Source organism: Coregonus clupeaformis, chromosome 12 (genome assembly GCF_020615455.1).
Source record: "Coregonus clupeaformis isolate EN_2021a chromosome 12, ASM2061545v1, whole genome shotgun sequence".
Lineage (NCBI taxonomy): Eukaryota > Metazoa > Chordata > Actinopteri > Salmoniformes > Salmonidae > Coregonus > Coregonus clupeaformis.
This window is the reverse complement of record NC_059203.1, coordinates 43,917,769-43,989,857: the sequence shown is the minus strand read 5'-3', so window position 1 is coordinate 43,989,857 and position 72,089 is coordinate 43,917,769. Positions and strand designations below refer to the sequence as shown.

General features: G+C 44.8%; 1 non-coding gene and 1 pseudogene across 1 annotated transcript; both read left to right on the top strand.

Annotated features, from left to right (window-relative positions):
* Positions 1–19,315: 19,315 nt before the first annotated feature.
* Positions 19,316–70,032, top strand: LOC121578480 (annotated as a pseudogene).
* On the top strand, positions 57,588–57,642 carry LOC121578829. Its single transcript, XR_006002833.1, has one exon. It is a non-coding gene; the product is annotated as a U7 small nuclear RNA (small nuclear RNA).
* Positions 70,033–72,089: the final 2,057 nt, after the last annotated feature.

The window sequence follows — 72,089 nt, the reverse complement described above, 5'->3', positions numbered from 1 at the left end:
TACTGTGCTCTACTGTACTGTAATGTACTGTACTGTAAATTAGACTTTTTGAGAAATGGAACGATACAGAGGAGCAGGAACAACAAAAACACTTCGAAATGTGACGTTTGGAGAACGTGGATGAACGTTTAATTCTGCAGTGAGACCGTTAGAGCTGGTTGGATATACATAGTTACCTTGAACATCTTGTGGTACATGATCTGTCTTTTTATTCATGGAGAGCTCTGGCGCCAAAACCCATACACTGTTTTATACCTCTTGACACACAAAGGCACTTTGCTCCACCCACCTTTAGGAGGCTTTCTTAAACAGTTTCCACCTTTCTCCTTCACCCTGGAATGTTTAGTCCCCCCTCTGTTAGTGGGTTGATAATTGTAACACAGTTTACACATTTATACTGTATTTGGGGTGAAATCCTTTAGTCATTATTCTTAAAATACTAATTAATCTAACAGGTGCATCATGAAATGGGATTCCATGGCCGAGTAGCTACACATAAGCCTAAGATCACCATGCACAATGCCAAGCGTTGGCTGGAGTGGTGTAAAGCTCGCTGCCATTGGACCCTGGAGCAGTGGAAACGTTCTCTGGAGTGATGAATCACGCTTCACCATCTGGCAGTCCGACGGACGAATCTGGTTTTGGCGGATGCCAGGAGAACGCTACCTGCCCCAATGCATAGTGCCAACTGTAAAGTTTGGTGGAGGAGGAATAATGGTCTGGGGCTGTTTTTCATGGTTTGGGCTAGGCCCCTTAGTTCCAGTGTAGGGAAATATTAATGCTACAGCATACAATGACATTCCAGATGGTTCTGTGCTTCCAACTTGATGGCAACAGTTTGGGGAAGGTCCTTTCCTGTTTCAGCATGACAATGCCCCTGTGTACAATGCGAGGTCCATACAGAAATGGTTTGTCGAGCCTCCCGAGTGGCGCAGCGGTCTAAGGCACTGCATTGCAGTGCTTGAGCAGTCCCATACGGCAGCACACAATTGTCCAACGTTGTCCGGGTAAGGGGAAGATTTGGCATGGTCATCAGTTGAACAGTGTTTCCTCCTACACATTGTTGCAGGCGGGTGTTAAGGAGCGTGGTTTGGTGGGTGATGTTTCGGAGGACGCATGACTCGATCTTCACCTCTCCTGAGCCCGTTGGGGAGTTGTCGCAGCGATGAGACAAGATTGTAATTGGATACGACGAAATTGGGAAGAAAAAGGGGGGTAAGAAAAAAAAGAAATGGTTTGTTGAGATCGGTGTGAAAAAACTTGACTGTCCTGCACAGAGCCCTGACCTCAACCCCATCGAACATCTTTGGGATCAATTTGAATGGCAACTACGAGCCAGGCCTAATCCCCCAACATCAGTGCCCAATCTCACTAATGCTCTTGTGGCTGAATGGAAGCAACATCTAGTGGTCCTCTGTAGCTCAATTGGTAGAGCATGGCGCTTGTAACGCCAGGGTAGTGGGTTCAATCCCCAGGACCACCCATACGTAAAAATGTATGCACACATGACTGTAAGTTGCTTTGGATAAAAGCGTCTGCTAAATGGCTTATTATTATTAGTGTTCCAACATCTAGTGGAAAGCCTTCCCAGAAGAGAGGAGGCTGTTATAGCAGCAAAGGGGGGACCAACTCCATATTAATGCCAATGATTTAGGAATGAGATGTTCGACGAGCAGATGTCCACATACTTTTGGTCACATAGTGTATTTTTATCATATTAGTGTCAGCATCCCTCCGTCAAGGGAAATAGTATTTTTAACAAAGATATCTACATATACAGTACAAGTCAAACGTTTGGACACACCTACTCATTCAGGGTTTTTTATTATTTTTACTATTTTCTACATTGTAGAAGAATTATGAAGACATCAAAACTATGAAATAACACATATGGAATCATGTAGTAACCGAAAAAGTGTTAAACAAATCAAACTATATTTTATATTTGAGATTCTTCAAAGTAGCCACCTTTTGCCTTGATGACGGCTTTGCACACTCTTGGCATTCTCTCAACCAGCTTCATGAGGTAGTCACCTGGAATTTCAATTAACAGGTGTGCCTTGTTAAAAGTTAATTTGTGGAATTTCTTTCCTTCTTAATGCGTTTGAGCCAATCAGTTGTGTTGTGACAAGGTAGGGGTGGTATACAGAAGATAGCCCTATTTGGTAAAAGACCAAGTCCATATTATGGCAAGAACAGCTCAAATAAGCAAAGAGAAATGACAGTCCATCATTACTTTAAGACATGAAGGTCAGTCAATCCGGAACAATTTCAAGAACTTTGAAAGTTTCTTCAAGTGCAGTCGCAAAAACTATCAAGCGCTATGATGAAACTGGCTCTCATGAGTACCGCCACAGGAAAGGAAGACCCAGAGTTACCTCTGCTGCAGAGTATAAGTTCATTCGAGTTACCAGCCTCAGAAATTGCAGCCCAAGTAAAGTTCAAGTAACAGACACATCTCAACATCAACTGTTCAGAGGAGACTGCGTGAATCAGGCCTTCATGGTCAAATTGCTGCAAAGAAACCACTACTAAAGGACACCAATAATAAGAAGAGACTTGCTTGGGCCAAGAAACACGAGCAATGGACATTAGACCGGTGGAAATCTGTCGTTTGGTCTGATGAGTCCAAATTGGATATTTTTGGTTACAACTGTCGTGTGAGACGCAGAATAGGTGAACGGATGATCTCCGCATATGTAGTTCCTACTGTGAAGTATGGAGGAGGAGGTGTGATGGTGTGGGGGTGCTTTGCTGGTGACACTGTCTGTGATTTATTTAGAATTCAAGGCACACTTAACCAGAATGGCTACCACAGCATTCTGCAGCAATACGCCATCCCATCTGGTTTGGGCTTAGTGGGACTATCATTTGTTTTTCAACAGGACAATGACCCAAATCACACCTCCAGGATGTATAAGGGCTATTTGACCAAGAAGGAGAGTGATGGAGTGCTGCATCAGATGACCTGGTCTCCACAATCACCCGACCTCAACCCAATTGAGATGGTTTGGCATGAGTTGGACCGCAGAGTGAAGGAAAAGCAACCAACAAGTGCTCAGCATATGTGGGAACTCCTTCAAGACTGTTGGAAAAGCATTCCAGGTGAAGCTGGTTGAGAGAATACCAAGAGTGTTCAAAGCTGTCATTAAGGTAAAGGGTGGCTACTTTGAAGAATCAAAGATCTAAAATATATTTGGATTTGTTTAACACTTTTTTGGTTACTACATGATTCCATATGTGTTATTTCATAGTTTTGATGTCTTCACTATCCCTTGAATGAGTAGGTGTGTCCAAACTTTTGACTGGTACTGTATTTCAGGATGTTATGTATTAGAATGGTACCGGAGGAGATGGCTGCCGTTTTACGGGCTCCTAACCAATTGTGCTATTGTGTGTGTTTATTTGTAACTTATTTTGTACATAATGTTTCTGCCACCGTCTCTTATGACCGAAAATAGCTGGACGAAGATCTTTTCTTTAACGAGTCGGAAGCGAAGGATTTACTTCAGACACAGGACAAGGCCCAAATCCCTGTCATTCGCATGAAGAAGAGATGGAGATATAGGGGACGTATGTCGGGGTGCCTTGTAAGAATCCGACGGCGAGTGGATAACCCGCCTCTACCATCAGTCCTATTAGCCAACGCTCAATCATTGGATAATAAACTGGATGAGCTCCGATCAAGACTATCCTACTAATGGGACATTAAAAACTGTAATATCTTATGTTTCACCGAGTCGTGGCTGAACAACGTCATGGATAACATACAGCTAGCTGGGTTTTCCATGAATCGGCAACATAAAACAGCTGCCTCCGGTAAGACAAGGGGTGACGGTCTGTGTCTATTTGTCAATAACAGCTGGTGCACGAAATCTAATGTTAAGGAAGTCTAGAGGTTTTGCTCGCCTGAGGTAGAGTATCTCATGATAAGCTGTAGACCACACTATTTACAGACCACACTATAGACCACACTATTTTACACTATTTATATTTTTCGTAGCTGTCTATTTACCACCACAAACCGATGCTGGCACTGAGACCGCACTCAACGAGCCGTATAAGGCCATAAGCAAACAAGAAAATGCTCATCCAGAGGCAGCGCTCCTTGTGCCCGGGGACTTTAATGCAGGGAAACTTAAATCCTTTTGACCTAATTTCTACCAGCATGTTATATGTGCAGCCAGAGGGAAAAAAAAACTCTAGACCACCTTAACTCCACAGACAGAGACGCGTACAAAGCTCTCCCTCGCCCTCCATTTGGCAAATCTGACAATAACTCTAACATCCTGATTCCTGCTTACAAGCAAAAACTAAAGCAGGAAGTACCAGTGACTCACTCAATACGGAAGAGGTCAGATGACGCAGATGCTAAGCTACAGGACTGTTTGCTAGCACAGACTGGATTATGTTCTGGGATTCTACCGAAAAATGGAGGTGTACACCACATCAGTCACTGGCTCATCAATAAGTGCATCTATGACGTCGTCCCGACAGTGACCGTACGTACATACGCCAACCAGAAGCCATGGATTACAGGCAACATCCGCACTGAGCTAAAGGGTAGAGCTGCCGATTTCAAGGAGCGGGACTCTAACCCGGACGCTTATAACAAATCCCGCTATGCCAACCCGACGAACCATCAAACAGGCAAGTGCCAATACAGGACTAAGATTGAATCCTACTACACACATTACGGACTACAAAGGGAAGCACAGCCGCGAGCTGCCAGTGACACGAGCCTACCAGATGAGCTAAATGACTTCTATGCGCTCTTCAAGGCAAGCAACACTGAAGCATGCATGAGAGCACCAACTGTTCCGGACGACTGTATGATCACGCTCTCCGTAGCCGATGTGAGCAAGACCTTTAAACAGGTCAACATCCACAAGGCCGCAGGGCAAGACAGATTACAGTGCCTTGCAAAAGGATTCATCCCCCTTGGCATTTTTCCTATTTTGTTGCATTACAACCTGTAATTTAAATGGATTTTTATTTGGATTTCATGTAATGGACATACACAAAATAGTCCAAATTGGTGAAGTGAAATGAAAAAAATAACTTGTTTAAAAAAATTCTAAAAAATAAATGATGGAAAAGTGGTGCGTGCATATGTAGTCACCCCCTTTGCTATGAAGCCCCTAAATAAGATCTGGTGCAACCAATTACCTTCAGAAGTCACATAATTAGTTAGATTGTACACAGGTGGACTTTATTTAAGTGTCACATGATCTCAGTATATATACACCTGTTCTGAAAGGCCCCAGTCTGCAACACCACTAAGCAAGGGGCACCACCAAGCAAGCGGCACCATGAAGACCAAGGATCTCTCCAAACACGTCAGGGAAAAAGTTGTGGAGAAGTACAGATCAGGGTTGGGTTATAAAAAAATATCCGAAACTTTGAACATCCCACGGAGCACCATTAAATTCATTTTTAAAAAATGGAAAGAATATGGCACCACAATAAACCTGCCAAGAGATGGCCGCCCACCAAAACTCACGGACCAGGCAAGGAGGGCATTAATCAGAGAGGCAACAAAGAGACCAAAGATAACCCTGAAGGAGCTGCAAAGCTCCACAGCGGAGATTGAAGTATCTGTCAATAGGACCACTTTAAGCTGTACACTCCACAGAGCTGGGCTTTACAGAACAGTGGCCAGAAAAAAGCCATTGCTTAAAGAAATAAATAAGCAAACACGTTTGGTGTTCGCCAAAAGGCATGTGGGAAACTCCCCAAACATATGGAAGAAGGTACTCTGGACAGATGAGACTAAAATTGAGCTTTTTGGCCATTAAGGAAAACGCTATGTCTGGTGCAAACCCAACACCTCTCATCACCCCGAGAATACCATTCCCACAGTGAAGCATGGTGGTGGCAGCATCATGCTGTGGGGATGTTTTTCATCGGCAGGGACTGGGAAACTGGTCAGAATTGAAGGAATGATGGATGGCGCTAAATACAGGGAAATTCTTGAGGGAAACCTGTTTCAGTCTTCCAGAGAATTGAGACTGGGACGGAGGTTCACCTTCCAGCAGGACAATGACCCTAAGCATACGGCTAAAGCAACATTTGAGTGATTTAAGGGGAAATATTTAAATGTCTTGGAATGGCCTAGTCAAAGCCCAGACCTCAATCCAATTGAGAATCTGTGGTATGACTTAAAGATTGCTGTACACCAGCGGAATCCATCCAACTTGAAGGAGCTGGAGCAGTTTTGCCTTGAAGAATGGATAAAAATCCCAGTGGCTAGATGTGCCAAGCTTATAGAGACATACCCCAAGAGACTTGCAGCTGTAATTTCTGCAAAACGTGGCTCTACAAAGTATTGACTTTGGGGGGGGGTGAATAGTTATGCACGCTCAAGTTTTTTGTTGTTTTTGTCTTATTTCTTGTTTGTTTCACAAGCAAAAATATTTTGCATCTTCAAAGTGGTAGGCATGTTGTGTAAATCAAATGATACAAACCCACCAAAAATCAATTTTAATTCCAGGTTGTAAGGCAACAAAATAGGAAAAATGTCAAGGGGGGTAAATACTTTCGCAAGCATCTGTACCAGGACGTGTAGTCCAAGCATGCGCTGAGCAACCGGCAAGTGTCTTCACTAACATTTTCAACCTGTCCCTGACCGAGTCTGTAATACCAACATGTTTCAAGCAGACCACCATAGTCCCTGTGCCCAAGAACACCAAGGTAAGCTGCCTAAATGACTACCGACCCGTAGCACTCACGTCTGTAGCCATGAAGTGCTTTGAAAGGCTGGTCATGGCTCACATCAACACCATTATCCCAGAAAACATAGACCCACTCCAATTTGCATACCGCCCCAACAGATCCACAGATGACTCAATCTCTATTGCACTCCACACTGCCCTTTTCCACCTGGACAAAAGGAACATCTACGTGAGAATGTTATTCATTGACTACAGCGCAGCGTTCAATACCATGTTGCCCTCAAAGCTCATCACTAAGCTAAGGACCCTGGGACTAAACACCTCCCTCTGCCACTGGATCTTGGACTTCCTGGCGGACCACCCCCAGTGGTAAGGGTAGGTAACAACAAATCTGCCACGTTGATCCTCAACACCAACAAACTGTCATGTTCCAAACACACCAAGACAGTCGGGAAGAGGGCACGACTATGCCTATTCCATCTCAGGAGACTGAAAAGATTTGGCATGGGTCCTCAGATCCTCAAAAAGTTATACATTTGCACCATCGAGAGCATCCTGACTGGTTGCATCACCGCCTGTTATGGCAACTGCGGCCTCCGACCGCAATGCACTACAGAGGGTAGTGCGTATGGCCCAGTACATCACTGGGGCCAAGCTTCCTGCCATCCAGGACCTCTATACCAGGCGGTGTCAGAGGAAGGCCCTAAAAATTGCCAAAGACTCCAGCCACTTTAGTCATAGACTGTTCTCTCTGATACCGCACGGCAAGCTGTACCGGAGCACCAAGTCTAGGTCCAAAAGGCTTCTTAACAGCTTCTACCCCCAAGCCATAAGACTCCTGAACAGCTAACCAAATGGCTACCCGGACAATTTGCATTGCCCCCCCACCCCATTTTAAGCTGCTGCTACTCTCTGTTTATTATCTATGTATAGTCACTTTACCTCTACCTACATGTACATATTACCTAAATTACCTCGACTAACCTGTGCCCCCACATATTAACTTTGTACCGGTACCCCGGGGGGCCAGTATGGGAAAAATATATATAAAAAAAACATTAAATGTATGCATTAAATGTAAGTCGCTCTGGATAAGAGCGTCTGCTAAATGACTAAAATTTAAAAAATATATATATACCCCCTGTATAAAGACTCGTTACTGTTATTTTATTGTAGCTCTTTAATTATGTTATTTTTCTATTTTGAATCCTACTGTTATTTTTCTATTTTAATTTATTTTATTTTTTTACTTAAGTTTGTCTAGTACATACAGTGGGGGAAAAAAGTATTTAGTCAGCCACCAATTGTGCAAGTTCTCCCACTTAAAAATCATCATAGGTACACGTCAACTATGACAGACAAATTGAGATAAAAAAAATCCAGAAAATCACATTGTAGGATTTTTTATGAATTTATTTGCAAATTATGGTGGAAAATAAGTATTTGGTCACCTAAAAACAAGCAAGATTTCTGGCTCTCACATACCTGTAACTTCTTCTTTAAGAGGCTCCTCTGTCCCCCACTCGTTACCTGTATTAATGGCACCTGTTTGAACTTGTTATCAGTATAAAAGACACCTGTCCACAACCTCAAACAGTCACACTCCAAACTACACTATGGCCAAGACCAAAGAGCTGTCAAAGACAAAATTGTAGACCTGCACCAGGCTGGGAAGACTGAATTTGCAATAGGTAAGCAGCTTGGTTTGAAGAAATCAACTGTGGGAGCAATTATTAGGAAATGGAAGACATACAAGACCACTGATAATCTCCCTCGATCTGGGGCTCCACGCAAGATCTCACCCCGTGGGGTCAAAATGATCACAAAAATCCCAGAACCACACGGGGGGACCTAGTGAATGACCTGCAGAGAGCTGGGACCAAAGTAACAAAGGCTACCATCAGTAACACACTACGCCGCCAGGGACTAAAATCCTGCAGTGCCAGATGTGTCCCCCTGCTTAAGCCAGTACATGTCCAGGCCCGTCTGAAGTTTGCTAGAGTGCATTTGGATGATCCAGAAGAGGATTGGGAGAATGTCATATGGTCAGATGAAACCAAAATAGAACTTTTTGGTAAAAACTCAACTCGTCGTGTTTGGAGGACAAAGAATGCTGAGTTGCATCCAAAGAACACCATACCTACTGTGAAGCATGGGGGTGGAAACATCATGCTTTGGGGCTGTTTTTCTGCAAAGGGACCAGGACAACTGATCCGTGTAAAGGAAAGAATGAATGGCGCCATGTATCATGAGATTTTGAGTGAAAACCTCCTTCCATCAGCAAGGGCATTGAAGATGAAACGTGGCTGGGTCTTTCAGCATGACAATGATCCCAAACACACCGCCCGGGCAACGAAGGAGTGGCTTCGTAAGAAGCATTTCAAGGTCCTGGAGTGGCCTAGCCAGTCTCCAGATCTCAACCCCATAGAAAAAAATTGGAGGGAGTTGAAAGTCTGTGTTGCCCAGCGACAGCCCCAAAACATCACTGCTCTAGAGGAGATCTGCATGGAGGAATGGGCCAAAATACCATCAACAGTGTGTGAAAACCTTGTGAAGACTTACAGAAAACGTTTGACCTGTGTCATTGCCAACAAAGGGTATATAACAAAGTATTGAGACACTTTTGTTATTGACCAAATACTTATTTTCCACCATAATTTGCAAATAAAATCATAAAAAATCCGACAATGTGATTTTCTGGATTTTGTTTTCTCATTTTGTCTGTCATAGTTGACGTGTACCTATGATGAAAATTACAGGCCTCTCTCATCTTTTTAAGTGGGAGAACTTGCACAATTGGTGGCTGACTAAATACTTTTTTTCCCACTGTACTTTCTTAACACTTATTTTTCTTAAAACTGCATTGTTGGTTGAGGGCTTGTAAGTAAGCATTTCACTGTAAGGTCCTCACTGTTGTATTCAGTGCAAATGACAAATAAAATGTGATTTGATTTGATACCTGGAAGTAATCAGAATTCATTTAAATATTACAGTTTTTGAAAACATAGCTTTTCCAGAAAAAGTGGCCTCTTGTCACACCTTACCCTATGTATGGGGTAAGTTGAGTATAGGGACAGAGTAAGTTGAGCTGCCTACAAATGTCTGTACTGAATGAAATATTACCACTACTGTTTTACAACCACAATTCAACACAATCATAATTACTTTTTTGTCTTTGAATAATTTTAAGTATGTTTTAAAACATGCTTAACACCTAACAAAATACTTTCAACATAGGCCCTGGTGTAAGTTACCTCATATCCCAGCGATAATGCCTTGAATTACGCCCGGGAAGAAAACACGTACATTTGCTCAACTTGTCTTCGGCACAACCATTGGCTCAACTTACCCCATGGCCATTGGCTCAACTTACCCCAAGGCAAACATTTTGACTATATTAGCCCACGCAGCTACAAGGATGTACTTTCATGCTATGTTTAAGCCTATAGAGACCCCCAACTGATGTATAGAACAATCTACTTTGGTTTAGATACAAGTATCATTAAACTTCTAACACACTAAATGCATTTGTCTTCCTTCACAGACACCTAAATATTTGGTCAAATTATGAATTTTGGGTATGGTTTCCTAGAAACAAGGGGTGGCTCAACTAACCCTTTAGCTCAACTTACCCCCACTCTCCCCTATTATGTACCTCAACTTGTGTCCTCAAAAGTGACTACACCTCAGCCATTTTAAACTATTTTTTCCAGAAAGGTGAGATTTTGATTGGAATTACTAGGTATTGTTTATGGCCCTATCATGATAAATAATTTGGGTATGTCTATTTAGTCGGAAATCTGTATTTTCACATTACTTAACTAATGCAAACCTAATGATAATGCTTGATCTGTGCTATGTTTATGGGCATCTGAGGATTGGAACTGAACTTTTTTTTTGTAATGCCAATAAATGCTTTCTTTTGAAAATGTGTGTGGTAGTCTGTGCCATGTCTCATCCCAGTGGCCTGTTTCCATGACAACCCCTAGCTGTTACTACCTGCAGAAGGTGGTTGGCAGCAGTCTGAAAAAAAAGCCCTGAGGCACAGAGCCTAAAATACCACTGACAAGGTTAACTCCCCGCATGCAGGGAACTACAACAACACCATGTTCCCCTTCAAATGTGTGCAGAGATTTTTTTTGCCTGTATACTGATACATAAAGGGGAATGGAAACACTTTAGGAAGTAAATCTAAGCAAAGAGACGTATTCAATCTACTAATACTAAACATGTGCATTTAACATAAAAACATCTCAATATTTAGTATTTTGTTCATCAACAAGGTTTATTTGAGCTATGGTCAGCGACATTTTAAATTGCCATAGTAATGACTGACGCCAGTGCATCACTGGCAGGAATCAGCAAATTGTCTGTGGCATTGAGTTTTCGCACGTAGAGTGAATCGAAGAGAGTGAGGTTAGGTGCAGACAATGAAGATGGCAACAACAAGTAGTAATTCAAACATGAACTGTATAGCACCAGGCTGTAGGAAGTGGCTCCAAAAAAATCCCTCGGTAAGCTACCATCGACTGCCCAAGGACCCACAACTTTTGAAGAAGGGGCTCCATGTCCTGAAGAGGAAGCACGTGTCAGCTCGAGCTAGCAGGATCTGCAGCCAGCACTTAGCGGAGGAAGACTTCGCGATGTAAGGCACTTCCGATGCGGAAACCGGGAGTTTCCGAATGGAAAGGAGTCATAGGCCTACTGTGATGAGTGTGATAGAAGGAGTCAGGCGCAGGAGGGTATTCACCGAATACTACCCTGGCAATAACAAGATATGAGTAGTTCCACATGGCTACACTACTCTCACATGTAAACAATCACCCACAAGGACAAAAGGAACACTTATATACGGACTAATGAGGGGATAAGAACCAGGTGTGTGTGATTGACAAGACAAGACAAATGGAATGATGATATATGGAGCGGCAGTGACGACGAACGCCGAAGCCTACCCGAACAAGGAGGGGAGGCAGCCTCGGCGGAAGTAGTGACAGTACCCCCCCCTTGACGCGCAGCTCCAGCAGCGCGCCGACCCTGGCCTCGGGGACGGCCAGGAGGACGCGGAGCAGGGCGAGCCGGATGGCGAAGGTGGAAATCCCGCAACAGGGAGGGATCGAGGATATCCCCTACCGGGACCCAGCACCATTCCTCCGGACCGTACCCCTCCCACTCCACGAGGTACTGAAGGCCCCCACCCGACACCTCGAATCCAGGATGGAACAGACAGAGTACGCCGGGGCCCCCTCGATGTCCAGACTCCTGGAGCAGACAAACCACCACCGGCCTGAGGAGAGACACATGAAACGAGGGGTTAATACGGTAATCAGGGGGAAGTAATAACCTATAAGTGACCTCGTTGATTCTCCTCAGGACTTTGAACAGCCCCACAAACCGCGGGCTCAGCTTCCGGCAGGGCAGGCGGAGGGGAAGATTCCGGGTCAAGATCCAGACCCGATCCCCCGGTACGAAGACCGGGGCCTCACTACGGTGACGGTCAGCATTGGCCTTCTGACGACGCACGGCGTGCTGGAGGTGAACGTGGGCAGCGTCCCACATCTCCTCAGCTCGCCGAAACCAGTCATCCACCACAGGAGCCTCGGTCTGGCTCTGGTGCCACGGTGCCAGAACCGGTTGGTAACCTAAAACACATTTGAATGGCGTTAGGTTAGTAGAGGAGTGGCGGAGAGAGTTCTGGGCATATTCTGCCCATGGCAAGAACACCTACCACTCCCCCGGCCGGTCCTGGCAGTAGGACCACAGGAACCTACCCACATCCTGATTTACCCGTTCCACCTGCCCATTTGACTCGGGGTGGAACCCAGAGGTCAGGCTGACTGAGACCCCCAGACGTTCCATGAACGCCTTCCAAACCTTGGACGTGAACTGGGGACCTCGGTCGGACACTATATCCTCTGGCACCACGTAGTGCCGGAAGACGTGAGTAAACAGGGCCTCCACAATCTGCAGGGCCGTGGGGAGACCGGGCAGAGGAAGGAGGCAGCAGGACTTGGAAAAGTGGTCTACAACGACCAGGATGATGGTGTTACCTTGGGAGAGGGGAAGATCAGTCAAGAAATCAACATTTAGGTGAGACCATGGTCGTTGTGGAACTGGTAAAGGTTGTAACTTGCCCGCTGGGAGGTGCCTAGGTGCCTTACTCTGGGCGCACACCGAGCAGGAGGAGACGTACACCTCACGTCCTTAGCCAAGGTAGGCCACCAGTACTTTCCGATCAGGCAGTGCACTGTACGACCAATACCTGGGTGACCAGAGGAGGGTGACGTGTGTGCCCAGAAGATGAGACGATCACGGATAAGAGAAGGCACGTACCGCAGCCCAGCTGGACACTGAGGTGGAGATGGATCTGTGCGTATTACCTGCTCTATATCCGCGTCCATCGCCCATACTACCGGCGCCACAATGCAGGAGGCCAAGAGTATAGGGGTGTTGTCTCTGGGCCTCTCCTCTGTGTGATACAGCCGGGACAGTGCATCTGCCTTCACGTTCTTCGTACCCAGAATGTATGACAGTGTAAAATCAAACCGGGTGAAGAATAGGGCCCACCTGGCCTGGCGAGGATTCAGCCTCCTCGCTGCCCGGATGTACTCCAGGTTACGGTGGTCCGTCCAGACGAGGAAAGGGTTTTTCGCCCCTTCGAGCCAATGCCTCCACGCGGTCAAAGCTCGGACAACAGCCAACAGCTCCCGATCACCAACGTCGTAGTTCTGCTCTGCCGGGCTGAGCTTCTTAGAGAAGAAGGCACAGGGGCGGAGCTTGGGTGGCGTGCCCGAGCGTTGGGATATGACAGCGCCTATCCCTACCTCGGACGCATCCACCTCCACTACGAACGGTAGTGATGGATCGGGGTGGGCCAGTACCGGGGCTGAGGTGAACAGACCCCATAGTCTCCTGAAGGTCAGCCTCAGCAGAGCAGCGGAGCTTGGACGGCCCACCCTTCAACAGGGATGTAATGGGAGCTGCGACCTTGCCAAAGCCCCGGATAAACCTCCGATAGTAGTTGGCAAAGCCAAGGAAGCGCTGCACCTCCTTAACTGTGGTTGGAGTCGGCCAATTACGCACGGCTGAAATGCGATCTCCCTCCATCTCCACACCTGAGGTGGTAATGCGGTATCCAAGGAAAGAGACGGACTGCTGGAAAAACATACACTTCTCTGCCTTGGCATAAAGGTCATTTTCCAATAGTCGGGCCAGCACTTTGCGAACCAGGGACACATGCTCGGCGCGCGTAGCGGAATACACCAGGATGTCATCGATGTAGACCACCACACTGTGACCAAGCATGTCCCGAAACACCTCGTTCACAAAGGACTGGAAGAAGGATGGAGCATTCATCAAACCGTAGGGCTTCACAAGGTATTCATAATGCCCCGTGGTTGTGCTGAATGCTGTCTTCCACTCATCCCCCTCCCGAACACGCACCAGGTTGTATGCACTCCTGAGATTTGGTGAAGAAGCGCTCCCCATGCATTGACTCAATCACTGAAGGAATGAGGTGGAGAGGATAACTAAATCTTATTGTTTCCTTGTTCAGTGATCGATAATCAATGCACGGTCGCAGAACGTCGTCTGTCTTCTTCACAAAGAAGAAACTCGAGGAGGCGGGTGAAGTGGAGGGACATATATACAGTGAGGGAAAAAAGTATTTGATTCCCTGCTGATTGTGTTCGTTTTGCCACTGACAAAGAAATGATCAGTCTGTAATTGTAATGGTAGGTTTATTTGAACAGTGAGAGACAGAATAATAACAAAAAAATCCAGAAAAACACATTTGCATTTGATTTGATTTGCATTTTAATGAGGGAAATAAGTATTTGACCCCTCTGCAAAACATGACTTAGTACTTGGTGGCAAAACCCTTGTTGGCAATCACAGAGGTCAGATGTTTCTTGTAGTTGGCCACCAGGTTTGCACACATCTCAGGAGGGATTTTGTCCCACTCCTCTTTGCAGATCTTCTCCAAGTCATTAAGGTTTCGAGGCTGACGTTTGGCAACTCGAACCTTCAGCTCCCTCTACAGATTTTCTATGGGATTAAGGTCTGGAGACTGGCTTGGCCACTCCAGGATCTTAATGCGCTTCTTCTTGAGCCACTCCTTTGTTGCCTTGGTCGTGTGTTTTGGGTCATTGTCATGCTGGAATACCCATCCACGACCCATTTTCAATGCCCTGGCTGAGGGAAGGAGGTTCTCACCCAAGATTTGACGGTACATGGCCCCGTCCATCGTCCTTTTGATGCAGTGAAGTTGTCCTGTCCCCTTAGCAGAAAAACACCCCCAAAGTATAATGTTTCCATCTCCATGTTTGACAGTGGGGATGGTGTTCTTGGGGTCATAGGCAGCATTCCTCCTCCTACAAACACTGCGAGTTGAGTTGATGCCAAAGAGCTCGATTTTGGTCTCATCTGACCACAACACTTTCACCCAGTTCTCATCTGAATCATTCAGATGTTCATTGGCAAACTTCAGACGGCCCTGTATATGTGCTTTCTTGAGCAGGGGGACCTTGCGGGCGCTGCAGGATTTCAGTACTTCACGGCGTAGTGTGTTACCAATTGTGTTCTTGGTGACTATGGTCCCAGCTGCCTTGAGATCATTGACAAGATCCTCCCGTGTAGTTCTGGGCTGTTTCCTCACCGTTCTCATGATCATTGCAACTCCACGAGGTGAGATCTTGCATGGAGCCCCAGGCCGAGGGAGATTGACAGTTCTTTTGTGTTTCTTCCATTTGCGAATAATCGCACCAACTGTTGTCACCTTCTCACCAAGCTGCTTGGCGATGGTCTTGTAGCCCATTCCAGCCTTGTGTAGGTCTACAATCTTGTCCCTGGCATCCTTGGAGAGCTCTTTGGTCTTGGCCATGGTGGAGAGTTTGGAATCTGATTGATTGATTGCTTCTGTGGAGAGGTGTCTTTTATACAGGTAACAAACTGAGATTAGGAGCACTCCCTTTAAGAGTGTGCTCCTAATCTCAGCTCGTTACCTGTATAAAAGACACCTGGGAGCCAGAAATCTTTCTGATTGAGAGGGGGTCAAATACTTATTTCCCTCATTAAAATGCAAATCAATTTATAACATTTTTGACATGCGTATTTCTGGATTTTTTGTTCTTAATCTGTCTCTCACTGTTCAAATAAACCTACCATTAAAATTATAGACTGATCATTTCTTTGTCAGTGGGCAAACGTAAGAAATCAGCAGGGGATCAAATTCTTTTTTCCCTCACTGTACCCCTGACCAAGGGACTCGATGACGTATGTTTCCATAGCCTCCGTTTCAGCCTGCGACAGGGGTACACATGACTCCTGGGAGGTACAGCGTCTACCCGAATGTTTATCGCGCAATCCCCCGCCCGATGAGGTGGTAATTTGGTAGCTCGCGTCTTTGAAAACGCGTGCGCCAAATCGAGGTATTCGGGGGGAATGCGCACGGTGGAGGTACCGTCTGGTCTTTCCACCGTGGTTGCACCAACGGAAAAACCTAGAAACCTACCCTGACACTCTCGCGACCAGCCAGTGAGAACCCTCTGCGGCCAAGGATAGGTGGGGTTGTGGAGTGCTAGCCAAGGGATACCTAATAACACAAGGAAAGCAGGAGACCCAATAATCAAAAAAGTAACCTGCTCACAATGAGTTTCCTGGGTGATCATGGTAACTAGTACAGTGACTTCCTTTACAAACCCAGACCCTAATGGTCGACTATCAAGTGCTCTGATGGGGAGTGGAATGGATAGGAGAACCAATGAAAAGCCTTGACGGCGTGAGAATGCCCTGTCCATAAATTCCCAGCTGTGCCTGAATCTACCTGCGCCTTACACTGGGGAACTACCATGTGATCGGGAAAGTGGATAGGTAGGGTACAGTGCGCAGCAGAGAGCTCTGAACGAGTGTGGGTGTTCGATACCTGGGGTGATGCGAGAGTGCCCTGCCTGCCGCCTCCAGGGCCAAAAGAGCGTTGACTACGACGTGTGGTGTACTGTCCCTTCGTGCCACCAGAGTGGCACTGTCGCTGTCGTCCTCCGCTCTATCGGACGGTGGCTCCACCCAGCTCCATCAGCTCGGGATCCGAGTCGTTCCAGGACGTCCTCTGGCTGCCAGCAGGTTGTCCAAACGGATGGCCATGTCCACCAGTTTTGTGAAAGACAACGTGGTGTCCCAGCAGGCTAGCTCCCGTCGGACGTCCTCCCACAGATGGCACCGGAAATGGTCAATCAGGGCCTGCTCGTTCCACCCGGACCCTGCTGCCAGAGTGCGAAACTCCAAAGCGAAGTCCTGCGCGGTCCTCGTCCCCTGCCTCAGGTGGACCAGCCGCTCATCCGCCTCTCGACCATCAGGCGGGTGATCAAAGACCGCCCGAAAGAGGCGAGCAAACTCCCCGTAGTCCTCCAACGCAGCTCCTCCTTCGTTCCAAACCGTGTTAGCCCACTCCAGGGCTTTTCCCGAGGCAGGAAACGAGGACGGACACCTTCTCCCGCTCCGATGGCGCCGGCCTGATGCTGGAGAAGTTAAGCTCCAGTTGGAGGAGGAATCCTTGGCAGAGCACCGCTGTCCCGTCGAACGCCCGTGGTCTGGATTTCTCGATCCCTCCGGGTGCTGGGGTGTAGGTGGCTGGATCCGGTTGGCCAGCTGATCTCGACAGATCGGGTCCTCTCCTCTCCAGGCGTTTGACGACCTGAAGAACCCGATCCATCGCTTCCACCAAGCTGGCCAGCATCGTGGAATACTCCTGGACCCGTGCCACGACTCCAGGCATGCGTTCTTCTCCCTCTGACTCCATAGCAAGATGGGTGATTCTGTGATGAGTGTGATAGAAGGAGTCAGGCGCAGGAGGGTAATCACCGAATGCAGAGTTTATTCCGTCGTACACAAATAGTGCTGGATAGTGACAAACGAAACAGGCACAGGGGAAAATCTACCCTGGCAATACAAGGTAACAGTAGCTCCAACAAATACAGGCACAGGGGAAATATCTACCTCGGCAATAACAAGGTACGAGTAGCTCCACCGAGCTACGCTACTCTCACAAATAAACAATCACCCACAAGGACAAGGGGGGCAGAGGGAACACTTACACACGGACTAATGAGGGGATAAGAACCAGGTTTGTGTGATTGACAAGACAAGACAAATGGAATGATGAATAATGGAGCGGCAGTGGCTAGTAAGCTGGTGACGACAAACGCCGAAGCCTGCCCGAACAAGGAGGGGTTGCAGCCTCGGCGGAAGTCATGACAGTACCCACCCCTTGACGCGCAGCTCCAGCAGCGCGCCGACCCCGGCCTCAGGGACGGCCAGGAGGACGCGGAGCAGGGCGAGCCGGATGGTGAAGGTGTAAATCCCGCAACAGGGATGGATCGAGGATATCCCTTACCGGGACCCAGCACCATTCCTCCGGACCGTACCCCTCCCACTCCATGAGGTACTGAAGGCCCCCCACCCGACGCCTCGAATCCAGGATGGAACAGACAGAGTACGCTGGGGCTTCCTCGATGTCCAGGGGAGGTGGAAGAACCTCCCGCACCTCAGACTCCTGGAGCGGACCATCCACCACCGGCCTGAGTAGAGACACATGAAACAAGGGGTTAATACGGTAATCAGGGGGAAGTAATAACCTATAAGTGAACAACGTTAAAGCCCTCTGCTTGACCCTCCATTCTCAATTGCGTCTGAAGTGTTTTGTGTAAAACCCCCAGCAGCTAACGTTAGCAAGTATCTCAACTGCAACTAAAATTGCAACACAGTTACTGTAGCTAGCTTCCACCTCAGATAGTCAACTACTGTAATACATTTTGTTGACAGTTTTGTTTTGTTAGCTCCACCTTATTTAGCTAGACTGAAGTTGACATAGCTAATGTTTGCTGAAAAATAAATGTTCCTGTATTTGCTGTGTGTGTGTGTGTGTTTGTGTTGACATAGCATACAAGACAGGTAGCTTGTTAGCGCCAAGTGATATATTTGGGTTCAGTTGTCTTAACAAAACGTTTGTTTGTTTTCAAGATGACATCTTTATCCCTGAAAAGTTTTCATCCTGGAGGAGACTGTGCAGGAGGAGGCAAAGGAGGTACAAGCAAATCCATGTTATTTCTAAGGCTATTGTTTATTTCAAGACACAATCTGTCATCCCAGAGGCCATTTTGGATATAAAATGTACAATATACAGTATATGCAGTGATTCTTGAATATACCTATAGCCTAATAGATGCCTTAATTGTTTTCTACCAACAGGAAAGAACGGTTAGTACAGCATACCAAACTGAACCCTGGGTGCCAGACTGTTGCTGCGGTGGAGAAGGGGTCCACCTGGACCATCACTAAAGAGCTCTTGGTCCAGCTAGATTGCGCTCACGACCATCAGTATACAACCGAGTCCTGCCGCTATACGCCTAAGATGGAGCTGACGGAGAGTGAGAGTGAGAGTGAGATCAGTGAAGACCAGAACTGAGAGCTCAGAATCACAATCATCACAGTGCGAGCCAAGATATACTATCGAAGAGTGTGTGCAAGATCCGAAATACATAGTCTTTGATAGCAAGCTGAAGGAGTTGTTCAATGTCTGCCATGAGCCAGGATGTTGAGCAGGTGTCATCAGTTCATCCCTGAAAAGAAATGGTTTTGCCATCACCATGGATACAGAGTGTGTTGTGGGCCACAAGAAGAAGTGGGAGTCCCAGTCCAGAGTGGGAAAGTTGTTTGCAGGGAATCTGTTGGTGCCATCAGCAGTCTTCCTTACTGGCGGCTCCCACTCCACTTTTGTGGAAACATGTCACCTCCTCAGCCTGGTGTCCATGTCGCTGTGACAGTTCGTAAACCAACAGCGCATCTACATTGTGCCAGAGGTTAACTACATGTGAACCCAGCACACGGAGGCCATTCTGGCTACAATTGGTGACAGTCCACTAATCGTATCTGGAGACGCACGGTGTGATTCACCAGGCCATTGTGCCTCCTTGACTCTGCTTCCCACCTGATCCTTGCCCAGGAGACTGTGCATGTGACTGAAGTGAAGAACAGCTACTGGTTGGAGACGGAGGGATTAGAGAGATGCCTGCAACACATTGAGGTAAGCTATAGCCTAACCTATATTTTGTAGCTAGCCTAAGGGTTGTTAAGTGTGTACTTGGTGGATGTATGAAGAGGACGTAGGTACCTTTAGGATAATAATAATAAAATCATTATTACTAACAGGCCCATTGATGCAGTATTAAAACCCTGGCCACTGACAGGCATCCAAGTGTGATGGTGCACTTGAGGGACTCACATGCTGATATCTGGAATGAGCATGACCTGTGGTACATTGCCAAAGGTTTGAGGAAACAGCTGGTGGCCATCGGGAAGCCAGAGGTACTGTCATATATTTTATAGTAAAATCAGAACTATAGTGCCTTGAAAATGTATTCATCCCCCTTGGCGTTTTTCCTATTTTGTTGCATTACAACCTGTAATTTAAATGGATTTATATTTGGATTTCATGTAATGGACATACACAAAATAGTCCAAATTGGTGAAGTGAAATGAAAAAAAATAACTTGTTTCAAAATATTCTAAAAAATATATAACGGAAAAGTGGTACGTGCATATGTATTCACCCCCTTTGCTATGAAGCCCCTAAATAAGATCTGGTGCAACCAATTACCTTCAGAAGTCACATAATTAGTTAAATAAAGTCCACCTGTGTGCAATCTAAGTGTCACATGATCTGTCACATGATCTCAGTATATATACAGTGGGGGAAAAAAGTATTTAGTCAGCCACCAATTGTGCAAGTTCTCCCACTTAAAAAGATGAGAGAGGCCTGTAATTTTCATCATAGGAAAATCACATTGTAGGATTTTTTATTAATTTATTAGCAAATTATGGTGGAAAATAAGTGGTCAATAACAAAAGTTTCTCAATACTTTGTTATATACCCTTTGTTGGCAATGACACAGGTCAAACGTTTTCTGTAAGTCTTCACAAGGTTTTCACACACTGTTGCTGGTATTTTGGCCCATTCCTCCATGCAGATCTCCTCTAGAGCAGTGATGTTTTGGGGCTGTCGCTGGGCAACACAGACTTTCAACTCCTTCCAAAGATTTTCTATGGGGTTGAGATCTGGAGACTGGCTAGGCCACTCCAGGACCTTGAAATGCTTCTTACGAAGCCACTCCTTCGTTGCCCGGGCGGTGTGTTTGGGATCATTGTCATGCTGAAAGACCCAGCCACGTTTCATCTTCAATGCCCTTGCTGATGGAAGGTTTTCACTCAAAATCTCACGATACATGGCCCCATTCATTCTTTCCTTTACACGGATCAGTCGTCCTGGTCCCTTTGCAGAATAACAGCCCCAAAGCATGATGTTTCCACCCCCATGCTTCACAGTAGGTGTGGTGTTCTTTGGATGCAACTCAGCATTCTTTGTCCTCCAAACACGACGAGTTGAGTTTTTACCAAAAAGTTCTATTTTGGTTTCATCTGACCATATGACATTCTCCCAATCCTCTTCTGGATCATCCAAATGCACTCTAGCAAACTTCAGACGGGCCTGGACATGTACTGGCTTAAGCAGGGGGACACATCTGGCACTGCAGGATTTGAGTCCCTGGCGGCGTAGTGTGTTACTGATGGTAGGCTTTGTTACTTTGGTCCCAGCTCTCTGCAGGTCATTCACTAGGTCCCCCCGTGTGGTTCTGGGATATTTGCTCACCGTTCTTGTGAACATTTTGACCCCACGGGGTGAGATCTTGCGTGGAGCCCCAGATCGAGGGAGATTATCAGTGGTCTTGCATGTCTTCCATTTCCTAATAATTGCTCCCACAGTTGATTTCTTCAAACCAAGCTGCTTACCTATTGCAGATTCAGTCTTCCCAGCCTGGTGCAGGTCTACAATTTTGTTTCTGGTGTCCTTTGACAGCTCTTTGGTCTTGGCCATAGTGGAGTTTGGAGTGTGACTGTTTGAGGTTGTGGACAGATGTCTTTTATACTGATAACAAGTTCAAACAGGTGCCATTAATACAGGTAACGAGTGGAGGACAGAGGAGCCTCTTAAAGAAGAAGTTACAGGTCTGTGAGAGCCAGAAATCTTGCTTGTTTGTAGGTGACCAAATACTTATTTTCCACCATAATTTGCAAATAAATTCATTAAAAATCCTACAATGTGATTTTCTGGATTTTTTTTCTCAATTTGTCTGTCATAGTTGACGTGTACCTATGATGAAAATTACAGGCCTCTCTCATCTTTTTAAGTGGGAGAACTTGCACAATTGGTGGCTGACTAAATACTTTTTCCCCCCACTGTACACCTGTTCTGAAAGGCCCCAGAGTCTGCAACACCACTAAGCAAGGGGCACCACCAAGCAAGCCGCACCATGAAGACCAAGGATCTCTCCAAACAGGTCAGGGACAAAGTTGTGGAGAAGTACAGATCAGGGTTGGGTTATAAAAAAATATCTGAAACTTGAACATCCCACGGAGCACAATTAAATCCATTATTAAAAAATGGAAAGAATATGGCACCACAACAAACCTGCCAAGAGAGGGCTGCCCACCAAAACTCATGGACCAGGCAAGGAGGGCATTAATCAGAGAGGCAACAAAGAGACCAAAGATAACCCTGAAGGAGCTGCAAAGCTCCACAGCGGAGATTGGAGTATCTGTCCATAGGACCACTTTAAGCCGTACACACCACAGAGCTTGGCTTTACGGAAGAGTGGCCAGAAAAAAGCCATTGCTTAAAGAAAGAAATAAGCAAACACGTTTGGTGTTCACCAAAAGGCATGTGGGAGACTCCCCAAACATATGGAAGAAGGTACTCTGGTCAGATGAGACTAAAATTGAGCTTTTTGGCCATCAAGGAAAACGCTATGTCTGGCGCAAACCCAACACCTCTCATCACCCCGAGAACACTATCCCAATGTTTTTCATCGGCAGGGACTGGGAAACTGGTCAGAATTGAAGGAATGATGGATGGCGCTAAATACAAGGAAATTCTTGAGGGAAACCTGTTTCATTCTTCCAGAGATTTGTGACTGGGACGGAGGTTCACCTTCCAGCAGGACAATGACCCTAAGCATACTGCTAAAGCAACACTTGAGTGGTTTAAGGGGAAACATTTAAATGTCTTGGAATGGCCTAGTCAAAGCCCAGACCTCAATCCTATTGAGAATCTGTGGTATGACTTAAAGATTGCTGTACACCAGCGGAACCCATCCAACTTGAAGGAGCTGGAGCAGTTTTGCCTTGAAGAATGGGCAAAAATCCCAGTGGCTAGATGTGCAAATCAAAAAATACAAACCCCCCAAAAATCCATTTAATTCCAGGTTGTAAGGCAACAAAATAGGAAAAATGCCAAGGGGGGTGAATACTTTCGCAAGCCACTGTATATGATTATGATGATTCAGTGACTCAGGGTCTCATTTATTCCCTGTCTCAGATACTGCCATGGGTGAGGGCATTAACGCACCACTTGTGGTACTGTGCCGCCACTGCTGGTGGGAGTGTCCAGGTGCTAAAACAAAAGTGGATCACCGCAGTTCACCACATCACAAATGAACACCAGTGGGTCACTGGAGACACACTCAACTGCTGTGAGCACCCCCCCCCCTACACACATGAAGAAGAGGGAACACGACCCTGGATGAACACATCGTCGGCAGCTTTCGAGCCGGTGAGGAAAATTGTCCTCAACCCGAGATTGTTGAAGGATCTCGAGAAGGGAAAAAAAAACGTATAAACTATTTCTGTACATATACTGCAACATTTTGAATAAATTAATAAGCAAATTTTTCCTATGTGAATAACTACAACTGATTGATTTAATAAAATCAGTAACAGTATAATTATAGTTGCCTACTTATTAATCTCTAGTAACATTAATTAGATATCTTCTTTTGTAGGTGACGAAGTGTGTTCAGACAGGTGAACTCGAGAGTGTACACGCCCTGTACACTAAATATGTGCCCAAGAGGAACAAGTTCGGCCAGCAGGGGATGGTTGCAAGACTCCAAATGGCTGCCTTGGACCACAATTATTCTGTGGACAGACAGCAGGCTACAACAAAGGAGGGGCTACAACAAAGGAGGGAGTGCTCCGTTTCAAGCAAGAGTTTTCCAAGGCTGCCAGGTCGTTTGTGGTGAAACCCATCAAGGAGAAGACATGGTGTTTCCGATTTTGAGCTCCTACATGGCATTGTTGACCGCTGTGCCAATGGTAAGTGTATTATATTATGTCAGATGTAGACATATAGAGAGAAATTACCTAAAATGATTTGTGTAACTTATATCTGGCTCTAGGACCATCCCAGTGGACTCTTCTGAGTGCCCAAAGAGAGAGAGTGGCGGTCACTTTGGGGGAGCGGGCTGGTGTTCCGAAAATGGAGAAGGAGCAGGCCATTCAACAGCGAATTCAAAGATACACCCATCCATGAAGGTAATTGGAGTGGAATTGTTTTTCGACTAATTTTTATACCCGTTTCAACGAACGTGCTAACTTGTTCCGGAACTGCTGTTTCGACTCTCTCTCTCTCCCTCTCCGCCGGACCTGCTGTCTCGACCTATGAATGCTCAGCTATGAAAAGCCAACTGACATTTGCTACTGAGGTGTTGAACTGTTGCACAATCTATAACCACTGTGGTTGTTATTTTGATGTAAAAAGGGCTTTGTAAAATACATTTGATTGATTGATTGATTGTTTGCTGTGCTGCATGCTGTGTATTCACTAACTGTCTGAGTGATGTGACATTTTTATAGTAGCTGTAACATATTTTGGTGTGTATTTAAACTGCAACGTAACTTCTTAAAGTGGCAATATATCACATAATTTTCCTTCCTCATGATGCCATCTATTTTGTGAAGTGCACCAGTCCCTCCTGCAGCAAAGCACCCCCACAGCATGATGCTGCCACCCCGTGCTTCACGGTTGGGATGGTGTTCTTCGGCTTGCAAGCAACTCCCTTTTTCCTCCAAACATAACAATGGTCATTATGGCCAAACAGTTCTATTTTTGTTTTGTGGTATCGAAATAACGATGCTAATTATGCTGTGATGACAAGAAATCCGCTGACACTGTCCTTGATTATAATAGTTTATTACATAAAAGATTTCAGCGTCAATTTACAGACTCCTGCAGACATCTGGAGAACAACTGACCCAATATCTAATATGTTGTACCTCCTCGTCCTTTGTTCCAACCATGGTATTTATGATCTGTAACATGATATGGGTGGTTTTCCCATAAACCAATCCCAGGCCTCCACATAACAGACTTCCTCTAACACACCATTTGCAAACGTCAGCAAAGTCTCGAAAACAAAAAGAATAGGATTATGACAAATAACAATTTATCTTATTGAGTAACTTTAGCAATAAACCAAAATGTATGGAGAGTAAACACATTTTTCTATGGAGTGTAAATACATTTCTATGAAATATGAACAAATCTTTATGGAGTGTGAGAGCGAAAAACCTGTCTGGCAGCTTTCTTTCCAAATATCCGTCAATCAATCAAGACAGTAAAATTCTCTCACGGCCCCTCTGCCCCAGGCGACCACCTAAGTACTCCAGATCAATTCATTAATCTTTATCAATGCATTTTAAACTATGATGCAATTGAATACACATGAAAGCCTCAGAAAACAAAATACAATCAAAAATGTCCACATTCACCCATAAACATACCGCAGACGGGACAGATCCCATCATCGACGTTTCATTGAAAGTCGACACTGCTGAGGAGATGCAGTGTAGTGGACTACATTCCAGTGTCTGCAATGATATATAGACATATTTGCATGTGTAATACATAATTTGTGTCATATCCTTTCTGTATTCATTTTTTATTGTATTTTGTTTTCTGAGGCTTTCATGTGTATTCAATTGCATCATAGTTTAAAATGCATTGATAAAGATTTATGAATTGATCTGGAGTACTTAGGTGGTCGCCTGGGGCAGAGGGGCCGTGAGAGAATTTTACTGTCTTGATTGATTGATGGATATTTGGAAAGAAAGCTGCCAGACAGGTTTTTCGCTCTCACACTCCATAAAGATTTGTTCATATTTCATATAAATTTATTTACACTCCATAGAAAAATGTGTTTACTCTCCATACATTTAGGTTTATTGCTAAAGTTACTCAATAAGAGAAATTGTTATTTGTCATAATCCTATTCTTTTTGTTTTCGAGACTTAATTAGTCTCGAAGGGGGGAAATATGTAGTGTCTAAACAGTTTATGACTTTGCTGACGTTTGCAAATGGTGTGTTAGAGGAAGTTGACTCAGCTTGCGGAAGCATCTGGAAAGCATTACTATAGGGGCCCCCTAAAACAGAGGAAGTCTGTTATGTGAAGGCCTGGGATTGGTTTATGGGAGAACCACCCATATCATGTTACATATTATAAATACCATGGTTGGAACAAAGGGCGAGGAGGAACAACATATTAGAGATTGGGTCAGTTGTTCTCCAGATGTCTGCAGGAGTCTGTAAATTGATGCTGAAATCTTTGATGTAATAAACTATTATAATCAAGGACAGTGTCAGCGGATTTCTTGTCATCACAGCATAATTAGCATCATTATTTAGATACCACAGTTTCATCAGACCAGAGGACATTTCTCCAAAAAGTATGATCTTTGTTGCAAACCGTATCTTCACAAGGTCCTTTGCTGTTGTTCTGGGATTGATTTACACTTTTCGCACCAAAGTACGTTCATCTCTAGGAGACAGAATGCGTATCCTTCCTGAGCTGTATGACGGCTGCGTGGTCCCATGGTGTTTATACTTGCATACTATTGTTTGTACAGATGAACGTGGTACCTTCAGGCGTTTGTAAATTGCTCCCAAGGATGAACCAGACTTGTGGAAGTCTACAATTTCTTTTCTGAGGTCTTGGCTGATTTCTTTTGATTTTCCCATGATGTCAAGCAAAGAGGCACTGAGTTTGAAGGTAGGCCTTGAAATACATCCACAGGTACACCTCCAATTGACTCAAATGATATCAATTAGCCTATCAGAAGCTTCTAAAGCCATGACATCATTTTCTGGAATTTTCCAAGCTGTTTAAAGGCACAGTCAACTTAGTGTATGTAAACTTCTGTCCCACTGGAATTGTGATACAGTGAATTATAAGTGAAATCATCTGTCTGTAAACAATTGAGTACTTTTCCCACCACTGCATGTTCCCAGTTCGCTTTGGATAAAGGCGTCTGCTAAGTGGCATATATTATACAATTCTCCTTTGCCTCTGCCAACTAGCTGTCCAGTGTAGTTACCATTCCTTTCCAATAGTTGGCAGCCAAAGCTAGTTGAAGCCACTACTCTTGCAACAGGGACTTGGTGTTATTGCACGTTGAAAGTAGTTTTTTCTTCAAAGCAAGTTTATCTGGTTACACTTGAACCTGTTGTTATAGTGGACAAGCTAACTAATGCTATTTTTACATAAGGCACAGGTATTCGGCCTATGTCTTGAAAAAAAATTCAACATGCTAGATTTACTAAATTAACTAGTTTTATTCAAACTCAAACCCTATGTAAATGCCACTTGCTTCTGGTTTTGCGTGCCTTATGGAAGAAATGACACATGCAGGGATGACACGCCGTACACCTCTTCCAATTCTCCCTTGTGGCCATAGGGTGAACTGTCGATAAGCTGCCAGCCTGTACGGTCTGCAAACAAAATCATAAGAAAAGTTTGTCTGATACCGAAACTAAATCACAATGCATTTATAATGAGCATGATATTTAAAGTTAGTATGATACTTCATTAATCATGATGCCAACTGCGATTTGAACTCCGGTAGTCTAATCAAAAGCTGAGTGTGTTACCATCGCGCCAAAGAGAGCTTATGATAAGATCTTTATAGGTTACTGATTATATGTATTGAGCACCTACTCACTACTGATGTTAACTTTAAACAATTTATAATCAAGCAAAATTTCAGCAATTATTTAACTGGCATACCGGCTGCTGATTGGTCGAGTAACCTCTTCTGCCAGGAAGTCCTTCATAAGGATTAGTGACACGTCCAATACATCGCCATCCAGACAGACTGGAACCTCTTAATGGATGTAATACAGCCACCATCCACTGGGATTTTGTGCTGTATCACCACCATTTTTTTTTTTTTTTTTAGTCATTTAGCAGACGCTCTTATCCAGAGCAACTTACAGTTAGTGAGTGCATACATTATTATTAATTTTTTTATACTGCCCCCCCCCCATGGGAATCAAACCCACAACCCTGCCCAAACACCATGCTCTACCAACTGAGCTACATCCCTGCCGGCCATTCCCTCCCCTATCCTGGACAAATTGTGCGCCGCCCCATGGGTCTCCCGGTCACGGCCGGCTATGACAGAGCCTGGATTCGAACCAGGATCTCTAGTGGCACAGCTAGCACTGCGATGCAGTGCCTTAGACCACTGCGCCACTCGGGAGAAATGGAATGATGATATATGGAGCGGCAGTGGCTAGTGAGCCGGTGACGACGAACGCCGAAGCCTGCCCGAACAAGGCACACACTCATACTCTCTAGCCATTATCTGACAGCATCCGCACTCACACCAGTTTGTGTCACCGCAACACCGACTCTCTAGCTGAGGTGTATCTGTGTTGTTACTACTACTGTCATGACTTCCGCCGAGGCTGCCTGCCCTCCTTGTTCGGGCAGGCTTCGGCGTTCGTCATCACCGGCTTACTAGCCACTGCCGCTCCATATATCATCATTCCATTTGTCTTGTTTTGTTAATTACACACACCTGGTTCTTATCCCCTCATTAGTCTGTGTATAAGTGTTCCCTCTGCTCCCCTTGTCCTTGTGGGTGATTGTTTATTCGTGAGAGTAGTGGAGCTCGGTGGAGCTACTCGTACCTTGTTATTGCCGGGGTAGATATTTCCCCTGTGCCTGTTTTGTTTGTCGTTATCCAGCGCTATTTGTGTACTACGGAATAAACTCTGCATTCGGTGATAACCCTCCTGCGCCTGACTCCTTCTATCACACTCATCACAGAATCACCCACCCGCTATGGAGTCAGCGGGAGAAGAGCGCATGCCTGGAGTTGTGGCACGGATCCAGGAGCATTCCACGATGCTGGCCAGCTTGGGGGAAGCGATGCATCGGGTTCTTCAGGTCGTCCAACGCCTGGAGAGAAGAGGACCCGATCTGTCGAGACCAGCTGGCCAACCGGATCCAGCCACCTACACCCCAGCACCAGGAGGGATCGAGATATTCCGACGGGACGGCGGCGCTCTGCCAAGGATTCCTCCTCCAACTGGAGCTTTACTTCTCCAGCATCAGGCCGGCGCCATCGGAGCGGGAGAAGGTGTCCGTCCTTGTTTCCTGCCTCTCTGGGAAAGCCCTGGAGTGGGCTAACGCGGTTTGGAACGAAGAAGGAGCCGCGTTGGAGGACTACGGGGAATTCACTCGCCTCTTTCGGGCGACTTCAATCACCCGCCCGAGGGTCGAGAGGCGGGCGAGCGGCTGGTCCACCTGAGGCAGGGGTCGAGGACCGCGCAGGACTTCTCGTTGGAGTTTCAGACTCTGGCAGCGGGGTCCGGGTGGAACGAGCGGGCCCTGATCGACCATTTCCCCGTGCCATCTGCGGGAGGACGTCCGACGGGAGCTAGCCTGCCGGGACACCATGTTGTCTTTCACGAAACTAGTGGATATGGCCATCCGTTTGGACAACCTGCTGGCAGCCAGAGGACGTCCTGGTAGGGGTCTGCCCGTTTCCACCCCGGACGACTCGGATCCCGAGCTGATGGAGCTGGGTGGAGCCGCCATCCGAGAGAGCGGAGGACGACAGCAACAGTGCCACTCTGGTGGCACGAAGGGACAGTATACCACACGTTGCAGTCAACGCTCTTTTGGGACTGGAGGCGGCAGGCAGGGCACTCTCGCATCACCCCAGGTATCGAACACCCACACTCGTTCAGAGCCCTCTGCTGCGCACTGTACCCTACCTATCCACTTTCCCGATCACATGGTAGTTCCCCAGTGTAAGGCACTAGTCGATTCAGGCGCAGCTGGGAACTTTATGGACAGGGCATTCTCACGCCGTCAAGGCATTTCATTGGTTCCCCTATCCATTCCACTCCCCATCAGAGCACTTGATAGTTGACCAATAGGGTCCGGGTTTGTAAAGGAAGTCACTGTACCAGTCACTATGATCACCCAGGAGACTCATTGTGAGCAGGTTACTTTTTCGATTATTGAGTCTCCTGCTTTCCCTGTGGTATTAGGTATCCCTTGGCTAGCACTCCACAACCCCACCTTCTCATGGCCGCAGAGGGTTCTCATGGGGTGGTTGCGAGAATGTCAGGGTAGGTGTCTAGGTGTTTCCGTTGGTGCTACCACGGTGGAAAGTCCAGACGGTACCTCCACCGTGCGCATTCCCCCCGAATACATTCCCCCCACGCGTTTTCTAAGACACAGGCGACAGAATTACCACCTCATCGGGTGGGGGTTGCGCGATAAACCTTCGGGTAGACGCTGTACCTCCCAGGAGTCATGTGTACCCCCTGTCGCAGGCTGAAACGAAGGCTATGGAAACATACGTCACCGAGTCCCTGGGCCAGGGTTATATACGTCCCTCCACTTCACCCGCCTCCTCGAGTTTCATCTTTGTGAAGAAAGACGGCGGTCTGCGCCCGTGCATTGATTATCGATCACTGAACTAGGAGACTATAAGATTTTGTTATCCTCTCTCCCTTATTCCTTCAGTGATTGAGTCAGTACATGGGGAGCGCTTCTTCACCAAATTAGATCTCAGGAGTGCATACAACCTGGTGCGTGTTCGGGATGGGGATGAGTGGAAGACAGCATTCAGCACAATCACGGGGCATTATGAATACCTGGTGATGCCCTACGGTTTGATGAATGCTCCATCCATCTTCCAGTCCTTTGTGAACAAGGTGTTTCGGGACATGCTTGGTCGCGGTGTGGTGGTCTGCATTGATGACATCCTTGTGTATTCTGCTAGGCGCGCCGAGCATGTGTCCCTGGTTCACAAAGTGCTGGGCCGACTGTTGGAAAATGCCCTTTATGCCAAGGCAGAGAATGTTGTGGAAAATAATCACTATACTTTATTACAAATCAAAATACTTCCAGAGTTTTTGTAAAATTAAGAATGACTTTTTTATAATTTCAACAAAGTCGATGCCGGTCTGCAGAGTAGCATCTCCTCTCCCTCTCTCCCTCCATCTTGTATAGTGCCCTCCACACACCCTAGCTTTAAAATCCCTCCCTCCTCAGTTTCCCGATCTTTTATTGCTCCGCCCACTCCCTTTGTCTATGGTGGCGGCTACATTCGACTTTCATTCAGTTCAGAATCAATAGTAATACACTCAATCAATCCCTTATCTTGCAAAAACACTCATGTTTAGTTTAAACTCTGTTCAACCCTGGCGCCGCTCTTTATCACTTTGTGTGAAGAGAGAGACAAAAGGCCACAGGCTAGTTTCAGTCCCTGATAAGATAGGACAGCCATGGATTTAAGTAAAAGCGAGCAATTTGACCCTAGGTAAGATTCCCTTTTTTACCCACACACACAGTGAAATGACCCAATTCAGTTAGCCACAAAGAATGTTAACTATATGTTCATGATTAACTCAGTTTTATCTCATAGTCCACTAAACAATTTCCAACAAAACGTGTATGTTTTTCCAGCAGTCCGTCTCCTTCCTCGGATACCGCATTACCACCTCAGGTGTGGAGATGGAGGGAGATCGCATTTCAGCCGTGCGTAATTGGCCGACTCCAACCACGGTTAAGGAGGTGCAGCGCTTCCTTGGCTTCGCCAACTACAATCTGAGGTTTATCCGGGGCTTTGGCAAGGTCACATCTGCCATTACATCCCTGGCCGTCAGCAAACTGCGGGGTCTGTTCACCTCTGGCCCACCCTGATCCATCACTACCGTTCATAGTGGAGGTGGATGCGTCCGAGGTAGGGATAGGCGCTGTCCTGTCTCAACGCTCGGGCACGCCACCCAAGCTACTCCCCTGTGCCTTCTTCTCAAAGAAGCTCAGCCCGGCGGAGCGGAACTACGACGTTGGTGATCGGGAGCTGTTGGCTGTTGTCCGAGCTTTGACCGTGTGGAGGCATTGGCTCGAAGGGGCAAAACACCCTTTCCTCGTCTGGACGGACAACCATAACCTGGAGTACATCCGGGCAGCGAGGAGGCTGAAACCTTGCCAGGCCAGGTGGGCCCTATTCTTCACCCGGTTTGATTTTACACTGTCATACATTCCGGGTACGAAGAACGTGAAGGCAGACGCAATGTCCCGGCTGTATGACACAGAGGAGAGGCCCAGAGACAACACCCCCATACTCCCGGCCTCCTGCATTGTGTGCGCCGGTATTATGGGCGATGGACGCGGATATAGAGCAGGCGTACGCACAGATCCATCTCCACCTCAGTGTCCAGCTGGGCTGCGGTACGTGCCTGCTCTTATCCGTGCTCGTCTGATCTACTGGGCACACACGTCACCCTCCTCTGGTCACCCAGGTATCGGTCGTACAGTGCACTGCCTGACCGGAAAGTACTGGTGGCCTACCTTGGCTAAGGATGTGAGAGTGTACGTCTCCTCCTGCTCAGTGTGCGCCCAGAGTAAGGCACCTAGGCACCTCCCAGCGGGCAAGTTACAACCTTTACCAGTTCCACAACGACCATGGTCTCACCTAAGTGTTGATTTTTTTGACTGATTTTCCCCTCTCCCAAGGTAACACCACCATCCTGGTCGTTGTGGACCGCCTTTCCAAGTCCTGCCGCCTACTTCCTCTGCCCGATCTCCCCACGGCCCTGCAAACTGCAGAGGCCCTCTTTACTCACGTCTTCCGGCACTACGGGGTACCAGAGGATATAGTGTCCGACCGAGGTCCCCAGTTCACGTCCAAGGTCTGGAAGGCGTTCATGGAACGTCTGGGGGTCTCGGTCAGCCTGACCTCTGGGTTCCACCCCGAGTCAAATGGGCAGGTGGAACAGGTAAATCAGGATGTGGGTAGGTTCCTGCAGTCCTACTGCCAGGACCGGCCGGGGGAGTGGTCGGTGTTCTTGCCATGTGCAGAATATGACCAGAACTCTCTCCGCCACTCCTCCACTAACCTTACGCCATTCAAATGTGTTTTAGATTACCAACCGGTTCTGGCACCGTGGCACCAGAGCCAGACCAAGGCTCCTGTGGTGGGTGACTGGTTTCGGCGCGCAGAGGAGATGTGGGACGCTGCCCACGTTCACCTCCAGCGCGCTGTGCGTCGTCAGAAGGCCAACACTGACCGCCACCGCAGTGAGGCCCCGGTCTTCGTACCGGGGGATCGGGTCTGGCTCTCGACCCGGAATCTGCCCCTCTGCCTGCCCTGCCGGAAGCTGAGCCCGGTTTGTGGGGCCGTTCAAAGTCCTGAGGAGAATCAACGAGGTCACTTATAGGTTATTACTTCCCCCTGATTATCGTACTAACCCCTCGTTTCGTGTGTCTCTCCTCAGGCCGGTGGTGGTTGGTCCTCTCCAGGAGTCTGAGGTGCGGGAGGTTCCTCCACCTCCTCTGGACATCGAGGGGGCCCCGGCGTACTCTGTCCGTTCCATCCTGGATTCGAGGCGCCTTCAGTACCTCGTGGAATGGGAGGGGTACAGTCCAGAGGAACGGTGCTGGGTCCCGGTGAGGTAAATCCTCGATCCCTCCCTGTTGTGGGATTTCCACCGTCGCCATCCGGCTCGCCCTGCTACGCATCCTCCTGGCCGTCCCCGAGGCCAGGGTCGGCGCACTGCTGGAGCTTCGCATCAAGGGGGGGGGGGGTTGTACTGTCACGTCTTCCGCCGAGGCTGCCTCCCCTCCTTGTTCGGGCAGGCTTCGGCGTTCGTCGTCACCGGTCTTACTAGCCACTGCCCTCCATATATCATCATTCCATTTGTCTTTTTAATTACACACACCTGGTTCTTATCCCCTCATTAGTCCGTGTATAAGTGTTCCCTCTGCCCCCCTTGTCCTTGTGGGTGATTGTTTATTCTTGAGAGTAGTGTAGCTTGGTGGAGCTACTCGTACCTTGTTATTGCCGGGGTAGATATTTCCGTTGTGCCTGTTTCGTTTTTCGCTATCCAGCGCTATTTGTGTACGACGGAATAAACTCTGCATTCGGTGATAACCCTCCTGCGCCTGACTCCTTCTATCACACTCATCACAGCTACGAGAACTAACTATTTTATCTGGGGCAACAATCGGCTCAAACATGAATGGCTTCAGTAGGCTTATTGGCTCCCTAAGTAACGTTATTTCATTCTCTGTTATAAACTCATTTTCAGACTCGGAGCTACTCCCGGTAAATTCAGCCATTTTGGGGATTTCCAAACTTTTCTCTCCTGCCAGTGACCCAAAAATGCCAAAATGGCGAGTTACAGTTAGCTGGCATTCTAAATCCTAGTGTTTCCATTCCCCTTTAATTCTAGGCATCATGCCCCTGTGTAAGCCATGCTTTTGGAGGAGTGTGGAAAAAGCTACATGGGTCAAAGTCAGGACAAGCATTTACTGAGAGTAGTTGTGATTTCATTGGGTTGGATTTTTCTTACAATTCATGGTGCAATAGATAAACGCCCATGCACAGGTTGGCTGTGTCTGTGTTTCTGAAAATACAGTGAATCATTTTCATTTGTCAAATCTGACAGAATGGGGTCACCCCTAAAACCATGGCACCAAATGGAGATCAAATTTAAAGAGATTCATTTGGCAAGGCTCTGGAGCAATAACTGAAACCAGATTAAGCAATCCCAAATGACTGAAACATGAGCCTAATACTGTCTGTTGGCACAGTGTGTGGGAATGCAGCTGGAGATTTGTCAAATTCATGTTCCAGCCCAGAGCATGTTCTAGGTGGCTGGTGTGTCCGTGCTGGTGTCTGGGCTCTTTTTACTGCTCCGCTGGAGTGTGAAGCTGGCAGCAGTGCAGCCGTCCAGAGCTGAGGTGACCTTCCGTTTCCCCCTGACTCCTGACTCACAGCCCAGCTATCAGCTCTCTCCCAACAGGTCCATTGCCTGCGGTGCTCGCTGAGAGAAATGAATCAAAAAGTTGATCTTTCTGCACAGCACGAGGAGAAAGCCAAGGCCTGCGCCAGGACCTGACATGTTCTATTAGACCAGCTCACATAACAAAGGTAGCTCCTTCTTTAAGATGCAGGAATTAACTTACAATAGGCCCATATTTGTTCAGCAGCATTCAGTACATACTAAAGAGAAACTGAGTTCAAATGACGCATTTTGTCATAGAGGTACACCTCTACAAATGCTGACTTTGGCCAATGTATTATTATTTGCAAGGGAAGAAGGCTGCTTCTTTTTCTTCTTTTTTTTCTTTTTTTTCTAATATTTTCTTTTTCATTTTCTTACATAGTTTTTTTTATGGAATACCTTTATTGAGAGGTGTCTACTGTATGAATGTAGCCATAGCCAGGGTGGAGGAAGTCACAGCGAGCATGAGAAATCACTCAGCAACAACTGCTGTGGTTTTCTCAAAAATAAATTTTCAGCCAAGACAAAAGGTTATGCAAATACAATATTGTATGATTGACATAAAACACATTTTATTAAGCTCTTAGTCATTCCATTTGTTTTGGCCATAAAGTTAGCAATAAAAATGTCAGCTCAAATAATGGCTGGGATTTGCCATAAATTGAATAGTTGTGCCTTATGCTAAAAATAATGGAATCTTGAGCGACAGAGCAATTATACTCCTTTATATCTGAATGAGGCTTTTATGCATAACAGATATGAATCATGATTTCTGTCATAATCTAAATAATCTCAACGATTGTAAGCCAATAAAAGCAGGCACTGTGAATGAATCTTACTCGAGATCCATTGGAAAAGTTATTTTATATCTTTATTAGCATCCCAAAATGCCTCACTCTGAATAAACTAATGACGGCACATTACAAATTCCTAGACACACAATGTCACTTTTAACAGTAAAACTGGTGACATTTTCCTCCATTTAGTCGTAAGGTTCTCTTTCTCAAGTGGCCTGCCTGTCACCACCAGTGCAGGGGGGTTGTTACCATGGCAACATTGATTTATCTTTGTCTCCCCTTGGGGGTTTAGGCAGATTTTATTTACAGGCTGCTGATATTGTTGCTAAATAAGGCCAATAATGCTTATTGAATTACTGATGCATTGATATTGAACACAATTATCTTGTCCATGTGAAGAGTTTGTGAAGGAATGGGCTTTGATTTAATACTCATCAGATGGATATAGAGTGGAACACAGGAGACAGAGATGAAGGACTCACAACAAAAGACCCAGAAGCTCTGCAGAGCAAAGAGTTGTAGGCAGAGACAGCTAAATTGTCCCTCAAATTGCTGTGATAAGAGAGAACACTTTTCTGAGCATTGCACTGCAGTTTCCATGGAATCATTTAGGGGTCTTCCTGTGTCTACAGCTGGAAATGTGATGGTCACTACTCATGCTAGTGTAATGGAGGTGGTTCCAGACTGAAGTTGCATTTGCTTGTTTCCTTCATTTGTATGACATGATTTCATCCCCGACCCAGAGTGCAATGAGATGTCCTGCGGAGAGAGAACCTGTCAACTTGTCATCTCTACCCTCCCCCATCTCTCTCTCTCTCTCTCTCTCCTACTCCTCAATGTCCAATCTCTCTATCTCTCTCTTTCTCTCTCTACTCCTCAATCTCTCTCTCTTTCTTTCTTTCTCTCTCGCTCTCTCTCTCTCTCCCTCTCCCTCTCTCTGTCTCTTTAGACGTTGTAAAAGATAAAGGGGATAGAAAGTTAATATTTTCTCAAAAGCAGCTAATATAAATGAGCTTAATATAAATGACTGCTTATTTGTATGCCTAAAGTACATTCCCAGGGTAGAAGTGATCTAATCTGAGTGTTCTATATTCTCTTGGTTGTGTCTGTTGACTGATGTTGTTCTAGTTCTGCCCACTTATAGGTCTCTGCAGTGATGCACCCTTTGTTGTGTTGATTGGTGGTAAACTAGTTATTGAATTAAGAGCTCAGTGAAAGGACCCAATCTACTTTATTTCAGCATTGGTAATCATCTGTTCAATGCATAATAAATCGGGTGGACTGATTGTACTGTTGTTTTGTTTTCTCCCAGGGCCTCATTAAAAGATTCAGTTGGCTTGAAGTGCAGGGTGTGTTAGTCTCACTGTGAGAGTAGCTTTCAATTTATCAACTTTTCATCTATACACAGTTCTATTGCAAGTTTGGTTGGAATTAATTCCACTCCAACGAAGTGTGGTGAGGTGCAACTAAGCAAGACATGCAACAGTTTAAATGTGTTGTATCGATGGCACAATTAAGCAAAAAGGCCCAAAGAGGTGTGGTATATGCCCAATATACCACTGCTAAGGGCTGTTCTTAGGCACGACACAACGTGGTTACCAACGTAATTAGAACAATATAAACATTTTTTTCCCATACCCATGGTATATTATCTGATATACCACAGCTTTCAGCCAATCAGCATCCAGGACACAAACGACCCACTTTATAATATATATTAAACACAGATGAGAGTGTGACTGGTAAATCTGTGTGTACACAGGTTTCTACTTGGCTGTAAAACTGCCAGTTCTAGGAGGAAAAAGCTATCAATCCCCCTCCAATTATACCCTAGACTACCACTTCATAGACTGTCTTCCTCTCTTACTGCCCTGCAATATTTATGGGCCTGAGGATACGATCAAAGATGGTCCCACTCCATCACTCTTCTGATGCCCTAATTTCTGAGAGAAATTGATCTCCCCATTGTGTGTGAAAGTGCAGTGGTGGAAAAAGTACCCAATTGTCATACCTTAATAGAAAATGACTAAAGTAAAAGTGATAGTCACACAGTGAAATCCTACTTGAGTAAAAGTCTGAAAGTATTTGGTTTTAAATATACTTAAGTATCAAAAGTAAATGTAATTGCTAAATATACTTAAGTATCAAAAGTAAAAGTATAAATCATTTCAAATTCCTTATATTAAGCAAACCAGAAGGCACCATTTTTTTTACGGATAGCCAGGTGCACGCTCCAACACTCAGACATAATTTACTAACGAAGCATGTGTTTGGTGAGTCCGCCAGATCAGAGGCAGTAGGGATGACCAGGTATGCTCTCTTGATAAGTGTGTGAATTAGACCATTTTCCTGTTCTGCTAAGCATTCAAAATGTAATTAGTAAAGTAAAGTACAAATACCCCCAAAAACGACTTAAGTAATACTTTCAAGAATTTTTACTTAAGTACTTTACACCACAGTGAAAGTGTGTGTGTTAGTGTGTACCTGAATGCATGTGCATATGTGTGTGTATGCACTTACAGGCCCTAGTTTTTGCAACCTTAGCCAATATCCTTACTACTGTCAGCATCTTTTTGCCTGATGTTATTTCACTTCTGAGTATTCTGAGCAATAAAAAAATGGGTCACAAAACATCTTATCATTTCTAATCCATGTATTTTAATGTAAACGTCTCTATGTGCTTACACTTTTAGATTAAGGTACTTTCTAACTGGACTTATAGCTCAAGGCACAACAATTAGGTAACTCAAGAGTGAAGACATACAGTTGAAGTCGGAAGTTTACATACACTTAGGTTGGAGTCATTAAACTCGTTTTTCAACCACTCCACAAACTTCTTGTTAACAAACTATAGTTTTGGCAAGTCGGTTATGACATCTACTTTGTGCATGATACTAAGTAGATGGGCTCCCGAGTGGCGCAACGGTCTAAGGTACTGCATCTTAGTGCTTGAGGCGTCACTACAGACCTCCTGGTTCGATTCCAGGCTGTATCACAACCGTAAAAGTACAGTAAAACATAACCTGAAAGGCCGCTCAACAAGGAAGAAGCCACTGCTCCAAAACCGCCATAAAACAGCCAGACTACGGTTTGCAACTGCACATGGGGACAAAGATCGTACTTTTTGGAGAAATGTCCTCTGGTCTGATGAAACAAAAATAGAACTGTTTGGCCATAATGACCATTGTTATGTTTGGAGGAAAAAGGGGGTTGCTTGCAAGCCGAAGAACACCATCCCAACTGTGAAGCACGGGGGTGGCAGCATCATGCTGTGGGGGTGCTTTGCTGCAGGAGGGACTGGTGCACTTCACAAAATAGATGGCATCATGAGGAAGAAAGGTTATGTGGATATATTGAAGCAACATCTCAAGACATCAGTCAGGAAGTTAAAGCTTGGTCGCAAATGGGTCTTCCAAATGGACAATGACCCCAAGCATTCTTCCAAAGTTGTGGCAAAATGGCTTAAGGACAACAAAGTCAAGATATTGGAGTGGCCATCACAAAGCCATGACCTCAATCCTATAGAACATTTGTGGGCAGAACTGAAAAAGCGTGTGTGAGCAAGGAGGCCTACAAACTTGATTCAGTTACACCAGCTTTGTCAGGAGGAATAGGCCAAAATTCACCCAACTTATTGAGGGAAGCTTGTGGAAGGCTACCCGAAACGTTTGACCCAAGTTAAACAATTTAAAGGCAATGCTACCAAATACTAATTGAGTGTATGTAAACTTCTAACCCACTGGGAATGTGATGAAATAAATAAAAGCTGAAATAAATCATTCTCTCTACTATTATTCTGACATTTCACATTCTTAAAATAAAGTGGTGATCCTAACTGACCTAAGACAGGGAATTTCTACTAGGATTAAATGTCAGGAATTGTGAAAAACTGAGTTTAAATGTATTTGGCTAAGGTGTATGTAAACTTCCGACTTCAACTGTACCTGACCGCCGAGGAAAAGTATTCACAGACACAATGCTGCAGTATAAAGGCCAGGTTACATGTTGAAGGTTGTAACTCTCTCCTTATAGAGATTATTTTATCATGTGTGAATATTGTCTCCTGTGAGGCTTTGCAGTTTATTTTTTGTTTATCTGAAAAACAGTTTAGCTTAATTACATTGATTTGAGCCAAGGGCCATGCTCATTATGTTTTCAATTTTAATATGGAACAAATGGTAATTGCATTGCTTGTGATAAAAACAGGTCAGAAGCGTTTCTCATTGTACTCCAAAACCGCCATAAAACAGCGTATAGACTACGGTTTGCAACTGCACATGGGGACAAAGATCGTACTTTTTGGAGAAAGTCCTCTGCTCTGATGAAACAAAAATAGAACTGTTTGGCCATAATGACCATTGTTATGTTTGGAGGAAAAAGGGGGTTGCTTGCAAGCCGAAGAACACCATCCCAACTGTGAAGCACGGGGGTGGCAGCATCATGCTGTGGGGGTGCTTTGATGCAGGAGGGACTGGTGCACTTCACAAAATAGATGGCATCATGAGGAAGAAAGATTATGTGGATATATTGAAGCAACATCTCAAGACATCAGTCAGGAAGTTAAAGCTTGGTCGCATATGGTCTTCCAAATGAACAATGACCCCAAGCATACTTCCAAAGTTGTGGCAAAATGGCTTAAGGACAACAAAGTCAAGGTATTGGAGTGGCCATCACAAAGCCCTGACCTCAACCCAATAGAACATTTGTGGGCAGAACTGAAAAAGCGTGTGTGAGCAAGGAGGCCTACAAACTTGATTCAGTTACACCAGCTTTGTCAGGAGGAATGGGCCAAAATTCACCCAACTTATTGAGGGAAGCTTGTGGAAGGCTACCCGAAACGTTTGACCCAAGTTAAACAATTTAAAGGCAATGCTACCAAATACTAATTGTGTGTATGTAAACGTTTAACCCACTGGGAATGTGATTAAATAAATAAAAGCTTAAATAAATCATTCTCTCTACTATTATTCTGACATTTCACATTCTTAAAATAAAGTGGTGATCCTAACTGACCTAAGACAGGGAATTTTTACTAGGATTAAATGTCAGGAATTGTGAAAAACTGAGTTTAAATGTATTTGGCTAAGGTGTATGTAAACTTCCGACTTCAACTGTACCTGACCGCCGAGGAAAAGTATTCACAGACACAATGCTGCAGTATAAAGGCCAGGTTACATGTTGAAGGTTGTAACTCTCTCCTTATAGAGATTATTTTATCATGTGTGAATATTGTCTCCTGTGAGGCTTTGCAGTTTCTTTTTTGTTTATCTGAAAAACAGTTTAGCTTAATTACAGTTTTACAGTACAGCATGTGATGACATTGAGAATATTCCACTTGAGTAATACTCTGTATATATTGCAAAGTTGCATATCATCATTCATTAATTATGTTCTAGACTAGACAGACATTGGTGCAAAAGATGATTAATGGAATATGATATCCTTAACTGGGTTTCCTAACCTATGTAAGTGTTGATAGTCCCCTCTGTGGACTGTGGTGAGATATTGATTCAGCAGACAGCATCTGTGGGTGCTCTTCATAGCCATGTGGCTAAGATAGAGCAGTTTTGTGAAAAGAGGTCATATCAGCAGGTCATGACATGTACAATACAGAGTACAGCAGGGTTGTTTCCCTTTGTTAGCAGACCAAGAGAACTGCCTATAAGATCTTGACCAATATGGTCTCAGAACAGTTCATTTTCTGTTGCATTCAGGAACAAGCATGTAACTCAAAATATCGTCTGTCAATTATCCAACACTCACTTGTTGATTGCTCACTGATCTGACGGTCTTCCATGAATGTCAGTTTCTCCACTGAGGGTTTCAGCACCATGGACAGCAGCCCTGAAGATTTCACATACTGTACGTTAGCTAAGTTGGGAGGGAGAAAGTGAAATAAAAAGAGAATCTCTCTGGGTGTTTTCACTGCAGAGCTCAGAAAAGTGGTATATTACTAATTACTGTGCTCAAATAGCAGAGCCCTCTACCAGAGCGGTGATGTGCACCTATTTTGGTGTCTGGTGGGAATGTTATACCCCAAAAGCACTCAAAGCCACTTCTTATGCTCATATTTTTTTTCAGTACAGATACAAGGTTCCTAAAACAATAAAATCATTATTGTTAATTTATGGCTAAATATATGTTGTTCCTGGTATTTCAACTTCCACCACAGGAGTAGACTCTGCACTGAGCTCCTCCGAGGCAGGAAGTATCAGTGGGAAACTAAAAGGCCTGAACATGATTGTGGAAAAGCAGCTATTGACCCAGTGAGGCCTCTGTGCCGTGAAAGTACTTACCAGAAGAAAATCAATCCTCTGAACATCAAAATTATGTTTTAATAGGAAATCAAAACTTCTCAATCTTTACTGCAAATAAGTGAATTAGATCAATGTGACATTAATGATACACACTGCCCACCAGGGCCAGCTCCAGGCATAAGTGACATTAGCAGTCGCTTAGGGCCCCTGGCCGCTAGGGGGCCCCCAACCACCTTTTAGAAACTCAGTTGGGGTCTCAACTTACTATTGAGAGTAAGAATAGTGCAATTTAGAAATTTTGGTTGAGCATCATTCAGCAGTTTTTCTCTTGTTATGTCAGTCACTGACCGTCACTCAATTAGCCATGTCAGCTAAACTTGTAGTAATCATGGTCGAATACCGTGTCCTGTGTCCTGACCTCCAACTGAGCAAGAGGATAAATACATTAGAGTATCTAGTTTGAGAAACAGGTTCCTCACAGGTCCTCAACTGGCAGCTTCATGAAATAGTACCTGTAAAACACCAGTCTCAACGTCAACAGTGAAGAGGCGACTCTGGGATGCTGACCTTCCAGGCAGAGTTGCAAAGAAAAAGCCACATCTTAGACTGCCGATCTTAATCTTTTATTTTTATTGGCCAGTCTGACATATTACTTTTTCTTTGCAACTCTGCCTAGAAGGTCAGCATCCCGGAGTCGCCTTTTCACTGTTGACTATTTAATGAAGCTGCCAGTTGAGGACCTGTGAGGCGTCTCCGGGAAACTAGACACTCTAATGTATTTGTCCTCTTGCTCAGTTGTGCACCGGGGCCTCCCACTCCTCTTTCTATTCTGGTTAGAGCCAGTTTATGCTGTTCTGTGAAGGGAGTAGTTGTATGAGATCTTCAGTTTCTTGGCAATTTCTCGCATGGAATAGCCTTCATTTCTCAGAACAAGAATAGACTGATGAGTTTCAGAAGAAAGTTATTTGTTTCTGGCCATTTTGAGCCTGTAATCGAACTCACAATTGCTGATGCTCCAGATACTCAACTAGTCTCAAGAAGGCCAGCTGTATTGCTTCTTTAATCAGCACAACAGTTTTCAGCTGTGCTAACATAATTGAAAAAAGGGTTTTCTAATTATCAATTAGCCTTGGATTAGCAAACACAACGTGCCATTGGAACACAGGACTGATGGTTTCTGATAATGGGCCTCTGTACGCCTATGTAGATATTCTGTTTCCAGCTACAATAGCCATTTACAACATTAACAATGTCTACACTGTATTTCTGATCAATTTGATGTTATTTTAATGGACAGAAAAATTGCTTTTCTTGAAATGTAGTGTAAATAATTTCTGGATCTTTCTTATATCTCTCAGATATAGGAAAGACACTGTAAATTACACATTCTGTTAACATCTGACTCCAGAGTCATCTGTTCTTGCAATTTGTAGTCTATGACATTTCAGATTTAGATAGGATAATTTATCACATAGTAGTTTGGATGTAGTGAACTACACTGCTCAAAAAAATAAAGGGAACACTTAAACAACACAATGTAACTCCAAGTCAATAACACTTCTGTGAAATCAAACTGTCCACTTAGGAAGCAACACTGATTGACAATACATTTCACATGCTGTTGTGCAAATGGAATAGACAACAGGTGGAAATTATAGGCAATTAGCAAGACACCCCCAATAAAGAAGTGGTTCTGCAGGTGGTGACAACAGACCACTTCTCAGTTCCTATGCTTCCTGGCTGATGTTTTGGTCACTTTTGAATGCTGGCGGTGCTTTCACTCTAGTGGTAGCATGAGACGGAGTCTACAACCCACACAAGTGGCTCAGGTAGTGCAGCTCATCCAGGATGGCACATCAATGCGAGCTGTGGCAAGAAGGTTTGCAGTGTCTGTCAGCGTAGTGTCCAGAGCATGGAGGCGCTACCAGGAGACAGGCCAGTACATCAGGAGACGTGGAGGAGGCCGTAGGAGGGCAACAACCCAGCAGCAGGACCGCTACCTCCGCCTTTGTGCAAGGAGGAGCAGGAGGAGCACTGCCAGAGCCCTGCAAAATGACCTCCAGCAGGCCACAAATGTGCATGTGTCTGCTCAAACGGTCAGAAACAGACTCCATGAGGGTGGTATGAGGGCCCGACGTCCACAGGTGGGGGTTGTGCTTACAGCCCAACACCGTGCAGGACGTCTGGCATTTGCCAGAGAACACCAAGATTGGCAAATTCGCCACTGGCGCCCTGTGCTCTTCACAGATGAAATCAGGTTCACACTGAGCACATGTGACAGACGTGACAGAGTCTGGAGACGCCGTGGAGAACGCTCTGCTGCCTGCAACATCCTCCAGCATGACCGGTTTGGCGGTGGGTCAGTCATGGTGTGGGGTGGCATTTCTTTGGGGGGCCGCACAGCCCTCCATGTGCTCGCCAGAGGTAGCCTGACTGCCATTAGGTACCGAGATGAGATCCTCAGACCCCTTGTGAGACCATATGCTGGTGCGGTTGGCCCTGGGTTCCTCCTAATGCAAGACAATGCTAGACCTCATGTGGCTGGAGTGTGTCAGCAGTTCCTGCAAGAGGAAGGCATTGATGCTATGGACTGGCCCGCCCATTCCCCAGACCTGAATCCAATTGAGCACATCTGGGACATCATGTCTCGCTCCATCCACCAACGCCACGTTGGACCACAGACTGTCCAGGAGTTGCGGATGCTTTAGTCCAGGTCTGGGAGGAGATCCCTCAGGAGACCATCCGCCACCTCATCAGGAGCATGCCCAGGCATTGTAGGGAGGTCATACAGGCACGTGGAGGCCACACACACTACTGAGCCTCATTTTGACTTGTTTTAAGGACATTACATCAAAGTTGGATCAGCCTGTAGTGTGGTTTTCCACTTTAATTTTGAGGGTGACTCCAAATCCAGACCTCCATGGGTTGATAAATTTGATTTCCATTGATAATTTTTGTGTGATTTTGTTGTCAGCACATTAAACTATGTAAAGAAAAAAGTATTTAATAAGATTATTTCATTTTTTCAGATCTAGGATGTGTTGTTTAAGTGTTACCTTTATTTTTTTGAGCAGTGTACTTTTTCAAAGTAACTTTAGTTAAGTAAACTAGACAAAAAAAATTTCAAGTAGAAAATAGAGATTTTTTTTATTTTTTTATAATTAAAGAGCAGCAGTAAAATAAAATAACAGTAGGGAGGCTATATACAGGGGGTACTGGTACAGAGTCAATGTGTGTGGGCACAGGTTAGTCGAGGTAAGTGAGGTAATATGTACATGTGGGTAGAGTTAAAATGACTATGCATAGATAATAAACAGAGTAGCAGCAGCGTAAAAGATAGTCCCGGTAGCCATGATTAGCTGTTCAGGAGTCTTATGGCTTGGGGGTAGAAGCTGTTAAGAAGCCTTTTGGATCTAGACTTGGTGCTCCAGTCCCGCTTGCCGTGCGGTAGCAGAGAAAATAGTCCATGACTAGGGTGGCTGGAGTCTTTGACAATTTTGAGGGCCTTCCTCTGACACCGCATGGTATTGAGGTCCTGGATGGCAGGAAGCTTGGCCCCAGTGATGTACTGGGCCGTACGCACTACCCTCTGTAGTGACTTGCGGTCGGAGGCCGAGCAGTTGCCATACCAGACGGTGATGCAACCAGTCAGGATGCTCTCGATGGTGCAGCTGTATAACTTTTTGAGGATATGAGGACCCATGCAAATCTTTTCAGTCTCCTGAGGGGGAATAGGCTTTGTCGTGCCCTCTTCATGACTGTCTTGGTGTTTTTGGACCATGATAGTTTGTTGGTGATGTGGACACCAAGGAACTTGAAGCTCTCAACCTGTTCCACTACAGCCTCGTCAATGAGAATGGGGGCGTGCTCAGTCCTCTTTATTTTTCCTGTAGTCCACAATCCTCTCCTTTGTTTTGATCACGTTGAGGGAGAGGTTGTTATCCTGGCACCACACGGCCAGGACTCTGACCTCCTCCCTATAGGCTGTCTCGTTGTTGTTGGTGATCAGGCCCACCACTGTTGTGTCGTCGGCAAACTTAATAATGGTGTTGGAGTCGTGCCTGGCCATGCAGTCATGGGTGAACAGGGAGTACAGGAGGGGACTGAGCACGCACACCAGAGGGGCCCCCGTGTTGAGGATCAGCGTGGCAGATGTGTTGTTACCTACCCTTACCACCTGGGGGCGGCCAGTCAGAAAGTCCAGGATCCAGTTGCAGAGGGAGGTGTTTAGTTCCAGGGTCCTTAGCTTAGTGATGAGCTTTGAGGGCACTATGGTGTTGAACGCTGAGCTGTAGTCAATGAATAGCATTCTCGCGTAGGTGTTCCTCTTGTCCAGGTGGGAAAGGGTAGTGTGGAGTGCAATAGAGACTTCATCATCTGTGGATCTGTTGGGGCGGTATGCAAATTGGAGTGGGTCTAGGGTTTCTGGGATAATGGTCAATCCACCGCATTCGCCTATGTCGCACTTCCGCATCTGCGTTGAAAGGTCATCTAGCTAGAGCGCTGTTTGTCAGACCATGAGACATCCCGAAAATCGTCCTTCTCACAAAATCGTCTGTAGGGTCTGAATGGTTTTACAAACTATGATGACCCCTCTATGGAAAGATGAGACTCTCAAGAACATGATGGTGTTATCCATTTTCCTCTACTACCCCACAATCGTCTTGGGACTCGTCTGAAGTTGGTACAGCCGATCTGCCTAAAACAAATTAATAATGGATTTCTCTGTGATGGTGTACATTCAATGGATTTATTAAAATAGATGTCAACCCACATCGGCCCACCTCTACTCCACTCCTAACCTTGCCAGCATGTGCACGGGAGCTATAAAAGGCTTATCCCGGTAAGAATGTGTTAAAAATGGGACTGTATGAATTGGGCTCTAAAAAACATTGGCAGATTTTTTGGGGGCAGGCAACATACCGCAGGGTCTGTCTGTAAAGGGTATCATAGACAGTAGCTAGGTTAACATCCAATTGGCGACAGATTTTCTAAAATCCGCATAAAGAAAATATGCGCATTTTCCCACCAGTGGTGTGTTTCCACCAAACTGACTTGTTGCAGATAAAGAATCAACTCTACCGATTGTTTGGTCACAAAAACTGTTGCATTAAATAGTAAATGTGCCTAGTCTGGTCTCGACACATGCGCTCTAGCCAACAGCTGGCAGATACAGTGTGGGTAGGCTTTGCAGGTAGGCTAGTCTACATGATGAGATCATCATGGATAAGAGCGAGAATACTTTTATTTGTCAAACGTCAGTCAAGCATCGATCATCATGTCACCAGAATAAGACCCTCAACATGTATTGTAAAGGAGCATCAAGCTCATACCGTGCACTTCACCACCCTGTGAAGTTCATCATAAGTTATTTAATCTGTAGCCTAATAAACTGCATGGTTTCCCGAGTCATAGTGGGAGGACCACACAACATGTCATCATGTGACTCCAAGTTTACTTCAATATGATGGTTATTATATCAATATATGCACATAAAGGCCTTTTCACCGCCATTTCGCGCATAAAAAGATCCCACCATATCCAACGAACAAATTATCTGTCTGCATTTATAACATTTTACCGAAACTTCCTGTTTCCATCACAGCTGTCGTGATTTTTTTATATATGGTATTACTTTACTCGCATAATAGCTGTGGATGGAAAAGTGGTTGCAGAGGTTAAATAGCAAGCTTCTACAGGGTCTGTAGTCAGTTACATTTTGTCCTGGGTCTGTGTTTTACCAGGTGATTGAGGTGAAGAGAGCCACTGGTGGGATGTCACTCTTTCCTTGACATCACCGCTGCTCTATCCCCGAGAAATGACAAATATCACCATTTGTCACCGCCACTTTTTATGACTTCAGTGCATCAATCTGGCTATAAAATGTGTCTGGAAAACATCTAAACATCATAATAACAAGTCATAGTTATCTTTTCAACTGCCAGTGATTTAGAGATGTCAGTGTTACTGTAAACAGAAATAAGACTACGGAGAGCAAAACAGTTGCTATAGGGCTCCATTATGGGGGAAACCATAGAACCTCTCTAAGGTATTTAACATCATGTTCAGTTGAGAATGCTGCTATACAAGACTTTATTCAAAGGATTGACTCCATTGCCATCCCACCTTGACGTTAGTAAGCAAAGTCAATATTTATTTAAAACAATGTTAAGGTCAAACACTTCAAAATGAGGAAATAGACTATTTTGTCTCCATGACTCAGCAAGCCTCTGGTAAGACAGTGCAGAGAGGTTACTATATCTGTAACATGGATTTTGAACCATAGCATGTCACTTCAGTGGAGAGGGAGGGAAAGTTTGTCAATGTGTCATGCTACAGTATCTATACATCTGTAATGTGTTTACCCACATGAAAAAATAGCACAGATTACTATAGAATACTATAGTACTTACTATAGAGTTCTATAGAATTCTGTAGTAAACTGTAGAATACTATACTATACTCTGTAGTATCCCCCTCAATCGTGTAGTGCTTACTATATAATTTTGTAGTATACTGTAGTATACTGTAGAATACTACACTACCCTCAATCATGTGTAGTACTTACTATAACATTTTGTAGTATATTGTAGAATACTACAGTAATGTCCACAAAAACACTACAGTGTCCGCAAAAACACAACCATTTTTTAAACTATAGTAATACTACAGTATTTAATTTACATATACCCCACCCATTCCTATCACCCATATCCCAGCTCCTGGCTCCATGGCAAACAGATGCTTTTAAAAGGAGCCCCATTCTCCAAAAGAATGGCAAATCGCCATTGAAGGCAGGATGCCAGTGACAGACCACAGAGGCAAATAATAATCAAAGGCCTATCAACCTCCATCACCTCAGAGAAAATCAAAGAGGAACTACAAAATCAAGGAGTTGCCACACAAAGAATCAACAGGATCACCAGCAGGAGGACCGAACAACCTACTACCTTTGACAGGGTCCACCTAGCCCGGCCTGCTACTTTAAAACAATTGTTATTCATGGGTTTCTTTCATTACATGGTAGAAAAAACCCATACCCCTGTCCATGTTACACAATGTTTTAACTGCCAGCTTTTTAAACATACTGCACAGAATTGCACTTACCCCACCAAGTGTGTGAGATATTGAGGAGAACACTCACACAAAATGTGCACCAAAGAAAAGCATGATGCCAAACCTACCTACCTGGCCTTGGTAGGCCCCAATCAAGCCTCTCAGTCCAGCCTCAGCCCCAGCCCCAAAACCAGGCCCGACCTGTCCAGAGGGCACTGACCCAATGCGCTGACCTCCAGAATTAACTCCTTGGCCTATGCAAGGATCCCCGAGCTGACTAGGTGAAAAATCTGTCAATGTGCCCTTGAGCAAGGCACTTAACCCTAATTGCTCCTGTAAGTCGCTCTGGATAAGAGCGTCTGCAAAAAAAAAAAAAAAGAAAAAAAAAAAAAAAGAGATGACTCCCTGTACAGCTCAATCTTGAAGAGTCTGGAGAAGCACCTCAATATTTTGCACTTTACTGCCTGAGCAAATATTTTTTAACAGATTCGAAACACTTTTAACCGTTCCTAATTCCTAATTTTTTATATTTTACACATTAATGTCAGGGAACTCCGGGCCAACAGAGAACTTTCAACAGCTTTTAACTGAGAAAGATGTCCATGCTGCTTCTGTTAATGAAATGTTTTTATCACCCAACGTGGACTTCTCTTTACAAGGATTTGATATCCTTAGGAGGGACCCAGGGTCACAGGGGAGGAGTGGCTCTCCTGATTAAGAGTTCTCTCTCCTTCAATGAAACCTCCATTATATTAATACCAAATCAATTAAAGCTAAACTAATTCATCATAACCAGAGTCAGGTTGACCAACAGAACAAGCCTGACACCGGCCTCCATCTACTGCCCTCCTGGAATCATCCCCTCCCCCCATCTCTTCCACCACCTCCTCCAGCAAGACAAAGTCATCATTATGGGAGATTTCAATGCCAAACACCTTTCTTTCAACAGCAAATCTACCAACCCGGCAGGGATAAGGACCCCACTCCATCCTGGATCAGAATGACCTTGTCTCAACATCAAATAACTTCACTGACACACTGGACCTCTGTTTCTACACCCACAAGCTTGCTGTCAAGGGAACCATGTTCTTGGTATGTGGAGATGTAGAAAGTAACCACTTACCAATACTCACTTCTCTCTCCCTCCATACCCAACCTGCAAGAAAAATTAAGAAATATGATTACGAAACAGCGAACTGGCAAAAATATAGAGACATAGTATCCACCAACAACTCTGACCTACCCCCCCGTGACCCTGATCCCACCTCCCTGGACCAGAGAGCGGTGGAGCTGTGCCAGATGATCTTTGCTGCCAGAGAGTCTTCTGTCAAACCCCAAAGCCAGTGCAAATGTCCCAAATCTCTTCCCCCTCACCTCATCCAGCTGAAACGGAAGGCATGTAGAGAGTACATGAAGTACAGATCTGAGGAGACAAAAATAAGAGTTAACCACTAGGACAGATTGTATAAAAAAAAACTAAACACAGATCCAAACCCAAAAACCTTCTGGCAAAAAGTGGAAATGTTAAAGCAAACAAGTAAACACGATGGGAAGATTGTGAAAAAGGGCAGTTAAAGGTCTAACATATAGTATTTAAAGACCACCTACTGATCTACAGCAAGTCCATTCCTGTCCTCCAGACCCTCTAATTGACCTAGAGTGGAAGGCAATTGTTGACCGCCAAGTTAACATCCCCACCTCCCTATAAGTCGAGCATCCCCACCTGATCTTAGCCATCCTCTCCTGACACTGGTCTCCCTACCTGAGCTAAAAGCACATCTCAAAAAGTGCAAGGTAAAGGCCGATGGAGAGGATACCATTGACAACCGATTGCTTAAAGAATCACCTCCATTCCTTAGTCAAATCTCTGACCTGCTCACCCTCTGCCTTCACACAGGCCATTTCCCCAAACCCTGGAAATCAGCCTTGGTTACCATGATCCCCAAACCCAACAAAGACCCCCATCAATCAGCCAATTATCCTCCTAAACGGTCTAGGCAAGCTCCTGGAGAGGGTCTTGGCCGACAGGCTTCAGAAACATTTTGATCAGTGGCGGTCGGTGACGTTTAAGATGAGGGAGGATGATAATTTATTTTATGAGAATGGCCTTATTTCTATTACAATATTGGATGGCTGTCATTCACATTCCATTCACCCAGCTCAATATAACTTCGATAGGTTTAGGCTACTATATGATACTCTAATTTTCATTGTACCCATCATGAGGTTGCTACAACCTAGCCTATGAATGAAAATGTACAATGTAGGTGCACAGATAAGAGAATTTTGAGTAATCAAGGTGACAGACAGTGACACATTCATTACCGGCTTGCACACTCTTGCCTGCATCTAGCTGATCTAGGGTGTAATCATTAGTCAAACAGTTGCAAATGAGAGTTTCTATTGGACAAATTAATGTATGTTTATCCCTGTTTCGTTCCGTTTGCTTCCGTTTAAGAAATGTTTTTCTACAGAATCGGCAGAATGAATACACCACTGATAACACGCAAACAGTTCACTTTCATAATAGCCACATAAAAACAGCATGATCACTTTGCTCGTTGTATATATAATTCCTTATCGCAACTATCTACGCGCTCCCCTCCTCTCACCATTTCCCTTCGCTTGTGCACATCAGTGCACACTCATCAGCTGTCTGTGACCAGGTGAAGAAACCTTTCCAAGCCAAACCTTCATATCATGACCGCTAACCACTACACACAGCCTACATCATTGTCACGTCATAGTCAACTAGAACTACTAGAACTAAAGCGTTAGTAAACCCGCTACAATCATGCAGTACAGTGTGCAAAAGCAGTTTAGCAGTTACATTGGCGGGCCCCAGTGGCAATAAATTAATAAAACCAAAAGCTTACCTTGACTTGGAAGAGTTCCAGTGTTGGATAGTCATAGCCAGCTAGCTAACATAGCATCCCTCCTAGTTGAGGAGCTCTGTGGCGTGTACGGCTTAAAGTGGTCCTATGGACAGATACTCCAATCTCCGCTGTGGAGCTTTACAGCTCCTTCAGGGTTATATTTGGTCTCTTTGTTACCTCTCTGATTAATGCCCTCCTTGCCTGGTCCGTGAGTTTTGGTGGGCGGCGCTCTCTTGGCAGGTTTGTTGTGGTGCTATATTCTTTCCATTTTTTTATAATGGATTCAATGTTGCTCCATGGGATGTTCAAAGTTTCGGATATTTTTTTATAACCCAACCCTGATCTGTACTTCTCCACAACTTTGTCCCTGACCTGTTTGGAGAGCTCCTTGGTCTTCATGGTGCAGCTTGCGTGGTGGTGCCCCTTGCTTAGTGGTGTTGCAGGCTCTGGGGCCTTTCAGAACAGGTGTATATATACTGAGATCATGTGCCACTTAGATTGCACACAGGTGGAATTTATTTAACTAATTATGTGACTTCTGAAGGTAATTGATTGCACCAGATCTTATTTAGGGGCTTCATAGCAAAGGGGGTAAATACATATGCATGCACCACTTTTCCGTTATTTATTTTTTGAAACAAGCAATTTTTTTCATTTCACTTCTTATGTCCATTACATGAAATCCAAATAAAAATCCATTTAAATTACAGGTTGTAATGCAACAAAATAGGAAAAACGGCAAGGGGGATGAACACTTTTGGAAGGCACTCTAGCACCCATATTGAGAACCTGGAGAAGGAAGGGAGATAACGTCTAAACCACAGGTCCAAGGTAGCTCAGTTGGTAGAGCATGGCGCTTGCAACGCCAGGGTTGTGGGTTCGTTTCCCACGGGGGGCCAGTATGAAAAAAATGAATGCACTCACTAACTGTAAGTCGCTCTGGTTACAAGCGTCTGCTAAATGACTAAAATGTAAAATGATAATGTGCAGGAAAAAAGGAGGTGCAGACCCCAGAACAGCCATCAGAGTATACCAAAGCTATATCAGGCCCCTGTTCGAGTATGCTGCCCCAGCCTGGTGCAATGCCGCTTCCAGACAAATATCAAAGTTCCAGACAGTCCAAAATCAGGCTCCCTAAACATACAAATAATCAATACTCACACAAACTGGCAGGGCTAATGACCACAGAGGAGGGGATGGCTGTTCTTGGTCGGCTGAAAATACATATTTGAAACCGATGATTCAAGAGGAACAACAAAACCCTCCAAGAGTTTTATCAAGTTTTAACAAATTCATCCTATTATTGTGTTATTACCATTTCACAACTTTTATCCACTTTTAAAACTCATTTTACACCCACTGGTATTTTATCCATAACATTTTAAGTGGATTAAACACATTTTAACCCCTAGAGTGTAAGCCTGGGGGGCGGGTTCTACTAAGCTAACATATTAAATTGTTTTAAGATGGTCATACCAAGGATCATTAAGCTATTTGATTCTGAATTTTAGGACCCCTTTAGGTATAACAAAAATATCTTAGAAATATATATATTTGATGTAACTTTGAATTTAGCTTTGAATTTGGCCTTACTGCCCATATAAACACATTGAATAACAGATTCATACATGGAAAAGCAGATTGTCAAAAAATACATCTAAAGGAAGTTTGTTTTGAAGTGTCTGTCCTATATCTAAGAGATATAAGAAAGATCAGGAAATTATTATTAATTTTGTTTTTATACCCCTATTTAACCCCTTTTTTAGGCACTAAACTACTTCCATATATACGTCCATATTTTTTTTACTGGTACCGGGCTACCTTCAGACGTGTCTTGAGGCAAAACAACCGACATGTTAAGTGTTCGTGAGAGTCTCACCTTTCCATAGAGGGGTGATATTAGTTTGTAGCCCAAACTGTTTGGACACTACAGACAGAAGTTGGCAGATAGGCAGTACCGACTTCAGACGAGTCCCATGGGGTTGGTAGAACATCAACAGTTGTGAGGCAAAAACAACTGACATGTACGTGTTTGTAAGAGTCTCATCTTTCCACAGAGGAGTCATGATAGCATGTAGTCCAAACCGTTCGGACGCAACATACGTTTTCATGAGAAGACAAACACCGGTGTACTACTAAGCAATATGGAATTGTTTTAAGAATGTCATACCAAGGATCATTTTGCTGTTTGATTTTGAGTTTTAAGACCCCTTATGATCCCCCAACCCAAACGCTTAACCTAAACCGGGTCCGTATCCTATTCCCTACACCCCAAACCTAAACCCTTACCCTAATCCGGGTTCGTAATCCCTATCCTATCCCTCCCACCTCTTTTTATTTGTATCTTATTTGTTTTTCTTCTTTAGGCTACATTTAATTATCCGATAAAGTCTGTTTTAACTAAAATCAAGTCACAGAAGACAAAAGGAGAACTCCAACCCCCCTCCCCCTTGTCCCTTGCCAAACCTCACTCTCCACTGGACAGACACTGAGAAGAGGGGTAGAAAAGGGCAGGAAGCCCTGAGTTATCCCTACAAGGCCCAAGTCTCTTTAATTTACTTACTCCAAGTTATAGAAAAGAGCAGAAGCAGTTTAGCAGTGGATTCGATCCGTTCAGACTCCAGTACTACCTACCTACAGGTTATGGAAAATGTCATTTTTTTTGTATTTGACCAGTAGGTTTTCTCATGGAGAAAGACCCCACTTCTATGTCAAAGATAATACAACAAAAACACTATAGTAAATACAGTAACGTCTGCAAAACACTACAGTAATTACTATAGAATATGTACAGTATATACTATAGTTTTTTAAACTATAGTAATAATACTGTATTTATATTATAGTAAACTGTCAATACTACAGTATACTACAGTCATGTCTGCAAAAGAGCAGTAAGAGCGTCTCCTAAATGACTAAAATGTAAATGTAAGTCCGCAAAAACACTACAGTGAATACTATAGTATATACTGTGCCTTCGGGAAGTATTCAGACCCCTTGATTTTTTCACATTTTGTTATGTTACAGCCTTATTCTAAAATGTATTAAATAAATAAAAATCCTTAGTAATCTACACACAATACCCCATAATGACAACGTTTTTCAGCGGCAGGGACTGGGAGACTAGTCAGGATCGGGGCAAAGATGAACAGAGCAAAGTACAGAGAGATCCTTGATGAAAACCTGCTCCAAAGTGCTCAGGACCTCAGACTGGGGCGAAGGTTCACTTTCCAACAGGACAATGACCCTAAGCACACAGCCAAGACAACGCAGGAGTGGCTTTGGGACAAGTCTCTGAATGTCATTGAGTGGCCCAGCTAGGACTCGAACATCTCTGGAGAGACCTGAAAATAGCTGTGCAGCAACGCTCCCCATCCAACCTGACAGAGCTTGAGAGGATCTGCAGAGAATAATGGGAGGAAATCCCCAAATACAGGTGTGCCATGCTTGTAGCATCATACCCAAGAAGACTCGAGGCTGTAATCGCTGCCAAACGTGCTTCAACAAAGTACTGAGTAAATATTTGTAATAAATTAGCAAACATTTCTAAAAACCTGTTTATGCTTTGTCATTATGGGGTATTGTGTGTAGATTGATGAGGGAAAAAACAATGTAATCAATTTTAGAATAAGACTAACCTAACAAAATGTGAAAAAGGTCAAGGGGTCTGAATACTTTACGAAGGTACTGTAAATATATTAATACTACAGTATTTATATCATAGTATACTATAGTACTTTTTCATGTGGGTACTTATACTTTCTTTGTTTCTTTGTTTTCTTTTTTTTAGCTTTACTTTCCCCATTTTTGCTTGTTTGGCAACCTCCCTAATGTTTTTTCCAGAAGCTGTGTCCCTCTTTGTTTCATTGGCAGTAGGTCCATGGCCTTTGATGAACTATGAGAACCATGATGGCAGGCCCCTTTGAGAGGCCTGGGGAATTGGCACGGGGAGAGTCCTAGTAATCAAGCCCACTCAGGCTAACGAAGGGAGACGGGGGGAGCATTTGAAATGTTCTTTGTTCTCCAAAGTCAAATTAGACAGTGAGCAGCATGCCACCGAGCAACTTTCCTTACTAGCTGAGAGCAGCATCACTGGCAATTTGAAGAGAAGCCAATAAACACAGGAGCAGAGAGAGCACTGGGGTGTTGTTGATAGTTTCCCCAAAGGACGTGGTCTATCATGCTTTTGGTTCATTGGCTGTCCAACCAATTGTCTTCTGTGTTGTTGTCTTCTCATTAAATCCAAAAGACAAAGTAGTTAATTAAAGATCCCCCAACAAGCTCTGTCATTAAGAGAACAGGAGGAAATGGATGTGCTTCATGAGAGCCACACATTGTCAAGTCATATTAATCATGTAGAGACCCTCATTGAGAAAAACAAGCTGGTACTTCTGGTACATTTTGGAACCGTTTTCCAACTGGGAAATCCAATCAAAAACACATTCCCTCTTACGCATATTTTTCTTCCTCTTTTGTATTGGATAGCAAACTTCCATTGGTAAATGTAATATATTTGTGTAGACTTTGTTTGAGTTTACAGCACTGGGGGAATCCAGAGAGACACTTCAAGCTGTGTGTGGGTAGAATGTAATATAGTCTAGCTAAATCCTATTTAATCCTGTACTGTTTGCTTATTTTCAGCAGACAGGGAGGCAGGGGCACGCAGTAAGAGGACAAAGTGCTGATGGGAGATGTCATTTTTAATATATTTGTATTTTCCTGACTGGACAGACTTGCGCTCATCGATCAATTAATCATCATTGCATGACAGCCATCAATACTCTACGCGGAGCTCTACCCATATCTAAAGTTAGTTTCCCTAAAAGATAAATGTTGTTGTTGAGCATCCAGTGTCCTCTTTAATGCCCTAACTGCAATACTTCTGCTTACAGTAGAATCCAGTAGAATTCAAAATGACAAAATGAGTTTTTGCACAAGGACATTGTAAAGGAAAGAGGATAGGGGGTATTCTCAGAGGAAGATGACAAAGGGTCAGTTGTGTGTGCAGCTGAAATGCCAGCCAGCAATGTGACCTCTACCCATCTGCTTCCTTCCGCCACCTGAGAATAAGCCTCTGTATCTATTACTGTATATATGAGAACATGAAAACAACATCATACCATATTACAGGTTGAGCTGAAAACTGCCAAAATGTCCCCTGACAATAAATCACTTTCTAACAAAACATCTGACTAGAAATATGAAATGTGCATCCTGCCCAACATCTATGCCTTTATACAAAAAGCTAACTTGAAGGAAATCCTGATGACGACGTTGTTTGTTTGAAGGACAGTATCCTCCCAGCAATATCACACGATATTGGTAAGGAAAGGATAGTGACTGAGGGAGATCCACACATGAAAAAATACAACTGTTTACTATAGAATACTACATTACTTACTATAGAATTCTGTAGTAAACTGTAGTATATTGTAGAATACTATAGTAAAAACTACAGTATTATTGGCAACAACAAAAAAAACACTGTAGTAAATAGTACAGTAATGTCAGCAAAAACACTGCAGTCCGCAAAAGCACTACACTTTTATTTTACTATAGTAAATACTACAGTATATAATTTGCATATGCCCATTCCTCTCCCCATGTCCCAATTTGTGCCACCCATAAGTGAAAAACCTACATGCCAAGTAGAGACCATATTTTGTTACATACAGGTTACCGAGTGGCGCAGCGGTCTAAGGCACTGCATCTCAGTGCTTGAGGCGTCACTACAGACCCCCTGGTTCGATTCCAGACTGTATCACAACCGGCCAATAGGGCGGCGCACAATTGGCCCATCGTCGTCCTGGCTTGGCCGGTGTAGGCTGTCATTGTAAATAAGAATTTGTTCTTAACTGACTTGCCTAGTTAAATAAAGGTTAATAGAAAAGAGCAGAAGCTCTGAACTATCCGTTCAGACCCCAGTCTTACCTACCTACAGGTTGTGAAACATTTGCTCTTTTAGTATTTCTCCAGTAGGTTTCCTCACGGAGAAAGCCTCCACTTCTATGTCAAAGATAATAAAACAGAAACACTATAGTAAATACTACAATAATGTCTGCAAAAACACTACTGTAAATACTACAGTATATTGCAGTCTGTAAAAAACTACAGTAAATACTACAGTATACTACAATATGCAAAAACACTACATTGATTACTGTAGTATATACCACAGTTTTCTTTTACTTCAGTATTTATACTATAGTTAACAGTAAATACTACAGTATACTCCTATATACTACAATAAATACTACATTTTAGTCTGCAAAAACACTACAGTATATACTATAATATTTTTTAGTATGGTATGGTTTCCTTCTCCATTTCCTTTCCCCTCCCCATGGGTCTAAGGAACAGATGGAGCACGGTGCTTCCAAAGCCCCATCATTACAGGATGGATTATGTCACTGGCAGGAGGCTTCCATTGTTGTCCATTTGGTGTATCGTTATCTCCAAGGTAACAGGGGTGGCTTCCAAAGCTACATTGTGCCAGGCGTCCCCCTGTTGGAGTGGAAGAGAGGGTCCTCGCTCCATACTCACGGGTGTGAAAGGCTGCTGTCCACCTCACTCTCTAGCTGGGTTCCACTTCCAACAATGCTTGTTTGTGCTCTTATGATGTGGGAACCAAAGGACACTGTCACCTCATATGGCCATGTTTTTTATTTGGTCTACACTACCTGAATTCTAATGTCTCATACACACACACACACACACACACACACACACACACACACACACACACACACACACACACACACACACACACACACACACACACACACACACACACACACTTTTCTTTTTATCATGAGTCAGTGATTCATTACATGATGTTCTGGCTGTAAGTGGTTCTCTTTGTAAAGTCTCATAGTGCCACCTACTGCAAAAATTGCAGAAGTGCGACTGTGTTCTTTTGCTAGAAGGCCGCTAGGCGGCGACATTGTAAAACATTCATCATAGACTCTCAGTAAGTCTCTCTTCTTGGACTGTTGTAGTGCCCTTTCTATGTTGACATTGGGCGTGTTCAAGCGGATGTTGGACACCGCCTTTCAAAGTGTGTTGCATTATGGGTATAAAAATGGTCTGACTTGTGACAACATGTCAACTGCATGACCTTTACAACACAATGTGATCAAAGGTCATGAACTTTTGACTGCAGTCGACTGGACAGTTCTGCAGTTTCTACTCACCAACTGCAACTTCAAGTCGGAACCAAAGCATTGTGGAAGACAACCTTCTTCTGTTTTTTTGGAAGCAAAAGGCACTACATGCTCATAAATGGTTGATGTTGCCACCAATCATTGGTTATTATCAATGCATGTTTACTGTTTTGGGTGGATGACTATTTAGAGTTTAAATACGTCTTTATCCTTACTTTTTTTTTTATCCCAGCCCCTGTCCCCTATGAGGCCTTTTGCCTTTTGGTAGGCCGTCATTGTAAATAAGAATTTGTTCTTAACTGACTTGCCTAGTTAAATAAAATAAAAATAAAATAAAATCTAATTACATGTGATCCAAATGTCTAACATAAATAAATGAAATATCCTACTTGTGACAATGTATTTATCTAGATGTTACTGTAATGTTGTGTCCCATGTAATAGCCTACAATGTGTCTTGTCTGTCATATTGTTGTCATCAAACAAATTCAATTTAGGAGGGACTTAAGGGTAGGCCTTGTCAAAGAGGTGTTGCTTTAGGAGGGACTGAAAGATGGTGATGGACTCAGAGTCACGGATGGCTGGAGGGAGGGAGTACCAGAGCCTAGGAGCAAACCTGGAGAAGGCCCTGTCGCCGAAGCTCTGGAGCATCGACCTGGGGATGACAAGGTTGCCTGCTGTGGTGGAACAGAGTGCGTGTGTTGGTTGGTAGGTGAGAAGAAGGTCTGAGAGGTAAAGGGGGAGGGGCAAGGTGGTGAAGGTGCTTTGTAGGTCAGAAGGAGGATTTTGTAATCAATGCGTTGGGAGACAGAGAGCCAGGGAAGTTCACACATGACAGGAGCCGGGCTGCAGAGTTTTGAACCATTTGGAGCTTATGGAGGGAGCTTGAGTTGATCCCAAGAGTAGTGAGTTGCAGTAGTCAAGACGGGAGGAGATTAATGCATGTATGAGCGTTTCAGTGGCAGGACGGGAGAGGGAGGAGCTGACATTGGCAATGTTGCGGAGGTGAAGAATGAGGATTTGACAGTCTGTCTTATGTGGTGGTCAAAGGAGAGGGTGGAGTCCAGGATGACACCAAGGTTGTGTTTGTGGGGGAGGGAGAGACAGTGGTGTCGTCAATGGTGAGGGTGAGGTTGCCAGCTTTGGTGAGGGTGGATTTGGTGCCTATGAGGAGGAGTTCCGTTCTTTCACTGAGTTTGAGGAAGTTTTTTTGCATTCATGTTTTTATTGCAGAGGCAGGATTCAATGTGGGTCAGAGGTGGGTTGAGGAGGGATTTGGTGCTGATGTAGAACTGGGTGTCATCGGCATAGCAGTGAAAGGGGATGCAACTGTGATGGGGATCATATTTCGGACTTCCTTGAGTGCCCTGCTAGGGTGAAAGAGGTTGAGGTGTCAAGGATCAGGGTTGCACAGCAGATCTCTTATGTGGAGACGGTGAAGAGAGTTGAAGGGGCAACAGACCACAGTGCTGAAGAAGATATGGCGGTGGATGCACCACAACCAGTTGCAAATGTTTTCCGTCAATCAAGTGATCTGGATACACTCATTGTGAAGAAGGTGGATTTTGTAGCATTTATAGCCACAGTTATTAATTGTATTGCACGTGTCCAAGAAGTCCAAGAAGCTGAACATCATTATACTGTATCTGCAACCAAGAGGTTTATGGGGCTCCAAGACTTCACGGCAAAAGCACTGCAAAGACTACTGACGCCAGAAAATGTCCCGCCCTCACAGGATCCTTCTGAGTCTGTGTAGGGACCTGATTAGAGTTTTGGATTTTAACAGAAAAGCAGGTTGATTTTGTTTTAGTTAAAATTTATTTTTTATAGTTTGTATGAATCTTTTTTTTACTCCACATTATTTCCTTTTTGGGATATTTAATATCCACCCGCACAGTAGGTGGCAGAATGCACATCCAATTGTTGCGAACGCCATTATACCAAAGAAGAAGAAGACGAAGACTTGCTGTCAGTGCATATGTACCGCCTCAACTTTACTTGTCGACTTCCATCTACAGTCGGCTACTTTTGCTTACCACTCAAACACGCCCATGATGTTCATACATACAGTACCAGTCAAATGTTTGGACACACCTACTCATTCAAGGGTTTTTCTTTATTCTTACTATTTCCAACATTGTAGAATAATAGTGAAGACAACAACACTATGAAATAACACATATGGAATCATGCAGTAAACAAAAAAGTGTTAAACAAATCAAAATATATTTTAGATTTTAGATTCTTCAAAGTAGCCACCCTTTGCCTTGATGACAGCTTTGCACACTCTTAGCATTCTCTCAACCAGCTTCACCTGGAATGCTTTTCCAACAGTCTTGAAGGAGTTCCCACATATGCTGAGCACTTGGCTGCTTTTCCTTCACTCTGCGGTCCAACTCATCCCAAAGCATCTCAATTGGGTTGAGGTCAGGTGATTGTGGAGGCCAGGTCAACTGATGCAGCACTCCATCACTCTCCTTCTTGGTCAAATAGCCCTTACACAGCCTGGAGGTGTGTTGGGTCATTGTCCTGTTGAAAACAAATTATAGTCCCACTAAGCGCAAACCAAATGGGATGGCGTATCTCTGCAGAATGCTGTGGAAGCCATGCTGGTTCAGTGTGCCTTGAATTCTATATAAATCACAGACAGTGTCAGCAGCAAAGCACCCCCACACCATAACACCTCCTCCTCCATGCTTCAAGGTGGGAGCCACACATGTGGAGATCATCCGTTCACCTACTCTGCATTTCACAAAGACACGGCAGTTGGAACCAATAATCTCCAATTTGGACTCATCAGACCAAAGGACAGATTTCCACCGGTCTAATGTCCATTGCTCTTGTTTCTTGGCCCATGTAAGTCTCTTCTTATTATTGGTGTCCTTTACGTTTACATTTTAGTCATTTAGCAGACGCTTTAGTAGTGGTTTCTTTGCAGCAATTCGACCATGAAGGCCTGATTCACACAGTCTCCTCTGAACAGTTGATGTTGAGTTGTGTCTGTTACTTGAACTCTGTGAATCATTTATTTGGGCTGCAATTTCTGAGGTGCAGTTAACTCTAATGAACTTATCCTCTGCAGCAGAGGTAACTCTGGGTCTTCCTTTCCTGTGGCGGTCCTCATGAGAGCCAGGTTCATCATAGCGCTTGATGGTTTTTGCAACTGCACTTGAAGAAACTTTCAAAGTTCTTGACATTTTCCGGATTGACTGACCTTCATGTCTTAAAGTAATGATGGACTGTCGTTTCTCTTTGCTTATTTGAACTGTCCTTGCCATAATATGGACTTGGTCTTTTACCAAATAGGGCTATCTTCTGTATACCACCCCTACCTTGTCACAACACAACTGATTGGCTCAAACGCATTAAGGAAAGATATTCCACAAATTAACTTTTAAGAAGGCGCACCTGTTAATTGAAATGCATTCCAGGTGACTACCTCATGAAGCTGGTTGAGAGAATGCCAAGAGTGTGCAAAGCTGTCATCAAGGCAAAGGGTGGCTGCTTTGAAGAATCTCAAAAATAACATATATTTTGATTTGTTTAACATTCTTTTGGTTACTACATGATTCCACATGTGTTATTTCATATGTTTGATGTCTTCACTATTATTCTACAATGTAGAAAATAGTAAAAATAAAGAAAAACCCTGGAATGAGTAGGTGTGTCCAAACTTTTGACTGGTACTGTATATACAGCCATTGGCTGACATCAAAAGCTAGGTTTCCATCCAATTGCCAACAGATATTCATGTGAGTATCCTAAAATCTGCATAAATAAAATAGGCGCATTTTACCAGAGATGTGTTTCCATCAAATTGATGTGTTGCGGATAGAAGTCTGTGCGTGATGACATAGTGCACATCAAAATATATTTGACGGTTAAATTCCTATGTACCGAATAAAAAATACGAATACATTTTCTTTAACTCTACAGATGGTTTTCTCACAAAAAATGTGGTGTTACAGTGGCTTGCGAAAGTATTCACCCCCCTTGGCATTTTTCCTATTTTGTTGCCTTACAACCTGGAATTAAAATGGATTTTGGGTTTTTTTGTATCATTTGATTTACACAACATGCCTACCACTTTGAAGATGGTACATCTTTTTTTGTGTGAAACAAACAAGAAATAAGACAAAAAAAACAGAAAACTGGAGCGTGTATAACTATTAACCCCCCGAAAGTCAATACTTTGTAGAGCCACCCTTTGCAGTAATTACAGCTGCAAGTCTCTAGGGGTATGTCTCTATAAGCTTGGCACATCTAGCCACTGGGATTTTTGCCCATTCTTCAAGGCAAAACTGCTCCAGCTCCTTCAAGTTGGATGGGTTCCGCTGGTGTACAGCACTCTTTAATTCATACTACGGATTCTGAATTGGATTGAGGTCTGGGCTTTGACTAGGCCATTCCAAGACATTTAAATGTTTCCCCTTTCCCCTTAAACCACTTGAGTGTTGCTTTAGCAGTATGCTTAGGGTCATTGTCCTGCTGGAGGGTGAACCTCTGTCCCAGTCACAAATCTCTGGAAGACTGAAACAGTTTTCCCTCAATAATTTCTCTGTATTTAGTGCCATCCATCATTCCTTCAATTCAGACCAGTTTCCCAGTCCCTGCCAATGAAAAACATTGTTCTCGGGTGATGAGAGGTGTTGGGTTTGCACCAGACATAGCATTTTCCTTGATGGCCAAAAAGCTCAATTTTATTCTCATCTGACCAGAATACCTTCTTCCATATGTTTGGGGAATCTCCCACATGCCTTTTGGCAAACACCAAATGTATTTGCTTATTTTTTCTTTAAGCAATGGCTTTTTTTCTGTCCACTGTTCCGTAAAGCCCAGCTCTGTGGAGTGTACAGTTTAAAGTGGTCCTATGGACAGATACTCCAATCTCTGCTGTGGAGCTTTGCAGCTCCTTCAGGGTTATCTTTGGTCTCTTTGTTGCCTGGTCCGTGAGTTTTGGTGGGCGGCCCTCTCTTGGCAGGTTTGTTGTGGTGCCATATTCTTTCCATTTTTTAATAATGAATTTAATGGTGCTCCATGGGATGTTCAAAGTTTCTGATATTTTGTTTATAACCCAACCCTGATTTGTACTTCTCCACAACTTTGTCTCTGACCTGTTTGGAGAGCTCCTTGGTCTTCATAGTGCCACTTGCTTGGTGGTGCCCCTTGCTTAGTGGTGTTGCAGGCTCTGGGGTCTTTCAGAACAGGTGTATATATACTGAGATCATGTGACAGATCACGTGACACTTAGATTGCACACAGGTGGACTTTATTTAACTAATTATATGACTTCTGAAGATAATTGGTTGTACCAGATTTTATTCAGGGGCTTTATAGTAAAGGGGTTGATTACATATACTGTAAACGCAGCACTTTCCCGTTATTTTTTCTGTAGATTTTTTTTTAACACTTAATTGTTTTTATTTCACTTCACCAATTTGCACTATTTTGTGTATATCCATTACATGAAATCCAAATAAAAATCCATTTAAATTACAGGTTGTAATGCAACAAAATATGAAAAACGCCAAGGGAAATGAATACTTTTGCAAGGCACTGTATATAGCGAGTGTGCCTACTCTGGCACGTGGGCTCTAGCCAATAACTCGCATATACAGTGTGGGCATAGCCTGCATACATGATATTATTATGGACAAAATCGAGATTATTTTTATTTGTATTCCAGTTTTACTAGAGGGTAATGTCAGCAAAGAACAATATCCTGCATTTCAGGTAATTCACTTTATTGTAGCTAGCTAGTTGGTAGCTGACTGGTTAGCCCATACCAGCAAGCAGAAACAATAACCTGTACGTTTGTCACATCTATAATTGTTTATATGGATAAAGCATAGCTGCTTGGCCTATGCTGCATTGTGATAGGCTACTAAAACTATTGGTACTTCTTGCATTGGTACGTGTAAACAATTTTCTGTGATGCGAGCCAGGTTGAAGTAAATGAAAAAGCAGTTTTCTTTCTATTCAAGCGGAATAACAAAGGTGCAGCAAGTAGAATTAGCTTCTTCTTCGCAATAAAACAAAAGTCATAAATCTCTACAATCAAGGACCTGTTAAAAAATAAATGATCTGCTGCCCTTCCACAACAATTTAAATACCAGATAAAGTTAAAACCATTGAGGCCACAGTACACATAACAAACAATAATTCCCCTTTGTAATGATTTCTCAATTAATCTCACACACAGGCTGCCAAAATATAGGAAACACACTAGTGTAAATGAGGGATACAACCAGTGGAGGCTGCTAAGGGGAGGATGGCTCATAATAATGGTTGGAATAGCGCAAATGGAATGGCATCAAACACATGGAAACTATTCCACTGATTCCGCTCCAGCCATTACCACGCGCCCGTCCTCCCCAATTAAGGTGCCACCAACCTCCTGTGGATACAACGTATATTGAAAGCATGTGCTTCCACACAGGTGTGGTTCCTGAGTTAATTAAGCAATTAACATCCCATCATGCTTACGGTCATGGATAAAAATGCCCAGTTGCCCATTATTCTGGCTATCATGGCTAGAAGAAGAGATCTCAGTGAGTCTCAAAGGTTGATGTCCACGCCCCCGCATAAATCTAATTAGCATATTTTAAAAATTCCCATACAAATCTGTCAGTTTAAACTAGAGATACACTACATGACCAAAAGTATGTGAACACTTGCTCGTCGAACATCTCATTCCAAAATCATGGGCATTAATATGGAGTTGGTACCACCTTTGCTGCTATAACAGCCTCCACTCTTCTGGGAAGGCTTTCCATTAGATGTAGGAACATTGCTGCGGGGACTTTAGTGAGGTCGGGCACTGATGTTGGGCAATTAGGCCTGGCTCGCAGTCGGCGTTCCAATTCATCCCAAAGGTGTTCGATGGGGTTGAGGTCAGGGCTCTGTGCAAGCCAGTCAAGTTCTTCCACACAGATCTCGATAAACCATTTCTGTATGGACCTTGCTTTGTGCACGGGGGCATTGTCATTCTGAAACAGGAAAGGGCCTTCCCCAAACTGTTGCCACAAAGTTGGAAGCACAGAATCGTCTAGAATGTAATTGTATGCTGTAGTGTTAAGATTTCCCTTCACTGGAACTAAGGGGCCTAGCCCGAACCTTGAAAAACAGCCCCAGACCATTATTCCTCCTCCACCAAACTTTACAGTTGCCACTATGCATTGGGGCAGGTAGCGTTCTCCTGGCATCCGCCAAACCCAGATTCGTCCGTCAGACTGCCAGATGGTGAAGCTTGATTCATCACTCCAGAGAACACGTTTCCAGTGCTCCAGAGTCCAATGGCGGTGAGTTTTACGCCACGCCAGCCGGCACTTGGCTTGGTTTGTGTGTGGCTGCCCGGTCATGGAAACCCATTTCATGAAGCTCCCAAAGAACAGTTCTTGTTGCTCCCAGAGGCAGTTTGGAACTCAGTAGTGAGTGTTGCAACCGAGGACAGACGTTTTTTATACCCTACACACTTCAGCATTTGCTGGTCCCGTTCTGTGAACTTGTGTGGCCTCGCACTTCCCAATTGAGCCTTTGATGCTCCTAGACGTTTCCACTTCACAATAACAGCATTTACAGTTGACTGGGGCAGCTCTAGCACGGCAGAAATGTGACGAACTGACTTGTTGGAAAGGTGGCATCCTATGACGGTGCCACGTTGAAAGTCACTGAGCTCTTCAGTAAGGCCATTCTACTGCTTTTATATATATTTTTTATACTTCAAGGGGTCTTAAACTTCAAAGTCAAATAGCAAAATGATCCTTGGTATGACCTTCTTAAAACAATTCCATATAGTTTAGTAGAACCCCCCGCTCCAGATTCTGGAGTGGCACCTTGGACGGCATTTTCCACCACCATCAACAAAACACCAAATGATGCAATTTCTCGTGGAATAATGGTGTCGCATCCCTCCAATAGAGTTCCAGACACTTGTAGAATCTGTGCCAAGGCGCATTGAAGCTGTTCTGTGTCACACCCTGGCTCTGGGACTCTATATGTTGAGCCAGGGTGTGTTCTTTCTGTTGTGTTTATTTCTATGTTGGCCAGAGTGACTCCCAATCAGAGGCAACGAGTGTCAGCAGTCGTTGGTTGTCTCTGATTGGGAGCCATATTTAAACTGTCTGTTTTCCCTTTGTGTTTGTGGGTTCTTGTTCCGTGTTGGTCATTGTTACCGTGGACTTCACGAGTCGTTTCTTGTTTATTATCACTAAAGATAATAAAGTTTAAACATGTTCGTTCATCACGCTGCGCCTTGGTCTATTCCCTACGACGATCGTGACAGAAGAACCCACCTTACAAGGACCAAGCAGCGTGTCCAGGGGCAGATCTTGGACTGGACATGGGAGGAAGCGCCGGGAAAGGAGATGGAGAGGTTGGCGATGGCCCAGGTGGGCAAATCGTGGTCCTGGGAGGACATACTCGGGGGCAAAGGACCTTGGGCTAGGATTAAGGCCCTGGCGAGAGAGGAGCAGCGGCGTCAGCAGTGTCATCGTCGGACGGACGAGAGGCAACCCAAAAAATGTTTTAGGGGGGGGCACATGGCATGGGCGGCTGGGCAGCAGGAGGCTGCCACAGGGCGATTTGGAGAGGAGGCCACCGGGTTAGGGGGGCCAGAAGGCAGGTTGGCGGAGGCTGGATGGAGAGCGGAACCAACTTCCCCTACTCAGGCATGGCAGCATGGGACGGGGCAGGTTCCGCGGTATGCGGAGCGGCGTACTGTGCCACGAGTGGTCCGGCATAGTCCTGTACGTCCTGTGCGAGCACCCCGCACGTGTCGTGCGAAGGGGGGTATGCAGCCAGGACGGAGTGTGCCGGCTCAACGCTCGTGGTCTCCAATGCCTCTCCGCGGTCCCGGATATCCTGCTCCAGTGTCACGTGCTGTTATGCCAGTACGGGTACACAGCCCTGTACGTCCTGTGCGGATGCCTCACACAGAGTGTGTGAGGGTAGGCATTCAGCCAGGACGGGTTGTGGCCACTCTTCACTCCAGGTCTCCTATCCGTCTCCACAGCCCGGTTCGGCCTGTCCCTGCTCCACGCACCAAGCCTACGGTGTGCGTCGCCAGCCCGGTCCGGCCTGTCCCTACTCCACGCACCAAGCCAGGGGTGCGAGTCGTCAGCCCGGTCCGGCCTGTTCCTACTCCACGCACCAAGCCAGGGGTGCGCATCGTCAGCCCGGTCCGGCCCGTTCCGGCTCCACGCACCAAGCCAGGGGTGCGCGTCGCCAGCCCGGCCCGGCCTGTTCCTGCTACTCGCACTAAGCCAGGGGTGCGAGTCGTCAGCCTGGTAAGGCCCGTTCCTCCTCCACGCACCAAGCCAGGGGTGTGCGTCGTCAGCCTGGTAAGGCCCGTTCCTCCTCCACGCACCAAGCCAGGGGTGCGCGTCGTCAGTCCAGCACAACCCGTGCCTGGGTCACCGGTGCCTGGTAAGGTACCGGTCAACTGCTCCACTACGGAGCTGAAGCTAACCGCTCCTGCTGCGTCCAGTTCAGCTCCAGCCAGCGGGGCCAGACTGGACCAGGGGCGCTATGGGGGGTTTATTGGAGGGTGGTGGGCAAGGCCGGAGCCAGAACCGCCGCCGAGGAGAAATGCCCACCCAGCCCTCCCCTGTTTTGTTCAAGTTGAGGCGCGGTCGCAGTCCGCGCCTTTAGGGGGGGGTACTGTCACACCCTGGCTCTGGGACTCTATATGTTGAGCCAGGGTGTGTTCTTTCTGTTGTGTTTATTTCTATGTTGGCCAGAGTGACTCCCAATCAGAGGCAACGAGTGTCAGCTGTCGTTGGTTGTCTCTGATTGGGAGCCATATTTAAACTGTCTGTTTTCCTTTGTGTTTGTGGGTTCTTGTTCCGTGTTGGTCATTGTTACCGTGGACTTCACGAGTCGTTTCTTGTTTTGTTTATTGTTGTCTATTATCACTAAAGATAATAAAGTTTAAACATGTTCGTTCATCACGCTGCGCCTTGGTCTATTCCCTACGACGATCGTGACATTCTGGAGGGTTATGGTGGACACTATGTTGGTGTTTCCTATATTTTGGCAGTGACCTGTAGATCCTCATTCAGGCTGTCTAAACTATTTTCTGCCAGCTGGTGGCAGCACAATATCATCTCTTGACATCATTTAGACATTCTGGATGAAATAGAGAGAATCCAAAATAGACTCACTTCTAAAGCTGCGGAACTGCCCCACTTTACAATTTTCTTACACGTCTTTCTCTTTGAGGATTTGCACCACTGCTTACTAAAAGAAGCATAGCTATGCTGGATTGGATGCTATTAGAGATTTTAAAAAAAAAACTTCTATGTGGGATTGAAGATGATTTTACTCTGTACCTATCTCCTCTAACCAAGTTAAATCCTCCAGCGCCAATACCTTGACTGGTTGTTATTATTCTTTTTTTATTGGTCTGATTACCTTTGTGTCTTATAAAACTTCAGTCCCCTTTTCATCTGTCTCTTTGGTTTCAGTATTCTCCAGAGAACGTCCAGGGGCCAGGATGTGACATAGACCCCAGTGTGGTGATTCTTCCTGGATTCTTCCACGCCCACTCCTGCCTGACAGAGAGCTGCTCCTGCCTGCAGACATACGGACAGACATACGACAGCCATTGCTGTCTCCAGGACCAGAGGGATACAGAACATTTTTACTGCAGGCCTGTGTTTGAGTGTAATGCCTTGTGTGGCTGTAGTGAGGCCTGGAGCTCAACTTGTGTGTCTACCCCACAGAGGACAGGGGCTTGGGGGTGCAAGCACTGGAGCCCATCCACTGTGGGACCTTTGTGTGTGAGTACGCTGGGAAAGTGATCGGCTTTGAGGAGGCCAGGCGCAGAGAGCTTGCTCAGGGGCCTGAGGATAACAACTACATCATTGCTGTGCGGGAGTATGCTGGAAAGGGACCAGTCAGTGATAACTTTGTGGACCCTGCTGTGGTTGGGAATGTGGGGCGTTTTCTGAACCACTCCTGCCAGCCCAACCTGTTCATGGTGCCTGTCCGGGTGCACTCCCTGGTGCCCAGTCTGGCCCTGTTCGCTGGCAGGGACATCACCCCTCAGGAGCTCACATTCGACTATTCAGGGGGCTATAGCAATACACCCTCTGTGGAGAGGTTGGTTCAGAGTGACCCTGGGACAGAGGCCAGTGGGACAGATACCCTCCAGAGGAAAACATGCCACTGTGGTACCTAGAACTGTGCCCAATTCCTGCCACTGGACATATCTGTTCTCAACAATTAGATAGAGGATTGTGTTTATTTATATAATGTCTATAACTTGATGTTTTGTAACTTAAAGTGGTCATGTTGTACTGGAAACGAGATACATTTTGCACTTTTATTTTGGTCGAATCCAACTCTCCCATTCTAATGTACCCATTCTAAATCCTGCACCCAGTGTGTCAGTTCTGTGCTAACAGCATCATCCATAATTGAAGATAAAGATGGATCTGTATGACACATCAGTTGCTCCACCTACACAGTCTGCTGGTGTAGTCATCCGGTGCGTACCAGTGAGGCATCCATCTGGATTAAAGGGGCAATCTGGGATTGCTCCATTTTGTACTCATATAACCATTGATTCTTGAGTAATATAACTTATAAATGCCTCATGAGCTTAGTTCAACTTTCGTACCCCATCAGAACCCAAAATATAAGCTTGTTATACTGTAATTCTAAACAAGCACTGCTTCAAAACATGGTTAAAATCTCATCGATGGTCAGTCCTTGCATCCATAGCTCTGTCTATGAATTTGAGAGTGGTTACATTTTTCCAGCCCATCCCTCAGCTGTTTACCAGAACGGTGACCGCTTTGTTGTTTTTCAAATCCTGGATTGACCCTTTTATGATGACCCCCACTGTTCTGTCAGACTGCCCACTATCTCACTGTCCCCAACTCCTCTGTTGGATGGCATCACTGATCTCATATAGAGATCCAGCATTTCTGTCACAAAGTATAAACTCCATCTGTGTTGAGCAGACCAGCTAAAAGCTCTCTCTGTCAGAGAGTACTTGTGCTATGTGGGGCACGTCCCACCAGACCTAGCTATCAAAAAACTTCAGTTCCCAAGTCTCATCGTGCCCTGCCTGGCCTATAAGCCCTCGCCCGACATCTCACCGACAGCATATTAATCTACCAGATCTTTATATCAACTGTCTGATATTGACTACAGTAAATGACGGGTCTGGCTTTTTAGTGGTATGTATTATACCAGGGTTTCCCAATTTTTTTTTTTGCCATAGCACTACACAGCTGATTCAAATAATCAAAGCTTGATGATTAGTTGGTCATTTGAGTCAGCTGTGTAGTGTTAAGGGGGGGAAATTGCACCCAGGGGTGGCCCCAGGACCGAGTTTGGGAAACCCTGTATTATACAAATCATGTGTGCTCATAGATTGGCTGAAAATGTTGTATGCAAAGACATTTCTGTGTCAATAGAGATTATCCCCACATCCATTTAACCTTCAAAGATATAGAGCATAGAAGTCATGGGTATCTTGTCTTCATCCCTCAACTTTAATATTCTCTCTGTATTCTTTCAACACAGTGCCCCCCTTGAAGGTATCTTCAGCTTTTCATTGGAGCCAAATCTCCAGAGCTGTGAGCCATTAAGAAGGGCTGGAGGGTATTTCAATATAGTAACTGGTCTTATTCCCCTGCCACGGGAGGGGCCACTGTGTCCCGCTTTACTGTGACCATACTTAAATGAGGCCTCTCTCCTCTCAAATTGCCCCACTTCGAGTCTAGACCCGCTTTCATACCAGCTGCTTATTAATATCTACATCTGGGTTAATTAGTACAGATACCGTGGCGTGTTCCGTCCAGAAATGAGACCAGCGCTCCAGTCACATTGTGGGGCGTGGGGAGAGCAGCGCGGCTCAACCGCTGGGTGCACTCATTTTACTTCACCCAGGGCAAAGTGTGGGCGGAATTGGCACATTTTAGACCATCCTATTCGTCCTAAAGTGAAATCCCTGCCCAGCTGGGGCACAAGCAAGGCGAGCTTAAAGAACGCACCCATCCTCTCTAGCATGGTGGGGAGATGGAAGGCCTCAGCCAGTGTCAGAGAGAGAGATTAACTATAAAGGATGTTATGCATCAACCTACATTTTCTCAGCTCCATGATGAGGGTTCTCTTTGCTCTATATGTTTAGTTTGTTATGTTTGGTTCTGGTTGACCATGGCAACGCTTCTGCTGCCATCCCACTCCTATCAGAGGTGGCACAGTATATCAAACACCTGTGACCACTGACATTTGTCTTTAATCAAGGTAGAGGTCAGGTTGGTCTGTGACAGC